This window comes from Symphalangus syndactylus, chromosome 16, assembly GCF_028878055.3.
Source record: "Symphalangus syndactylus isolate Jambi chromosome 16, NHGRI_mSymSyn1-v2.1_pri, whole genome shotgun sequence".
Classification (NCBI taxonomy): Eukaryota; Metazoa; Chordata; class Mammalia; order Primates; family Hylobatidae; genus Symphalangus; species Symphalangus syndactylus.
The window spans coordinates 37,128,171-37,200,259 of record NC_072438.2 but is presented as its reverse complement, the minus strand read 5'-3'; positions in this window follow the sequence as shown (position 1 = coordinate 37,200,259).

Here is a 72,089-nt window from a genome sequence, read left to right as displayed (position 1 = left end):
ACTAATTCTCTCTTGGAAAAAAGACTGAATTAAGGAGATAGTTAACAAGCTCAGTATAAAAAAGAGACTGCATTAAAAAGTATCTACATTAGCAAGAAAAGCAGAAAATGCAAATAATGATAATTTGGCCACCTACTACATGTCATTATTGGCTCCACAATGTGTCTTATTTAAGGAAATAAAATATTTTAGAGAAAATACACCTGCATTAAAATCTAATATAAAAAAGTTAGGCAGTTGGTTTTTTTTAAAAAGTGAAGAAATCTTCCTATAGGCCTGAAAGAAAACATTGCCAATGAGCAAATAAAAGCTTCAATATCAAGAAATATGACTTGCAGCATAAACTTGTCTCCACGATTTCTATGGATTATAGCAAGAAGTAAAGATTTTGCAGAGTCGTTTAGGACACAGTTCATATGGTTTTGCTGTGTCCCCACCGAAATATCACATTGGATTGTAATCTCCATAATCCCTACATGTCAAGGGCAGGACCAGATGGAGGTAACTATATCATAGGAATGGTTTTCTGCATGCCGTTCTTGTGATAATGGGTGTGTCACAAGAGATCCCATGGTTTTTAAAGGAGCTTTTCCCCTTTAATAAGATCAGTTACCTGAGGCCTCTTTTCCTTTATAAATTACCCAGTCTTGGGTATGTCTTGATTAGCAGTGTGGGAATGAACTAACACAGTAAATTGGTGCCAGTAGAGTGAGATACTGCTATAACGATGCCCAAAAATGTGGAAGCAACTTTGGAACTGGATAACAGGAAGAGGTTGGAACAGTTTGGAGGGCTTAGAAGAAGACAGGAAAATGTAAGAAAGTGTGGAACTTCCTGGAGACTTGGGGTGCTCAGAAGACAGGAAGATGTGGAAAAGTTTGGAACCTCCTAGAGACTTATTGAATGGCTTTGACCAAAATGCTGATAGTAATATCAGTCCAGGCTGAGGTGGTCTTAGATGGAGATGAGGAACTTGTTGGGAACTGGAGCAAAGGTGACTCTTGTTATGCTTTAGCAAAGAGACTGGTGGCATTTTGCCACTATCCTAGAGATCTGTGGAACTTTGAACTTGACAGAGATGATTTAGGGTATCTGGCAGAAGAAATTTCTAAGCTGCAAAGCATTCAAGAGGAAGAAAAGCATAAAAATTTGGAAAATTGGCAGGCTGACAATGCAATAGAAAAGAAAAACCCATTTTCTGAAGAGAAATCAAAGCCAACTGCAGAAATTAGCATAAGTAATGAGGAGCCAAATGTTAATCACCAAGACAATGGAGAAAATGTCTCCAGGGCATGTTCAATGGGGTGGCAGTCCCTCCCATCATGGGCCCAGAGGCCTAGGAGGAAAAAATGGTTTCCTGGCCAAGGCCCAGGCCCCTCCTGCTGTGTGCAGCCTAGGGACTTGGTGCCCTGCATCTCAACTGCTCCAACCATGGCTAAAAGGAGCCTAGTTACAGCTCAGGCCATGGCTTCAGAGGGTGAAAGCTCTAACCCTTGATGACTTACATGTGGCATAGAGACTGCAGGTGCACAAAAGTAAAGAATTGAGGTTTGGCAACCTCCACTTAGACTTCAAAGGATGTGTGGAAATATCCGGAAGTCCAGGTAGAAGCTTGCTGCAGGGGCAACACCCTCATGGAGAACCATTGCTAGAGCAGTGTGGAAGGGAAATGTGGGGTTGGAGCCCCCAATCTGAGTCCCTGATGGGGCACAGCCTAGTGGAGCTGTGAGAAGAAGGTCAGTGTCCTCCAGACTCCAGAATGGTAGATCCACTGACAGCTTGCACCTTGTGCCTGGAAAAGCTGCAGGCACTCAATGTGAGCCCCTGAAAGCAGCCAGGAGGGGGGTTGTACTCTGCAAAGCCACAAGGCAAAGTTGTCCAAGGCCATGGGAGCCCACCTCTTGTATCAGTGTGACCTGGATGTGATGCATCGCGTCGAAGGAGATCACTTTGGAAATTTAATGTTTAATTACTACCCTATTGGGTTTCAGATTTGCATGGGGCCTCTAGCCTCTTTGTTTTGACCAATTTCTCTGATTTGGAACAGGTATATTTACCCAATGCCTTTACCCCCCTTGTATCTAGGAAGTAACCAACTTGCTTTTGATTTTACAGGCTTATAGGTGGAAGAGACTTGCCTTGTTTCAGGTGAGACTTTGGACTTGGACTTTTGGGTTAACGCTGGCATAAGTTAAGACTTTGGGTAACTGTTGGAAGGGCATGATTGTGTTTTGAAATGTGAAGACATGAGGTTTGGGAGAGTTCAGGGGCTAAATGATATCGTTTGGCTCTGTGTCGCCACCTAAATCTCACCTTGAATTTTAATCCCCATAATTCCAAACTGTTAAGGGCAGAACAGGTGGAAATAACTGAACCATGAGGGTGGTGTACCCCATGCTATTCTCATAATAATGAGTGTGTCTCATGAGATCGATGTTTATTTAAGTGTCTGGCCATTCTCCTGCTTACATTCATTCTCTCTGCTGCCACCCTGTCAAAAGGAAACTTCTGCCATGAGTATAAGTTTCCTGAGGCCTCCTCTTCCATGCAGAATTGTGGGTCAAATAAACCTCTTTTCTTTATAAATTACTCATTCTTGGGTATTTATTCATAACAGTGTGAGGGTGGACAAATACAGCAGTTCTCCTCTTTGACTGGGCTTTGGTTTCATAGTTTATGCCACTTGATCAACTATGGAAAAGGTAAAGAAACATAGTGAGTGCATAAGTTTATGTAACCACTCAAACTTTCTATATAAATGCTAAAACTCTTAAAATAATGTGGTTATATAGACACTATTTTGGTTATATCAACAATATTTTATTTTATGGATACATTTGTATATATTTTCAGTAAATTCAGTTTTTAAATTATAAGCAAATGTGAGTATATTTTTGGAATAAATGTATATATTAGAGCACCCCACATATCAATCACTACCACTCTCTTTTAGAAATAAAAAAGATACAAGTTGTTCTTCTCTAGTGTGAATGTAAAATACCGCATTTCAGTCCTAGAGTAAATGTGATATAAATCCCAATCCCAACTTCCTGTTTTAAATATTTTAAATACCTCTAAAACAAAAACAAACAAACAAATACTTTGATGATGGCCACTCAGTCAGTGAAGTATGTTTTTATGTAAAACATTGTACATATTAAGAAAAAAAACTAATAATTTTGAATAATTACATTTAAATGTAGGCTGAAAAGTTTAGAGATGTTTTCAAAATTTGCACAGTAAATAGGAAAAAACCTCAGTGGCTTTTCCTTGTAAACTGAATCTTGTATAGCATAAACAGAGTTTATGTTAAGGGCCACTACAGTGTAAACTCTTTCAGGTTCCCAATGGAAATTATAAATAACCCTTAAAAACATACACATATTGTTTTCATTCATGAATTTTCCTCTGCCTTCAACACTGCCCATAGCATCTCTTATTGTAAATATGCTAATTTTTTTAGTAGAAGCATCTTTACCATTACTCAAAAAAGTTTCCTAATTCTATTAAAGAAATACAGAAACTAACTTCTCCGAAATCCCATGGTTTTTACTGTTTTCTATATCCTTATAAACTTAGAGTTCACATTTCCTTCTTCTTATATTTGAGTGCATAGTGTCAAATATATCTTTTGTAACATACGTTTCCACCATTCATTCATTAATTTATTAACCAAACATTTTTTCATTTTCAAGATCTTTGCTTGTTGTGTAGTATACAGTGTTGAACAATGAAGGTATTATCCATCTTATTGTGAAGCATTCTTTCTTGCGAGGGTAACTGGTATATAAAAAAAAGGAAAACAGCAGACAGATATGTATTTAATTACAACTGTAAAAACATCTCTCTCTCTCTCCCCCCATATCTATCAAAAATGAATGAACAGAATAACACAATAGAGAATCATAAATTAACAAATTAAAAGCATAATAACAGATTCAATGTGTTTAATAAAATTCCAAGGTTATCATCTTGATTTTTTATTGCTGCCATAACAAATTACTACAAACGTAAAACAAATTTATTATCCCACAATTTGAATGTCAGTGGCTGAGTAGGCTCTGTTGAGTTATCTGTTGTGTGTAGTAGAAAACCAACATCAACATGTTTCTTCTGGAGGCTCTAGGGGAGAATCTGTTTCCTTGCTCATCCAGGTTTTTGGCATAATTTGATTTCATACAGGATTGAGTTTACTGTTTTCTTCTTGGCTATCAGTTGGTAGTCATTGGGAACCTCATGGGGCCTACTTAATTCCTTGGCTTATTGTTAATTTCTTTCATCTTCAAAGCCATGGTCAAGTCCTTCTCATGCTTTGAATCTCTCTGACCTCCCTTTCTGCCCTCCCTTGCTGTTGCCGTCTTCTGCCACATTTCTCAGACTCACTCCTTAGCCCTCTTCTGCTGCTTTTCATGGCTCATGTGCCTTAAATAAGCCCATGTGTATAATTCAGGATATTATCCCTATGTTAAGCTCAGCTGTTTAATAATCTTAATTTGTATCTGCAAATCACTTTGCAAGTCTACCTATATTGGTCTTTTATTGAAGAACCTAAGGAAGAGGACATCTTTAAGATTCTGATAAGCACATCAGATCTTAGTTTTATGAAAACCTATGTCTTTGAGTCCATTTGCACGGCTGTCAAGGAATACTTGAGACTGGGTAACTTATAATGAAAAGAGGTTAAATTGGCTTACAGTTCTGCAGGCTACACAAGAAACACAGTGCCAGCAGCTACTTCCTGTGAGGCCTCAGAAAGCTTACAGCCATGCAGAAGGCAAAGGAGGATTTGGCTTTTCACGTGGCAAGAAAGGGTGCAAGAGAAAAAGAGAGGTAGAGGTGCCAGATTACATGCTCCTTTAAACAACCAGCTCTCATCTGAAGTAACAGCAAGTACTCACCCATTACCACAGGGAAGGCACCAAGCCATTCAAGAAGAATCTGCCCCCATGACCCAAACACCTTCCATTAGGCTCCACATCCAACTTTGAGGATCACATTTCATATGAGACTTGGAGGGGATAAACATCCAAACCATATTACTGTGATTAGTGAGTTGACTTGAAGAGAACATTATATTACATATCTAAATAATAAATTCAAAAACCAAAACAAGCAAATGAATTTCTTTCTGAATGTCACATTTTGTTTGCACGTTTCATATTTCCTAAAGTGATTATATTTTGAGATAATGCAAAAGCAGTGTGAACTCTTGATTACAGTTCAATGAAGACCAGGACCTCTGTAGGTGTTTTGAATATTTTAATCATCATAATAATTATACTATTACTCTTCTGATGTGGGAACTAGGTGAGATATTATGAAAGCTACCAGCTCTCCTTCAATTCTAAGTATCATAGTGTGTTAATTAGCTCAAAGCTTTACAATAAAAAATAGAAATTATAAATGAACATATGCAATGTCCCTGCTTTCTCCTACCTCTACTCCCTACATTTTCAGCAATCTTCTGTCATACAGGTGAATTTCTCTTCCCTGGTTTCCATGGTGCATGCTCAAACTCAGCAATGCAGTTAATTTCCAAGAGTATAGTTTCCAAAGTAACCAGATGGCAAACAAAACCAAAAGTCTTCTTCAACATCACCATGTTCAATTTCTTTAGGAGTTGAACATCTTAGTTTTATAATTTTGGCAAGAGTTTTTAAGGGAAAGGTAGAGATTAAGATAGAACCTCTACCAATATAGTTTAAATTGTTTAAAATATAAATGCTAAATTTGAAAGTTAACTATTTAACATCTTCAAATCACCATGAGACTAATAAATAAAAATACTCATGTTAATTATGTTAAGGATCACTCTCTCTTTTCATTTGATATAATAAAATTGTGAAAATCATGAAGAAAAAATTTATTTTCCAGATTCCATTTATAAAGTGAGAATAGAAATATAGTAAATAATTATAATTTAATGATAAAATTTTGTGTTGATTTAAATAAATTTCAGACAAATACTTTGAAATGTATAAAACATATTTTACATGTAACATATACAATAAAATCAGCTTTTTATTGAGACTGCTTATTATATCTCTAATGTGTTCTAAAAGGTTAAAAAAACTACTAGTGCGTTAAAAGCCACCATCATATTAGAATTAATATTTTTTAAATTTTACAAATAATCTGTGTTTACACAACAAGGCTAGTAGTAGATTCTTATATTCTTACTCTAATTTATCTTATCTCAGTGTAAATAATAATTATTTTTCATATCTTAAAATGGTGAATTTTAAAGTAAATAAAAATTCATGGGTTAAATTTTGTTCAATAAAAATAATGGCAGTATTTTTCCACCCCTTGAATATGAATTTGTCATGTGACTTTCTTTGGCCAATGGGACATTTAAAAATATGACAGAGTCGTGAAACATTATTTTCACTCGGATATGCCATCTTTTGCTGAACTTAGGTTCCCCTTACTATGTCTACCAGTCTGAGCTAGCGTGTTGGAAGATGAATGACCATGTGGAAGAGAATGCAGGCATTCAGAAGATGGAAAGTTCCAATAGTCCTAGCAGTTCACCACAAATGGATGGTTGAACTCCAGTCCAGTTCAGCTAAGCCTCTTCAGACCAAACAGAACTCTCAGTTAGGTCCAGCCCAAATTTTCTGATCCACAGAACCATATGAATCGCTGTTGTTTTAAGATATTAAACTCTGTGGGTCTGTGGTGTTTTACCACACTGCAGTAGCTAACCAAAACATATTTTTTTACATTTAAAAATATAAATTATGTTAAATATCTAATGTGATACTATGTATTCCTTTGAATAAATCATCTCTGTCTTTTCATACTCTGGGAAGGGAAAGATGTGTTTACTCCGAATTTAGGAAGTATCATAAAAAGACTTTCAGTGTGTATTTTTTCATTTTCACATTGCTATAAAGGAATACCCGAGACTGGGTAATTTATAAACAAAAGAGGTTTAATTGGCGTCTAATTCTTCAGGCTGTACATGAAGCATAGAAGCTTCTGCTTCTGGGAAGGTCTAAGGAAACTTACATATCATGGCAGAAGGCGAAAGGGGAAGCTGGCACGTCTTGCATGGCTCAGCAGCAGGAAGAGAGCAAAGAGGGAGGGGCTACAAACTTTTAAACAACCAGATCTCACAATAACTCGCTCACTCACTATCAGGAGAACAGCACTGAGGGGATGGTGCTAAGCCATTCATGAACGACCTCCTCTATGATCCAATCACTTCCCACTAGGCCCCACCTCCAACATTGGGGATTACAATTAAACATGAGATTTGTTGGAGTCACAGAATCATACCACAATGTAAGAGCACATTGTGTTTTTTTTGTTATTTTTTTTTTCTTTCTTTCGAGACAGAGTTTCCCTCTTGTCACCCAGGCTGGAGTGCAGTGGCGTGATGTCGGCTCACTGCAACCTCCACCTCCTGGGTTCAAGCCATTCTCCTGCCTCAGCCTCTTGAGTAGCTGGGATTACAGGCACCTGCCACCATGCCCGGCTAATTTTTTTGTGTGTTTAGTAGAGAAGGGGTTTCACCATGTTGAGCAGTCTGGTCTCAAACTCTGGGACTTAGGTGATCCTCCGGCCTCGGCCTTCCAAAGTGCTGGGATTGCAGGCATGAGCCATAGCACCTGGCAAATAGCACATTTTAAAAACATGGTTCCCCAGTTCTTATTTTAAATAAATGAACTTTTTAGGTCATCTTGATTTAAGAAATTATCAACTACTCATAAGTTTCATGCAAACTTGCCACTGTTGTATAAATTATTAGAAACTGACAAATATAGTATTATACCAGAGTAAAATAAATTTTTGTAAGTATTATCGCTCATTATGTAAAACTAAAACATTTCTGTGAGGCAAAGTTTTATGTGGAGATAAAAACTGTAATTTTAACAATAATATGAATTCATATTGATCACTGAATAGACTTTTAAGTATGAGTTGATCTCATTTAGCAGTTTTAACAAAAGGCACTATTTAAGGCTCCAAATTATTTATATATCAAATCTAATCGGAAGAATGCCTCACAGAATCAAAAGGACATCAATGTTTTAATGAAGATTTGTGTTTATTCTTCTTATAGTGATTATATGCTAGTATTCTCACATGATATTGAACATTAACTTTATTACTGCATAATAATGACATACTTTAATGTATATATGTTGTTAACTATTCTCTTTGTATTGAAGAGAAATTATTCAGTGATACTTGTTAAAACATAGCAAGAAAGACTTTATTCCGGGTCCCCCCAATAGGCAGCCAAATGTTAGACCTCTGAATGTTCTGCTAGGCTCATTTGTGCATTTCCTTGTAAAATCAAGCTTTATCAAAGAATCCTGCTAAATCTTGTGTAGCAAGACACTCCCATCTTCAATATCTGATTATCTTCAATATCTGATCAGGATTCTCATCCACCACCATCCCCCAGATAATGTCTGAACACCCTAGCCTATCTTCAGCAAAAATCTTATTAGGTCAGTTTAGCCTGAATATCCCTTACCCATAATGTCTCCTCTTAGTAATTTTTTATCCATTGACCCTCGCAACCCCTGCCACCCTGCTTCTTGGCTATAAATTCCCACTTTCTCAAGCTGTGTTCTGAGTTAAGTCCAGTCTCTCTCCCCTACTTCCAGACCGTACTGCAATTGTCCCTATGCCTATTCCAATGCTCCTGAATCAAGTCTTCCTTAGTGTGCTTTAACAAGTGTCATTGAATATTTTTTTAACATTTCTTATTCCACATATTTTTTTCTTTTCCAACTAACAGTATTTAATAAGCTTTGATATATTTTACCATGCAGAGATCTCCGTGGAACATCCACATCAAATTCATCATCAATATCTGTCAGTTCTGTCTTCAAACTCTACCAAGTATAAGGCCATGTTTTGTCAATTTCATAGTTTTTGGCAGCATGGTACATAAAATCAGAAACATGATGAATGGACAAAGAAAGCCAGTTAATAGAAAGTATGCAAACAAAAGAGAGAAATATATAAAACAATTTTCACATGCAAGAGATGTGAAAATTATGGAAAAAGAATAATATTTTGAACAACTAAGTCTTGTATCAAATTGTCATTCAATGAAATAAATTATTATCTAGGGAAACCAATACAAGAATATAGAAGTAAAGAGACAACAGAGAATAAAACAGAAAATTATATAATTACTAGACCCTGAAAATAAAAAAGGAAAGATTAAGAAACATAAAAGAGGTGAATCAACTTGAAAGAATAAAGGAAGTAAAAGACTTGAAAGAAAAAGCAGAAAACTAATAATCTGGGTTGCTACTTCAAGAAACTAGAAAAATAAAAGAAATACTAATCAAATAAAAGGGATGAAATAAGAAAAATATGTTGAATGACTGGGAACCTGTGTCATGAGGCTCACATAAACTTAATTCAAAACTTAATGAGAATTACTTTAAAAATCACTTGCTCTATCAGCACTTGAGAGAAGCAGATAAGAAGATACCTTTCACTTCTCTTCCCTCCCTACTAAAATAAGGTTTTCTGTTATTTTCTTTAAAATTTGAAAGGACAGGAGAGTGAGATTTGAGAAAAGAGGGGAAAGAACACAGCGAGCTAAAAAGTCTCAGAAAAAAAATGTTAATATTCCCAGGCATTGGTGAAAGCCTGTATAAAAGTGAATAGCATGAATCCCAGTCTTAATGTTGTGATTTCTTTAACAATCCTCACATGCTTAAAAAGACTTGGAAAAGACCAGTCTTTTAGGTTAAAGTTTTGTTTGTTTGTTTTTTCCCAGGAAGAAAGGAAGAAGGACAAAGTAACAAAAGGAGTTGAGGGCTTGAACAAAGAACTAATTATAATTCAAAGTTCCAAGGCTGGGCAAATAGACAATGTAGTCAAGAAAAGTGTGATAAAGGGCGAGGTGTGGTGGCTCACACCTGTAACCCTAGCACTTTGGGAGGTGATACACTTTGGGTGTATCACCTGAGGTCAGGAGTTCAACACCAGCCTGGCCAACACGGCAAAAACCTGTCTCTACTAAAAATACAAAAATTAGCGGGGCCTGGTGGTGGGCGCCTGTAATCCCAGCTACTAGGGAGGTTGAGGCAGGAGAATCTCTTGAAACCAGGAGGCGGAGGTTGCAGTGAGCTAAGATTGTGCCATTGCACTCCAGCCTGGGCAACAAGAGCAAAACTCCATCTCAAAAAAAAAAAAAAAAAAAAAAGTGTGATAAACAATGATGCAGTCATTGGCTTAGAGCCCTCTATGAGGACCAAAATCTACATCTGACTATCCCAAACGAGTTAGTAGAATGTGACACTGCTTGATGTTGAAGATTTCGCTTAAAGAAACAGAAATTACAGATTTGGGAACAATCAAAGAAAAACTAGTTTACTAACGTCAATTTTTAGTATTGAGTCTCATTGTTGAAGAGAGAAAGTTCTGTCTCTACTTTAAATCTGATGCCAAAAGAGGGGGCATCAAGGTTTAGGTTAACATGAAATAAAATAATATTCAGAGAAAAAAATGATACTTAGGAATTTACTATCAACACTTAGAATATTATAGGAGGCAATATTCTACTCTTCAAAATCTGTTGAGGAGTGAAGAAATGAGAAGCTAATCAATACAAGTGTAGAGATGACAGGAGTTATTTATAATCAGAAAAGCCTCCATTTATGAAAATGATGGATAATTACATCACAGGATGTTGAGTCCTCTGATAGAAGAACGCGTATAATGCGCTAGAGGGTACAGAAAATGGTATCTAAGGTCAACTTAAATGTTATTTATGCCATGAGATAACCTCTCTGCTTTCTTCACTCCTATGATATTAGTTTAAATTCCTCATGGTTCTATCAGTCATTCACATGTATAATTTATGCACTTTATCTCTGAGTTCCATAGGAACAGTTTTCTGGTTTTCCTCTAATTTGCTACTTAACTCCCAGCATCTAGCACAGATTCTGGCACAAAATAAAAGTATTCATAAAAAAACATTGTTGAATGCCTCTATAATCTCTGTGGAAAGCATGATAATGATTAATCTTTATTCATATACTCTAACGAGCACAGTGATCAACAAAATAAATTAGGTAACACACATTTGTTAAGTAAATAAATGAGTAAAATAACGATTCAGACATTCAGAACTTTATGTAGAAAAAATGAATCACATATCCAAAGAATACTTTTATTTAATACAGCTTGTAAGAAGGATAAAGAATGAGATTTTTAAACATTAAAAATGCATGATAACTTTCAGTTTTGTGAAAGATGACACAATTTATTTGAAGCCTTCATGGAGGCATGCACTGAGTAGCCGTACTAGCATGGATGCTGAGCTCCGTGGATTTAATGGATGTATAACCATTATGTGATCACATAATCATTATGTCATTGCTGATATATCAGAACTGTGAAATCAATTACTTCACAGATGTGAATATCAATTGTTCAGTTTTCCTAAATGGCAGAAAATATATATTCACAAGTAATTTACAACATTTTTTGGAAAAAATATTTTGAGTGCATATTTCGACTTTGCAAAGTGAAGGTGTGAGTAATAAAGAATACCTTGATGTTTCTTTTTTCAATTTCCTTTATATAGTAAGAAACTGTATTGTGCCTTTATAGTTGTTTTCCATGCCATATGCAGGTTCTTCAAGTATTAATGCATATTTACTATAAAAAACACAAATATGGAGAAGAACAGTACTAGATCCATGCATATTTTTACCAACAAGAAAAACAAAAATGTGAATTAGATATTGTTTTACCATTATTCCCTTAACTTTATGCATGTACACATATATTTTAAATATAGAAATATGGTAATTATACTGCTTCTTTATTTACCAATATTTGACTAGCATTTTCTTATAATTTTAAATATTCTAAAAAAATTGTGTGTGATGCCAATGTTTTCTCATTAAAAATAATGACCACAGTCATCTTTCTAATTCTATTTTTGCCATTTTATTAACATTTTTTCAGGAAAGTGGAGTTACAGTGTTATGGATTTGGAATAAATAGTTGATTTATTTCCTGTGCACAATAGGATATTGATACAAATTGCATTTCTGTTAATAGGATATGGGGGCTTAATACTTAAAGAAAGTTTATAATATAATTGAAACTGTGCTTGTATGCATTTTGTTGGCTATTGATATGATTTATTCATATAATTTCACATATTTATTCATCTGGAAGGAACAATGCAACTGATAGTCTTCCAAAGGTGTTACATTAAAGAGCTTAGTTTAGTTGAATTTTTCTGAAAAAAATATCTAATTTGATGAGTTAGAGATTTAGTGGGGAAATATCAGTGAGGGAAAAAAACTGGAAGGAGCTAGAGCAAGTAGAAAGAGCTATCTGACAGAGGGGCAGTGCCGAGTTTTAGGAAAAAGAGAAAGATGTAACGTGGAAGAGCCTGAACTTTAGTGTTTCTCCTTGTTCTTGGAGGCAGTTGAATGGAATAAATTGTGCTTGATTGGGATTTACATCTGCAGAACTGAGTTCTCATCTTGGCTTGGTTACTGTATTATTGATAATTTGGACAATTTACTCTCTTTTAAAATTGATTTTATTTTTAATTATTATGTATACATAATAGTTATGGATTTTTTAAGGTACATGTGATATTTTTATACAAGCATATAATGATAAAATCAAGGTAATTGAGATATCCATCACCTCAATTATTTATCCTTTTTTTGTGTATGTTAAGAGCATTCCAATGCCACTCTTTTGGTTATTTTTAATTATGAAATAAATTATTACCAAGTATGGTCATCCTGTTGTGCTAATGGACACTAGATTTTTCTATGAGATTCATTTATTCCATCTTTCCAATGTCAATGTTTTTATTTACCAATAGTACCTATTTCCTAAAAAAGAGTAAACTAACAATTGTGAAAGCACTTGACACATGTTGTGTATAAATGCAAAATATTATTTTAGTGAGTTTTTTAATTTAGTAATCACTTTAAGACTATCTTTACAATGATGGCTAATTTATGCTGATTAAATTCTCCAAATTCACTGAGGTTATAAGGATATTGCATGTTGAGGAAACTGAAGTCAGAGATTTTTATCTAATGAAACTTTTAGAAATGGAAGAGAAGAAAAAATAAGTCAAAAGTATCATAGGTTAATCGTGGAGAAGAAAAAAGTAGTACCAGCTCATGTATAACCCTTACTGGGTTTTAAAATGTTACCTCCAAGACTGAGTCAAATGTAGAAACGTAAACAAAGAAGGCTCAGGATTCCTGTGTAGTCAAAGCTCTGTATTCACATCTTCTCCTAAGCAATTGAAGCTGAAATTCTGGGAACTCTGTTTTAGAGAGACGGCTTTAGTATTTGTTTTCCAAAATAATATCTATTTTTCTGAGGAAAAAAGAAATCTGCCAAAGTCATGCTGTGAGAGATTATTCCAAGTCTATATAAACACAGTCTAATTAATGGCAGGGAAATAGAGAAGGCGGGGAGGCTAGTCTTGTTGATTACTCATAGACTCGTAAATTTATCATCCTGAATACTGGATCTAAACTTTCGAAGTAAAATTATTCCAATCATTTTTCTCTGAATCATAAATCAAGTTCATATTGAAACCTAGGCAATACCATTCAGGTCATAGGCGTGGGCAAGGACTTCATGTCTAAAACACCAAAAGCAATGGCAACAAAAGCCAAAATCGACAAATGGGATCTCATTAAACTAAAGAGCTTCTGCACAGCAAAAGAAACTATCATCAGAGTGAACAGGCAACCTACACAATGGGAGAAAATTTTTGCAACCTACTCATCTGACAAAGGACTAATATCCAGAATCTACAATGAACTCAAACAAATTTACAAGAAAAAAACAAACAACCCCATCAAAAAGTGGGCAGAGGACATGAACAGACACTTCTCAAAAGAAGACATTTATGCAGCCAAAAAACACATGAAGAAATGCTCCTCATCACTGGCCATCAGAGAAATGCAAATCAAAACCACAGTGAGATACCATCTCACACCAGTTAGAATGGCCATCATTAAAAAATCAGGAAACATCAAGTGGTTGTTTAATATGATTTACAGGATGTTCATGATGATGGCACTTAGGAGCATAAAAGATCACTTTTTACACTCCTAAAAAATACCATTTATTGGCTCTTCCAAATGGAGAAAATCATTTGCTTTTACATTTGTTGGGGCTTATTTATTTATTTATTTATTTATTTATTTATTTATTTATGTTGGAAGCATATTTAATTCATAGTTTATAAATAAATCATGAATAGTTATAATTAAAGAAATATCTGGGCATTTCAAATTTAACCGTTTCTTACCTTTGTAGTATAATTTTGTGCATTATGAGTGAATGTCCTAAGAGAAAGAAACTTATATTTGTTGTTCATCATGTATAACCCCCTGCTGTCTTTTGCTTGATTCTTTCATTTTTGAAAACCTGCAGTAAGACATAAATGCATAATGTAATGCTTGCATTGTGAAACTGAATCATTACTTATGCCAGTTTTGTGATATTCTAAAAAAATGTATTATTTTTAACATTTGTGTGGGGAGCAAGATAATAAGAACGATAAGAAATAAAACAGACATTCTGAGTCTTATTTTGATTTGCTCTCTGGCAGTTTGAAACCAAGTTGGCATCTAATGAACAGCCGTAACCACAGACTGCATTTCATACCGTGAGCCGAGTAAAAAATCTATCTATCAGAAGAGTTATTTTCATTGTCTTAAAATGTAGTGACAAAAAAACTCTTTCAAAAATATTAATAATTTATGTATTTATTTTCCAAGCTTGTTCCATTAGAAGTAAAACCTTAACTAGTGTAATTATTAAAAGGAGATCTCATATTAATTAACCACAGTAAGGTCAATGGTGTTTCTATTTATTCAGGATTTTTAATCTAAGTCTCCCATTATTTTGCATTTTTTAGTGGTTTTACTTTTTAGTGACAGTTAGAAATAAGCCACTGAAAGTGGTTGGCACCCAGTTTAGGCTTAGTTCTTAATAGTCCCATGACCAGAAGTCGAAAAAAGCTTCTCTTCTCATTTATAAGTTGGACATTACCAAGGGAGATCCTCTTTCTCTGTCATAGATCATGTAACTCTTTCATTGCCCAATCGCATAACTAATGGACTAAGATATTCTAGTTAATAATGTTCAAGATTAATAAAATGACCAACTCATTGACCAACTCATTGATCATTTATCATTATTATTGGTATTATTGACTACTATTGTTATTTATTCCATGGTTTCTAAGTGCAGTAATTTCTTTAACTATTTTCTTAATAACAGTTGTGGTAAGCAGAATATTGGCCCTGCAAATATGTATAAAGCCTAATTACTAGATGCTGTGATTATGTTGTGGTATGGTATGTTACAATTCAAATTATGGTAGCAGGTGGAAATAAGATTGCCATTCAGCTAAACCTTAAAATAAGCAGATTATTTTGGAATATCCAAGTTGTTGCAAAACAAAAAAAAAAAAAACAAAAATACAAAAACAACAACAACAACAAAGAACACAATTCTATTTTTTTTTTTTGAGATGGAGTCTCACTCTGTTGCCCAGGCTGGAGTGCAGGGGCGTGATCTCGGCTCATTGCAACTTCTGCCTCCCAGGTTCAAGTGCTTCTCCCGCCTCAGCCTCCTGAGTAAGTGGGATTATAGGCACGCACCACCATGCCTGGCTAATTTTTGTATTTTTAGTAGAGACAGGGTTTCAGCATGTTGGTCAAGCTGGTCTCGAACTCCTGACCTCGTGATCCACCTGCCTCGGCCTCCCAAAGTGCTGGGATTACAGGCATGAGCCACTGCACCTGGCCAAGAACACAGTTCTTTAGATAGGGAATAGAGAAGCATAAAATCAACATCAGAAAGATGGCATCATGCATAAGATTTGACCAGCTGTTGTCTTTCAAGTTGAATGAAGGAGTCCATGGGCCAACATATGTGGACAGCCTCTTGAGCCTGAAAAAGACAAGGAAACAGATTCTCACCCTGAGCCTCTAGAAATCTTGTTGACAGCTTTATTTTTTTCACCCATTGAGACCCATTTCGTGTTTTTGACATTCAGAACTGTAAGACAATACAACTGTGTGTTATTTTAAGTCATTAGGTTTCTGCTAATTTGTTACAGCAGCAATAAACATTTAAACCATAGAGTTTTGTGGGGTCCTTTTGTATTTTTGTTTTTCGTTGGGGGGTTGTGAGAGCTAATTTTCTAGTTCTGAAATCTCATCCTTATTATTCTAGAATGTTTCATGTGTAGCTGAAATCTAATATTTTTATTATGAAATACAAAAATCTTTATTATGGTCCCAGTCTATTTTCCAGCTGTATCTTTTAATATTCTATCTTTCCTTTCCTAATTCATACACCTGCTCACATTTGTCAAACATTTTATATTGCTTCACCTTTGTATATTTCCTCTTTCTGTTGGAATGTCTTTTATGCACTCAATGTACTCTTTCTACGTGATCCAGCTCAAAGGACACAGTCTCAGAGAAGTCTCCTTTAATGCATATTCTATTCATATACTTCTTTATAATCCACTTGTCTATATATTTGATAGTTTTACACTTGACTACATGATATATTGTTTAAAATTCTCTTGCCATTTCTGGAAATACTAAGCTGATTTCTACCTCCAAAGCTTTACACTTTCTGTTACCTACATTGAGAATTATCTTCTCTTGAATATGTATTAGCCACTTAATTTGTTACTTGTTGGACTTTATGTGATGACACATAAGGCATTTATATTTTATCGCCTCGTAGCCCACAAGAAAACTGTGAATCCTTTCTTATTCCTGGATAAAATCTTGAGAAAAATCACACAGACTAACGTTTTTTATTTGCTTTAATTTATTTTAGTTAAAGTGAAACCCAAACTAATATGTGAACTCTTACTCAATTCAAAACTTGGATATACCTTAGACTCTGAGTCCTGCCATGGCGAATGTGGAGAGGGTGTGTGATGATTTATTTGTCATTTTAAATCCCAGTTCATCTTCCATCAGTAGTAGCTCTTTTCAATTTCTCCAAGGGGGAACTGAGGGAGAGGAGCGAGTGCAAGAAAGAAAAAAAAAAAAAAACCTCTTATGTTTGTTATTGTTGTTGCTAAAATCTGGCACTGATGCCTTATTGGAGTAGTAGATATCAAGATACTTTTGTTGATTCTTCAATGATCCTCCATCTCTGTGGATCTCAGAACTGAACACAAGAATCTGCCAAGGAGAGAGAGGAGATCCAAAGCCAACTGATACTTTGCATGCCAAACCGTGTACTCTGTGTCTTGATTTGATTTGATTATTTCAAGAAGACCATGTGCTGTTCAGTCGTTGTTTGCCATAAAATTTATCCAACTATAGAACATACAATTTTTTGATTTAAGAAAAAAATAAAAATCAAGAGCATCATCAGCTAGAAACCACCCAGGGTCTCCCACCTGCAATTTCTTTGATGTTGGCAGTGTGTCTTCTGACTGACCTCTGAAGCTTGAGAGAACATATTCACTTACTCTAGAGATCTAATACTATGTTGGGATCACTTCATCCTCTTAAGTGGTTGTCTAGAACATAGGAACCACCAAAATGATCCATATCCTATTTCATTTTTTCAGGCCATGTACCTGGATTATAGTAACCACACAGGGTCCCTGCCTTTCTGATGCAGCCCTGTATCTTCGCTATGACATCTGCAATGCCAATCCAGCCACCGTTGTATTTCACTAAATTTGAGATGTCATCAGTCATAAGCTATACCATTATTTTATATACTACCGTAAAAAATGATGTCAGTCAAATTGTGACATCATCAGTTGGAATATGTGTTTCTATTAACAAGTGAAAAAGGGCCTGGCACGGTGGCTCATGCCTGTAATCTCAGCACTTTGGGAGCCCGAGGTGGGCAGATCACTTGAGGTCAGGAGTTTGAGACCAGCCTGGCCAATATGGTGAAACATATAAAAATTAGCAGGTTGTGGTGGCTGACGCCTGTAGTCCCAGCTGCTAGGAAGGCTGAGGCAGGAGAATAGCTTCAACCCGGGAGGCAGAGGTTGCAGTGAGGCGAGATCGTGCCACTGCACTCCAGCCTGGGTGACAGAGTGAGACTCCAGCTAAAAAAAAAAAAGCAAAAAAGAACTATGAGTCTTGGAACTAATGAAACAGAGTAGTATAATGAACAGTAATTTCACCTGAAATATCACTTCCAGTTCTTATGGCAGTCGTGGTCAAAGAATCTTTTTTTTTTTTTTTTTTTTTTTTTGAGACGGAGTCTCACTCTGTCCTCCAGGCTGGAGTGCAAAGGTGCGACGCGGCTCACTGCAAGCTCTGCCTCCTGGGTTCATGCCATTCTCCTGCCTCAGCCTCCCGAGTAGCTGGGGCTACAGGCGTCCTCCACCACGCCCGGCTAATTTTTTTGTATTTTTAGTATAGAGACAGGGTTTCGCCGTGTTAGCCAGGATGGTCTCTATCTCCTGACCTCGTGATCCACCCGCCTCGCCCTCCCAAAGTGCAGGGATTACAGGTGTGAGCCACCATGCCCGGCCCAGAGAACCTTTTTTAAGGGTCCATGGTTATGGTATTAGGAATTTTTATGTTTAATTTAAATGCTAGTGTGATCCTGCTCTGTATGAATTCACAAAAATTTAAAGAGTTCTTTATAACATTGAAACACTTATAACTGTCATTCACTGATCATCTCCTACATGCCAGGTGACATTATATACTTGGCAACCATTATGTCTTTTCAGACTCATGACATTTCCATACTTATTATTGTTATTATTGAATTAATATGGAAATGGAGTTTCAGTCTGATTATATAACATACCAAAGTATGTATAACTCAGAAGCTACCATATAACTCAAATGCAGGTATAGAAAATTCTAAAGGACATGATCTTAGACACTATTTTACACTATGTTAGAAACAGAATTTTTGCACATTGTTTATTTTTCATTCCATAATATTTTGCTATCTAATCTTTAATTTTAACTACAAGTTGAAGTTGTATTATTTTGTCTCTGTTTTCAAATTAAACCTACATTGCTTTTCATAACCCATGAATTTTAAAAATCCCTCCACTACAGTATAGATAACATGGAAAATAATACAAATTAAGTAAAAATGACAAAACATGATTTAATCTAAATTACAGCGACAATAAAAATAAGTGTTGATGTAACTTTTGTCTACAGATTATAGTTCATATGGATGATCTGGGAGTACAATATTAACTATAAGATTCAGATGCATATTTAGATATAAAATTGATCTATATTTTCTCACTCTATCTTTTCCTGGTTTTAGTATCAGGGCAATTGTCATTATCAACTAAGGATTCCTAGTTATTATGTCCTCCATAAAAGTTTACCTAACAATGAAATAATTTGTTCCTTCCATATTTGGTGGAATTCATATGCAAAACCATCTGAGATGTATGTGTTTCCAATTCTGTGAAATTTTAAGTTGCTATTTTAATTAATGTCAGTGTAGAAAGACCTCAGTGGATTTTGATTTTATATGTAAGTATATATAAAAATTAAAATCTGCTTGTATAACTAGTTGAGATTAGCCTCTTACTATTATGCCTTCCCTTTGTTTGTTTGTTTGTTTGTTTGTTTCCTGAGACAGAGTCTCACTCTGTCACCCAGGCTGGAGTGCAGTGGTATGATCTTGGCTCACTGCAACCTCTGTCTCCCAGGTTCAAACAATTATCCTGCCTCAGCCTCCCAAAGATCAGGGATTACAGGAGTGCAAAACCATGCCCGGATAATTTTTGCATTTTTAGTAGACAGGATTTCACCACATTGGCCAGGCTGATCTTGAACTCCTGACTTCAAGTGATCTGCCTGCCTCGGCCTCCCAAAGTGGTGGGATTACAGGTGTGAACCACTTCGGCAGGCCTATTATGACTTTCTTCTGTTTGAATATGTTTTGTGTACAATCATTTATCTTTTAATACCTTGCTAATATCATTCTAATGTGTTGTTTATTTGAGTACTTTTTCTGTGCAACTTCTCTCCTATTATTTAGTTATCTATTTTATTTATTTATTTATTTGAGACAAGGTTTCAGTTTGTTGCCCAGGGTGAATTGTGGAGGTGTGATTATGGTTCACTGTATCCTCAAACTCCAGAGTAAAAAACAATCCTGTTGCCTTAGCCTCCCGAGTAGTTGGGACAACAGGCACGTGCCATCACATCTGTCTAATTTAAATAATTTTTTTTTTAGAGATAGATAGGGTCTCACTATATTGACCAAGCTGGTTTCAAAACTCCTGGGCTCAAGTGGGCCTCCTACCTCAGCTTTCCAAAGTGCTGGGAATACAGGTGTGAGCCAATGAGCCTGTCCTGTTACCTATTTCATCAATTTTAATCTTCATCGTTATTTTCTTTTTTTCTAAACTATTTGGCTTACTCCATTTGTTTGTATTTAACTGATTAAATTTTATACTTAGGTCATTTATCTTTTTTCCTATCTAAGCAAAATTATTTAAGCCCATTGGCCCATCCCTCAAGTTTTGATATTTATGTTTTTATTACCATTCAGCCCAAATTATGTTCTTCTTTGATATATAAGTTTTTTAGAAATAGTGTTTTATAAGCAAATATCTATATGTATATATACCTGGATATGGATATATATAATTTGCTATTAAAATTTAAGTTAAGAGTGTTTTGTTCAGATAACCCCATCTGTAGAATACTCCCTTTGAATTTTGCTGAAATAATCTCTATAGTCTAATAAATTTTCATTGAAAATGCTTCATGTGTGGTTGGGAGAAGAAATATTTCAAAAAATATTGCAACAAATTTTTCAGAATTAAAAAGGATGAGTGATTTCATCACAAAAGCCTCTTGTCAAATGCAGAACATCAGCAGAAACCCACAATGAGATATTTAATGGCGAACTATTGATAATTTAGAAAAAAGGGAGAGTTCTAAAAGCAAACAGAGAAAAAGAAAGAACAATTACCAAAAAAAAAAAGATAACCAAGTTTACTTCAAAATTCACAACAGAACACTGGGTGTCAGAAAGCAGAGTGATATTTTTCAAGTATTAACAGAAAAATTTAAATTTGGAATTTTACGTCAAATCAAATTTAGATTTCTAACTATTTTGTTTTTCCTTGTAACTAAATTAGTCCATGAAAATATTAGTAAATTTTAATACAGGGAACTATCTCAGATTTTTATGTTTATTTTAACAATACAAATTTTTGTGTTAGCTAAGAACCCAGATCAAGCATCCGATTTTGTACATAATTTGCATTGGTCATATACACAGAACATAATACATGAAGCATACATAGTAATATTTAGAACTATATATAATTTTTATTTTTTAATTTGAAACATTCATTTTAGCATTTTGTTCATGACATAGTTTAGTCTGTCTAATTTTACTCTCATTATTTTCACTATAAGGTAATAACATCAGTCAGTTTTCAGATAGAAAAATTCTCTGTCTTACAAGTTTTTAAAAATATTTTTAAATATTTTATTAATTTTTGACTTCTATGAATTTAAATTACTTTGATGGCCTTCTCATTGGAACTCTCTCATACAAATGTTAGAAATACACAATAGATGGACTGCATTATAAATAAATTGAGAGCAAGTTTATAATTTAGAGTGAGAGAAAATAACTTGTTTAGAGGATCTCAAAATTTATTGTATGAAAAAAGTATATTCTTATAACTATGGTCATTCCTTGCTTTGGTAGCAAAATTATATTAAAACTAAATTTATTAAAATCTGAATTTGGGGGCCTTTACTTGGAAGGTTGAGTTATTCCTAATATAATAAGAACCTGTGTATGGAGAATTTTTTTTCTATAACATGTCTTCATATCTTGGATAAATTTTGAAAACATACAAAATCAATTTAATTTCAATTATTGCACATTTTATAAGCTCTTATTTTATATCAGGTTATAAACTTTGTTTTGGGAAGGCACAATGTAAAATATTCCCATCCTAAGAAGAATAAATTTAAAGTCCTTATTTTGTCTATGTGCCAAAAAGTAACACTTTATAATTAGCTGAAACTTAAGCATTTAACTTCTAATTATAAATGCCATTTTAGCATTCTGTTATATCTATAGATAACTGTTCATTTCAGATTTAATGACAGTATCACGTCTTCCATATCCTTAATTGCATACCTCAAGTCAATTGCCTTATTAATTTTTTTATCTGTATGAAGTCTGTTCTGTATGTTTTGCCATAAAAAAGATCCTTCCATTTGGTTGAATGATTTCAGGATCACCATCTAATCATTTTCATACAATACAAACACACATTTGCATCCTGAAATTGAGTTTCTGATAGTGCCAAATTAAGGATGAAAGAAGGGCTATGAGAACTATGGGGTCCCTAATTGACTCTCAGTGTCACGATGTTTAGAGAAGACTCTGTAGTAGAAAATACTTCCTAGTCAAATCTTTCCATTACATACATACCTACTACATAATTAAATCCTCCAGAACCATTTTCCCTCAATTAAAGTTGAGGCAGAAAATACATCCATGTTAAATGATCTAGTTATAACAATTTAATGACTAAGATAAATGCACCCATGCAAACTATGTGTTTGCTCTCTCATTCCGGTTCATTATAGACTGGTTCATTATAAGTTGATGATTATAATGGAATGGAAATAAGCCCATTAAGCCAATAACCCACAGGCATATAAAGCGGAGTACAATTCATTTGCTTACACCAAACTGCAACTTAGTACAAAAAGTCAGGGCCTTCTAAAATAGATATCTTAATATATTAAGGGAGATTATTATTTTCTGGCTCCTTAAAATATAAGAGAAAAAAGACAAAATATTAAAATGAACATAATCGGGAGAACTCTTATTAAAGGTACAAAATTTGGGGATTTTTTTTCCTTCACAGCATTTTTTAAATTATATTTATATTATTTTTTATTTAGAAAATGATATTAAATTCAATGATCACTATCTTACAGTAACATATTAATATATGTAATAACAATGATATCACATTTAACAGATCAGATCACTCAGATTGAGAGATATTAATTAATTTGTCTATAATAAGAGAAAGATTAAAGGAATGAATTGGAGATCACAATTAAGAATGGCAGAGAAAATCCCATTCGTTTCTTTCCTACAGCATTCAGAATTGTACAACTATTATAAGTAGTAATATAAATGCATATGTAAGAATGTATGTAACTTAAAATCTGATATTCTTTCTTCTGTTTTTACTCCATAAAATGTTGTCCAGGATTTCTTTTAACTACAGGCATACCTTGAAGCTATTGTGGGTGCAGTTCTGACTACCAGAATGAAGCTAATATTTCAGTAAATCAAGTCGCAAAAGTTTTTGACTTCCCAGTGCATATAAAAGTTATGTTTACACAATGCTGTAGTTTTTAAAGTGTGCAACAGCATTATATCTAAAAATGTACATACCTTAAATAAAGAGTACTTTATTGTTAAAAAGGGTTAACAGTCATCTGAGCCTTCAATGAGTTCTAATCTCTTATAATGGAGAGTCTTATTTCAGTATTGATGGCTGCTGAGGGATCAGGGTAGTGGTTGCTGAAGGTTAGAGTTGTGTGGTAATTTGGTAAAGTAAGTAAGACAACAATGAAGTTCGCCACATTGATTGATTATTCCTTCATGAAACATTTCTCTGTACCATACAATGCTATTTGAGAGGATTCCACCAATAGTAGAACTCCTTTCTAAATTAGAGTCAATCTTCTCAAATCCTGCCATTACTTTATCAACTGCTTATGTAATATTCCAAATATTTTGTTGTAATTTCAATGATCTTCACAGCATCTTCACCAGGAGTACATGACCTCTCAGGAAGCCACTTATTTTGTTCATCCATAATAATCAGCTCCTCATCTGTTTAAGTTTGATTATGAGACAGAAGACATTCAGCCACACCTTTAGGTTTCACTTCTAATTCTAGTTCTCTTGCTATTTCCATCACATCTGCAGTTACTTTCTCCAATGAAGTATGGAATCTCTCAAAGTCATCCATGAGAGTTAGAATCAACTTCTTCTCTAAGATTGTTGATGTTGATATTTTGATCTACTACCATGAATTCCAAATGTTCTTATGGCATCTAGAATGGTGAATCTTTTTCAGAAAGTTTTCCCTTCATCTTATTGGATCCATTAGAGGAATCACTATCTATGACACACACAGCATCACAGTATGTATTCCTTAAATAATAAAACTTAAATGCTAAAATGACCCCTTGATTCTTGGATGCAGAGTTGATGTTGTGTTAGCAGGGGTTAATCTCCGTATACATCTCCATCAGAGCTCTTAGGTGTTAAGCTGGATTGTCAATGAGAAGCAATGCTTTGAAAGGAATCTATTTTCTGAGCAGTTGTTCTCAATGAAGGGTTTCAACTATTCAGTAAACTATGCTATAAATAGATGTGGTGTTACCCAGGCTTTGTTGTTCCATTTATAGACCATAGGCAGAGTAAATTAATCATAATTCTTAAGGGTCTTAGGATTTCAGAAATGGTCAAATGAGTATTGGCTTCAACATAGTCATCAGCTATATCAGCTCCTAGTGAGAGTCAGCCTGTCCTTTGCAGTTATGAAGCCAAGCATCAACTTCTCCTCTTTAGCTATCACAGTTCTAGATACCATCTTCTTACATTATAAGCCTGTTTTGTCTACATGGAATATATGTGGTTTGGCATAGCCACCTTCATTAATTATATTAGCTGATCTTCTGATTGAGGTGTTCCAGCTTCTACAACAGCACTTGCTGCTTCAACTTGCACTTCTATGTTCTTTAGATAGCTTCTTTCCTTAAACCTCACAAACCAACCTCTGTTAGCTTCAAACGTTTCTTCTGAAGCTTCCTCACCTCTCTCAGCCTTCACAGAATTGAAGGGATTTAGGACTTTGTCCTGATTGGGCTCTGGTTTAAGGGAATGTTGTGGGCTGGTTTGATCTTCTATCCAGACCACTTTCTCCATACCAGCAATAAGGCTGCCTTGTTTTCTTATCATTTGTGTGTCCACTGGAGTAGCACTTTTAATTTCCTTCAAGAACTTTTCCTTCGTATTTACATCTTGACAAACCGGTGCAAGACACCTAGCTTTCAGCCTATCTCTACTTTTAAAATGCCTTCCTCACTAAGTGTAATCATTTCTAGCTTCTGTTTTAAAGTGAAAGACAAGTAGCTCTTCCTTGCACTTGAACACTTACAGGCCATTGTAAAGTTATTAATTGGGCTAATTTCAATATTGTTGTTTCTTAAAATGTAGGGAGGCCCAAGGAGAAAGAGACAGGTGGGGGAAATGGCTGGTCAGTGGAACAGTCAGAACGCACACATTTATTGATTAAGTTTGCAGTATTATATGGGCATGGTTTTTGGCACCCCAAAACAATGTTGATACTAACATCAAATATCACTAATTGCAAATCCACACAACAGGTATGATAATTAAAAAGATTGAAATATCGTGAGAATTACCAAAATGTAACCAGAAGACATTAAGTGTGCACATGCTGTTGGAACAATAGCACTGGTAGACTTGTTTGATGCAACATTTCCACAAAGCTTGAATTTGTAAAAAGAAAATGCAGTATCTGTAAAGCTCAAAAAGCAAAGTGCTATAAAATGAGGGATGCCTGATATGCACACACACATATATATATATTCAAATATATGACTATATTATATATACATTCATATGTATATATAAAATATTTATATTTTGATTTTTGTTATAATTTACTCGTTTTACCTCCACTTCTAAACCCTAGCTCCTGCTTCTGATAAGTTCAAAATGACCAATCTAAAATATTCTCTTTAACATCTAAACCCCTTTCAATTCTAGTGGCTTTAAACAAGTATTTCTTCATTCAGACTTTTAGTGCTATCCCAATGGTGCTAGGATCAAATACTAGCATCTAACTGTGGCCATCAAAGCTGTTCACCTTATGGCTCCATTCTTTGTGTAGCCTCTCCACCCTCACTGACAGACAACCTATATCTTTCCTGTTTGTGTTCTAAACCTTTTCATTTGGTCTACATCTTTCCTCTTCATGTCTGAGTTTTATCTTAACTCTTCATGTTTATGAAATTACTTTGCTGCCCAGTATGAAATTAGATTCCTTCTTTTTCTTATATCACTTGAAAAATGACGTTGTTTTAGGCACACTTTACATAATATTCACATGATTTTCACGTATTGTAAATTTAATACCAAGCTTTTGTTTTCTGTATTTTTATTTACTCTTAAATTGGTTGTCAATATGAAGGTTTATTCCATGTTATTCATGCTTTTCTTCTCCCTTCATTTTAAGCTTCCTAATGGTAGGTATTTTGATATCTGTTATCAAAAATATATTGTACATATGAAATAACATTTGCCATCAGAGCACAAAGTCACAGATATCAAATGCATAATATTATACAGAATAAGAAATAAAGAATAGGGGTGCCATAATTTTATATTGTATTTCGTGAGCTGATAGGGAAATTTTAAATATATGGGAGAATAAGAAATAAGAACAAAATATTTTAATATGTTTTTAAGATAAAGAAACTATCTTTTGATTGGCTGTGGTTAAGAACATGTTGAGCATTGTTATTACTGTCAAAATCATTAGGAAATTTATGTAATGGCAATAGATCACATTTATTCATTGGAACTCAAAATAAAAACACTGTCTAGTATTTTATTTAATAGAAAGTACTTTGTTTTCCAGGTATAAGTTACTTAGCTAATTCTTAGTTCAAAATCAAATTAAAACATTTGCTGAAAAATTGGCAGAAGAATGGAAATTTAAAAAAAAAAAAAAAAAAACATTTTCAGGAATTTGTTTACACATGTTCCTGAGAACTAAAAGTGGCATCCTAGCATTTAGCCATATTTTTCTCTCAAAGATTTTAAAAATTCTCTTAACTCTAACCATATGTGAAATAGATGAGAACATTCTAGTTATGCTACAGTTCTGGCACAAACAGAGATTTTAAAGACAGAATTGGTGTGAAAACAGAGAAGTCACTTTGAAAAGAATGCTTTTTAAAAATATGCCAAATATCAAGGATGGCTTTTATTAATTAAACATTGATTTCTGGCTGTACATAACTCCTCTATTGATATTTTCATGTGGTAGTTTCCTGATACTCAGTGTAGGGGTAAAATGAGACTCTTTGTTACTCTGGATTCAGTCACTCACATTAGTGGGAAGAGGGCTTCAGGAAGGCAAATTGTCCATTTCAGTCTCTCATTGGGCATAGGGGCAAGAAAGAAAATTGTAAGATGAAAATTGAACACAGAAGTAACATTATTTTTTCACATAATGAGAATTTATACCATAGAAGTAAAATATTTACAGATATTATCTGCCTAAATGATAAATAATCTTAGTGTTTTCTCCTGCATTCTAAACCATAGATGACTATATAAAACAAAATAAAATGTATTAATTATAAGGTATCCGGTTTCTGATATCCTTTATGAAGACATAATTTGGGGAAGTAACTATGCAGTGGAATCATAAAGTCAATTTAAAAAATAAAAATAAAAGGTAGACCCGGCTGGGAGCAGTGGCTCATGCCTGTAACCCCAGTGCTTTGGGAGGCTTAGGCTGGCGAATCACTTGAGTCCAGGAGTTTGAGACCAGCCTGGCCAACATGGTGAAAACCAGTCTCTATTAAATATACAAAATTAGCCAGGTGTGGTGGCATGGGTCTGTAGTTTCAGCTACTCAAGATGCTGAGGCATGAGAGTCACTTGAACCTGGGAGGCAGAGGGTGCAGTGAGCCGAGATCGAGCCACTGTGAGACTATTTGAGACTCTGTTTCAAAAAATAAAATAATAAAATAAATAAAAATAAAATCAAAAATTTAAAAAGTAGACACTATTCTTTTTTAGTACTTTTTAGTACTCCTTTTTATTACTGGGGTTTTGTATGTTTTAATTATTTGGATATTCTACATTTTTATAGTTTTCTCTTTAAAATGGCTAATTATTCAAGTCTTATTTTTGTTCTGAGTTGATGAAAAACATTAGGAAAGGCAATAACCATATAGACATAACAAATTAGAGACAATATTTTCTCATCACCAATTTTTTATCCCCTCCCTCACCTCTTCCCTCATCAATTTTCTGTGTGTGGTAAGAGGTTAGAAGCATGTGGGAATGTGTTGGTGAAAGCAGACTTTTTGAGAAATCTTATAATTCACTAGTAATCGTATGTCTTTCTGGCTCAAAACAATGTATTTCACACCCTGAAAGGCTATATCCTTTGATAAGTAGATACCTATTATAGAATGAAAAAGCTTAAATGTGTGTTTTAAATGTTGCATTTTGATTTAGGGGATGAACCAGAGCAGAAAGAATTGAAGTCTCTGGAAAAACCTGTCTTTTGCTTTAAATATACACAAAAACAAGCCTGAACTAATCAGGAGTGGTTACATCAGCCACTGCCATTATCATGATTAACTATCATTAAAGCCATCACTGAAATGAATGAGCTCCTTGTTAAAAGGGGCGCTATTTTCTTTCTGTTAAATGACAAGAAAAAAATCAATTTTTAATGACATGTTTTCCTATTTCTAAGTGCAAACTAGCACATTTACAAAATATTTCATTGCTAAGCTAATTGTTACTACACTAAACAATGTTTCAAGACAGAATGTTTTTATTATTCCCTGCAATTTTTATTTCCTTTCTATTTTTCTCCTCACATACTTCATTGTTTGCTCATTTTGAATCTTCATTGTATGTCATTTATAAATATATCCACCCCATTGATTTCCAAATGCCTTTTTTTCATTTGCTTTTCAGTTGGCATGCATAATGGAAATACATCTTTCATATAAGACAAACACTTCTGATGTTTTGTGAACTCTTTATTAAATCTTCATCTGATCAAAGAGACCATATAGCCTAACAGTGAATTTTCCTTAAAATTTTGTTTGCTATAATAATTTGGAATGCATTAATGTTACTATTATGCCACGTATTTATATCTTTTCTATATAAAACAGCTCTGTTATATTTGCTTTATCCTGCCTTTGCTTTCTTAAAACCTTTTCAATAGCGAATGATTATTATGTTAACAGATTTACTAAGTGTTAAAGAAAGATGAATATCTAATGATAATCTATCTAGTATCCTTTTTGGAAAGATTGGAATATCAATGCTCCCTTCCCACGCAATCCACCCATCCCCCCAGTCCAGGTCACTACAAGCTAACTACTCAATCCACTGAAGAACAGTGCTGGTTCCCAGCTGGCCATTTTTGTATTTCTAATTTTTTATGCATTTTTTTTAACAATTGGATTTTGAATTAGCAATCCTCCCTGCTTATGTAAGAATATATTTTATTTATTTTATTCTGTTTTTATTTCAACCTCTCTATTTTATTAAAGTATTCCATTATTTGACTTTTTGTTGTTATCATTTTATATTTATATTCAAATCCTATTTGATTATCTTAGCATCTTAATTTGGAGAGCGGAGAATTTAATTCCTAGGTTTTAAAGGTATTAGGCTTCTTAGTGAAATTTTCTTCATTTGATCTGTGATTTCTCTCTCTCTCTATTTGTCTCTTTGTCTTCCTCTTCGTTTCCCCATTTTTATTTCTCATTAATGGTGTCTGAGATTTCACACTTCCTAAAATGTTGGCAGTTTTCTCTTATCTGGCATTTTTGGTCTCTGTCTAGTATTGCTGGGTCTTATAATGGCATCTCAGAGCATCTTGTAAGTGACTATAGCAGGGAAATCAGAGAAGTAATTCAATCTTGGTTGAAATCCAGGCCACTGATTTGTAACTATGTTCTCTGGCTTTCTTTCATATATAAGGCTTAGCAGCAATGTTCTGTAACAAATTTTTAAATTAATTTACTTACAAAAACAAAGAGGATCCCAAATTAAAACCATAATAAATAGAAGACCTGCTACATCTTTTATTCTATCACTCATATGAGCCAAACTCCCAGTTTCCTTAGCTGCTTTTGAAACCAGAATCAATAAGACATATTTCACCATTCCTGATCCCCATTTGTGTTTTGTTCGTTTTTCCCTTCTTTTGTTCTTGTTCAAGAGAAAAGCTACTCCTTTTCATTATATTTTATTGTAATGTGTCTCTCATTGTTTTATTTTTTCTCACATTGCTATGTGTGCAGAGCCAAGGGAAGGCTTCAGAACATCAACTTCAAGACCATCTTGACTGAAATTATATTAATGGCATTTTTTTCTTTTTTTATTATTATACTTTAAGTTCTAGGATACATGTGCAGAACGTGCAGGTTTGTTATATATGTATCCGTGTGCCATGGTGGTTTGCTGCATCCATCAACCCGTCATCTATGTTAGGTATTTCTCCTAATGTTATCCCTCCCCTAGTCCCAAACCCCTCAACAGGCCCTTGTGTGTGATGTTCCCTTTCCTGTGTCCATGTGTTCTCAGTGTTCAACTCCCACTTATGAGTGAGAACACGCAGTGTTTGGTTTTCTGTATCTGTGTTAGTTTTCTGAGAATGATGGTTTCCAGCTTTACCCATGTCCCTGCAAAGGACATGAACTCATCCTTTTTTATGCCTGCATAGTATGGTATGGTGTATATGTGCCACATTTTCTTTATCCAGTCTATCATTGATGGACATTTGGGTTGGTTCCAAGTCTTTGCTATTGTGAACAGTGCTGCAGTAAACATATGTGTGCATGTGTCTATATAGTAGAATCATTTATAATCCTTTGGGTATGTGCCTAGAAATGGGATTGCTTGGTCAAATGGCATTTCTAGTTCTAGATCCTTGTGGAATTGCCACATTGTCTTCCACAATGTTTGAACTAATTTACACTCCCACCGACAGTGTAAAAGCATTACTATTTCTCCACATTCTCTCCAGCATCTGTTGTTTCCTGACTTTTTAATGATCGCCATTCTAACTGGCATGAGATGGTATCTCATTGTGGTTTTGATTTGCGTTTCTTTAATGACCAGTGATGATGACCTTTTTTTCATACGTTTCTTGGCCATATAAATGTCTTCTTTTAAGAAGTGTCTGTTTCACCCACGTTTTGATGGGGTTTTTTGTTTTGTTCTTGTAAATTTGTTTAATGTCCTTGTAGATTCTGGATATTAGCTCTTTGTAAGATGGATAGATTGCAAACATTCTCTCTCATTCTGTAGGTTGCTTGTTCACACTGATGGTAGTTTCTTTTGCTGTGCAGAAGCTCTTTAGTTTAATTAGATCCCATTTGTCAATTTTGGCTTTTGTTGCCATTGTTTTTGGTGTTTTAGTCATGAAAGCTTTGGCCTTGCCTATGGCTTGAATAATATTGCCTAGGTTTTCTTCTAGAGTTTTTATGGTTTTAAGACTTACATTTAAGTCTTTATTATATCTTGAGTTAATTTTTGTATAACGTGTAAGGAAGGGGTCCAGTTGTAGTTTTCTGTGTGTGGCTAGCCAGTTTTCCCAACACCACTTATTAAACAGAGAATCCTTTCCCTACTGCTTGTTTTTGTCAGGTTTGTCAAAGATCAGATGGTTGTAGATGGGTGGTGTTATTTCTGAGGACTCTGTTCTGTTCTATTGGTCTATGTATCTGTTTTGGTATCAGCACCATGTTTTTTTGGTTACTGTAGCCTTGTAGTATAATTTGAAGTCAGGTAGCATGATGCCTCCAGCTTTGTTCTTTTTGCTTAGCATTGTCTTGGCTCTGCGGGCTCTTTTTTGGTTCCATATTAAATTTAAAGTAGTTTTTTTCTAATTCTGTGAAGAAAGTCAATGGTAGCTTGATGGGGATAGCACCAAATCTATAAATTACTTTGGGCAGTATGGCCATTTTCACAATATTGATTCTTCCTATCCATGAGCTCTCTTATTTCCTTGAGCAGTGGTTTGTCATTCTCCTAGAAGAGGTCCTTCACATCACTTGTAAGTTGTATTCCCAGGTATTTTATTCTCTTCGTAGCAATTGTGAATGGGAGTTCACTCATGATTTGGCTCTCTATCTGTCTATTATTGGTGTACAGAAATGCTTGTGATTTTCAAACATTGATTTTGTATCCTGAGACTTTGCTGAAGTTGCTTATCAGCTTAAGGAGATTTTGGGCTGAGATGATGGGCTTTTCTAAATCTACAATCATATCATCTGCAAACAGAGACAATTTGACTTCCTCTCTCCCTATTTGAATGCCCCTTATTTCTTTCTCTTGCCTGATTGCCCTGGCCAGAACTTCCAACACTATGTTCAATAAGGGTGGTGAGAGAGGGCATCCTTGTCTTGTGCCAGTTTTCAGAGGGAATGCTTTCAGCTTTTGCCCATTCAGTATGATGTTGGCTGTGGATTTGTCATAAATAGCTCTTATTATTTTGAGATATGTTCCATCAATACCTAGTTTATTGAGAGTTTTTAGCATGAAGTGGTGTTTAATTTTTTCGTTGCTGTTGTGTCTCTGCCAGGTTTTGGTATCAGGATGATGGTGGCCTCATAAAATGAGTTAGAGAGGAGTCCCTCTTTTTCTATTATTTGCAACAGTTTCGGAAGTAATGCTACCAGCTCCTCTTTGCACCTCTGTTAGAATTCGGCTGTGAGTCCGTCTGGTCCTGAGTGTTTTTTGGTTGGTAGGCTATTAATTACTGTCTCAATTTCAGAACATGTGATTGGTCGATTCAGGGATTCAACTTCTTCCTTGTTTACTCTTGGGAGGGTGTATGTGTCCAGGAATTTATCCATTTCTTTTAGATTTTCTAGTTTATTTGTGTAGAGATGTTTATAGTATTCTCTGATGGTGGTTTGTATTTCTGTGGGATGAGTGGTGATATCCCTTTATCATTATTTATTGTGTCTACTTGATTCTTCTCTCCTTTTTTCTTTATTATTCTGGCTAGTGGTCTATCTATTTTGTTAATCTTTTCAAAAAACATGCTCCTGGATTCATTGATTTTTTTGAAGGGTTTTTCGTGTCTCTATCTTCTTCAGTTCTGCTCTGATCTTAGTTATTTCTTGTCTTCTGCTAGCTTTTGAATTTGTTTGCTTTTGCTTCCTTAGTTCTTTAAATTGTGATGTTAGGGTATTGATTTTAGATCTTTCCCACTTTCTCCTGTGGGCTTTTAGTGCTATAAATTTCCCTCTAAACACTGCTTTAGCTGCTCCCAGAGATTCTGGTACGTTGTGTCATTGTTCTCATTGGGTTCAAAAAACTTATTTATTTCTGCCTTAATTTTGTTATTTACCCAGTAGTCATTCAGAAGCAGATTGTTCAGTTTCCATGTAGTTGTGCAGTTTTGTGTGAGTTTCTTAATCCCGAATTCTAATTTGATTGCACTGTGGTCTGAGAGAAAGTTTGTTATGATTTCCATTCTTTTGCATTATCTAAGGTGTGTTTTACTTCCAATTATGTCATCAACTTTAGAATAAGTGTGAAGTGGTGCTGAGAAAATGTATATTCTGTTGATTTGGGGTGAAGAGTTCTGTAGATGTCTATTAGGTCCAGAGCTGAGTTCAAGTCCTGAACATTCTTGTTAATTTTCTGCCTTGCTGATCTTTCTAAAATTGACAGTGGGGTGTTAAAGTTTCTCACTCTTACTGCATGGGAGTCTAAGTCTCTTTGGAGGTCTCTAAGAGCTTGCTTTATGAATCTGGGTGCTCCTGTATTAGGTGCATATATATTTAGGATAGTTAGCTTTTCTTGTTGCATTAATCCCTTTACCATTATGTAGTGGCCTTCTTTGTCTCTTTTGATATTTGTTGGTTTAAAGTCTGTTTTATCAGGGACTAGGATTGCAACCCTTGCTTTTTTGTTCTTTCCATTTGCTTGGTAATTATTCCTCCATCCCTTTATTTTGAGCCTATGTGTGTCTTAACTTGGAGATGGGTCTCCTGAATACAGCACACTGATGGGTCTTGACTGTTTATCCAATTTGCCAGTCTGTCTTTTAATTGGGGCATTTAGACCATTTATATTTAAGGTTAACATTCTAATGTGTGAATTTGATTTTGTCATTATGATGCTAGCTGGTTATTTTGCCCATTAGTTGATGCAGCTTCTTCATAGTGTCAATGGTCTTTACAATTTGGTATGTTTTTTCAGTGGCTGGTACTGGTTGTTCCTTTCCATATTTAGTGCTTCTTTCAGGAGCTCTTGTAAGGGAGGCCTGGTGGTGACAAAATCTCTCAGCATTTGCTTGTCCGTAAAGGATTTCATTTCTCCTTTGCTTCTGAAGCTTAGTTTGGCTGGATATGGAATTCTGGGTTGATAATTCTTTTCTTTAAGAATGTTGAATATTGGCCCCCATTCTCTTCTGGCTTGTTAGGTTTCCGCAGAGAGATCCACTGTTAGTCTGATGGGCTTCCCTTTGTGGGTAACCTGACCTTTCTCTCTGGCTGCCCTTAACATTCTTTCCTTCATTTCAGCCTTGGTGAATCTGATGATTATGTGTCTTGGGGTTGCTCTTCTCAAGGAGTATCTTTGTGGTGTTCTCTGTATTTCCTGAATTCGAATGTTGGCCTGCCTTGCTAGGTTGGAGAAGTCCTCTCGGATAATATCCTAAAGAATTTTTTCCAACTTGGTTCCATTCTCCCCATCACTTTCAGGTACACCAGTCAAATGTAGGTTTGGTCTTTTCACGTTGTCCCATATTTCCTGGAGGCTTTGTTCATTCCTTTTCATTCATTTTTTTCTCTAATCTTGTCTTCAAACTTTATTTCATTAGGTTGGTCTTCAATCTCTGATATCCTTTCTTCTGCTTGATCAGTTCGGCTATTGATATTTGTGTATGCTTCATGAAGTTCTCGTGTTGTGTTTTTCAGCTCCATCAGGTCATTTACGTTCTTCTCTAAACTGGTTATTCTAGTCAGTAATTTCTCTAACCTTTTTTCAAGGTTCTTCGCTTTCTTGCATTGGGTTAGAACATGCTTCTTTAGCTTGGAGGAGTTTGTTATTATCCACATTCTGAAGCCTACTTCTGTCAATTCATCGAATTCATTCTCTGTCCAGTTTTGTTTCCTTGCTGGCAATGAGTTGTGATCCTTTAGAGGAGAAGAGGCATTCTGGTTTTAGGAATTTTCAGACTTTTTGCCCTGGTTTTTTCTCATCTTTGTGGATTTATCTACCTTTGGTCTTTGATGTTGGTGACCTTCAGATGGGGTTTCTGTGTGGACATCCATTTTGTTGATGTTGATGCTATTCCTTTCTGTTTGTTAGTTTTCCTTTTAACAGTCAGGGCCCTCTGCTGCAGATCTGCTGGAGTTTGCTGGAGGTTCACTCCAGACCGTTTGCCTGAGTATCACCAACGGAGGCTGAAGAACAGCAAAGATTGCTGCCTCATCCTTCCTCTGGAAGCTTCATCCCATAGGGACACCCACCAGATGCCAGCTGGAGCTCTCCTGTATGAGATGTCTGTTGACCCCTGCTGGGAAGTGTCTCCCAGTCAGGAGGCATGGGGGTCAGTGACCCACCTGAGGAGGCAGTCTGTCCCTTAGCAGAGTTCGAGTCTTGTGCTGGGATATTCACTGCACTCTTCAGAGCTGGCAGGCAGGAACATTTAAACCTACTGAAGCTGCACCCATAGCTGCCCCTTCCCCCAGGTGCTCTGTCCCAAGGAGATGGGAGTTTCATCTATAAGCCCCTGACTGGGGCTGCTGCCTTTCTTTCAGAGATGCCCTGCCCAGAGAGCAGTAATCTAGAAAGGCAGTCTGGCTACAGCCTATTAATGGTATTTCTACCCCATAGTATTAATAACCAGCTATGAGGTTGGGAATAACGTGTTTATATTAATAGTGACTTAATACCTGGGGAGATGCTAGAGGTAGCACTTTTTCTGTTACATTATGGTCCCCAAAATATAGTTTAGTTTCAAAATTAATAGGCCAAATTTATCCTGGAGGAAAAGAAAGAAAAGAATGGAATAGCTAATATTTTTCTAACAGTTTCCCTTTGTTCTATATCTAATAGGTAACCCTCTTTTTCTATTTCAATCCTTGCCAACTTCATTAGAGCAAGGTAATGAGTATGCCAATTGCTACTTTAGATTTGAAGAAATGATGGCTGAAGACACAAGACCCACTCCTTTGTCTTTGTTTCACAAATTATATTGAACATCCATCAAACCAAGCACTTTTGGCCTCTACTAAAATCTGCTGGATTTGAATTGGCCACTAGAAAAGGCTTTGGTTTTAATTATCAAAGGTCTTTGCCATTCTATTCCTCAGAGACTTAATTTTCTTACTCTACTGCTGTCATTTTCTAATCACAGTTCTGGCATTGAACCACATTCCGAAAAAAAAAAAAAAAAAAAACAGAAGATTTTTATTCTTCAAAAAGTCAGGAATTGAAACAAAAAAAAAAAAAAATGCAACTTTCTTTCTCTTACTTTACCATTATGGAAGATCCTTAATTCTTATTTAAAAAAAGTTTATGTTCTAATTAAAATATATCTGTCTTTTATCCATCTTATTTACAGCTTTGCTAAATCTTTAGACTGGTGGAATATAGTATGTTGCAGTATACTTCAAATTAGCACAAACTCATTAGGATAACTGGCAGAAAATATTAAATAGCAGGACATTCATACTGTAGACAGATGTAAATCATACTACAGTAGATAAAATAAGCCCCAAATCTTACTGTAATCCATTTTTATCTAGGCTGAAGCACTCAGCAAATTTTTATCATGGTCTAAAGATATCTTAAGACCTAGCAACAAAGCAAGGTGAAATTTCTAATTTTGTATCCTTTGTATGAAATAAACATAGGAATCTTGTACCTCAATGCTTTTTATTAGCTTGGTGCAAAAGTCATTGTGATTTTTGCGGTTGCTTTTAATGTCAAAAAACGCAATGATTTTTGAACCAATCTAATAGTAACAATGCCAATCCATAACTATTCAACCTGTGACAGAGAATGAGCTTTTGTCACATTTCGGTAAACAGAGACATTTCACGCTATCAGAGGTCTTTTCAGGACAAAAGAGAGGTGAAGATGATGAATAGTAGTGTCCTCCCAGAACGGAGTGCATGTGAACCAGACACATAATGAAGAATAGCCAGAGAAACGTTAAGTGTGAAAGAACACGAGTTGGGCCTTCCTGGGAGATGTCCAGCATCCCATTACACATCAACCCTACTAGAATGAAAAGAAAGATTATTCTATTAGATAATTGGTAGAAATTTCTAGCCCTGAGGTTATTGCCCACTGCAACACAATTCAATGTCTAACTTTGAATCTACAATGCAAATTCCGGAAATAAAAAGAACTCTTCCCTGTTTCTTTAATTGGCCAATCCGATACATCCCAAACCACACTTGGCTAATAGGAGGTGATAAATACATTCTAGTTAAATGCTGGAATCAATCAATAGAATATCAAGCTATTTTAACCTTTTTTTTTTTTTTACTTCTATATTAGTTAGGATTCTCCAATGAGATAGAACCAATAGGATAGATAGATGATAGATAGATGATAGATAGATAGATAGATAGATAGATAGATAGATAGATAGATGATAGATAGATACATAGATGATAGATAGATGAGATGGAATATTTTTAGGAGAAATTGGCTCACACATTTATGGAAGCAAAGCCCCAAGACCGGCTGTCTGCAATCTAGAGCCCCTAGGATGCTGGCAGCATGACTCAGTCCAAGTTTGAAGGCCTTAGAACCAAGGAAGCTAATGATGTAACTCTCACTTTGAGGCTAAAAGCCCAAGAACCTGGGAGGCCACTGGTGCAAATCTTGAAATCCAAAGGCCAGAGAGTCTGGAGTTCTGATAAAGTCAGGAAAAGAAGGGTATACACCAGCCTCCAGAGAGAAAGAACAATTCCCTTTTTCTCTGTTTCTGTTCTATCAGGGCTCAAAGCTGATTGGGTTGTTCCCACCAACATTAAAGGTGGATCTTCCCTGCCTAGTCCACTCTGACTTATATACTACTCCTGTAAACACCCTCATTTAGGTATTCTTTAATCCAGTCAAACTGACACCTAAAATTAAGCATCACACCCTAATTTAGGTATTCTTTAATCCAGTCAAATTGACACCTAAAATTAAGCATCACAACATCTTAATTCACTGTTGGCATTCTTGCTTAGTAATATAAAGCAACAGTATAAACCCACATAAGATACTGTCTTATTTTAATATATTGCTTTTAGCAATACAGTATAACTTGCTTTCCAAAACAATAATGGCCAGTTTTTTTTTTTTTTTTTATTGCTGTTGTTGTTGTTGTTTGGCTTTTCAATAATCTTCTTAAAGTTAAAAAGTACTCATCTCTGTCTTTGTTGAACAGTACCTGATAAGTTTTCAATAAATATGATTTGTACAAATTAATTAATCCAGGGCATATGTAGTCACAAAAACCTCAAAAATACCATTTACAAATATTTGTTTTGTAGTTTATTTTACCTTATGTTGAAAACTTCTATCTTCAATTATTTTGCACGGTAGTTAAAAGAAGGAAGTTTATCCTTTTTAAACTTATAAACTTACAAACTCTAAAACCATATTCATTTCTTTAAATCTTCTTGCTGCTAAATAAACACATGAAAAAAGAAAAATAATGACTAATCTGACAACTTTCCATATCAGGATATCTGATTGACTCTATAGCTCTATCAACATTACTGTGGTATATAGTTTATGGAATGATTCTTATTATAATTGCTTGTTTATTAAAATTTATCAAAGGAAATAATGACATATCTACTCAAACTCAAACTTCCTGGTAGTGACTTTTCAGTGAGACTCTGGCCATACACAGAAGTCCACAAAGTCTTTTGATATTCTAAGTTTGTGAAAACTATATTATTGTCAGTTAATTGCTAAATATTTACAACATCTAGAAATTAGATTGCTATCAGAATTGCTAAAATGTGTAACTAGGTTAATATGCTATTTTTTACTTCATAGGGCATTATACTGCTTTATAAAATCATCCCACACAACAGTGTTACATTTTTAAGAATAATTTATTTTACAAAATTTTGGATGTGTACAGCCTTACTTTGTTTTAACACTATATTATTATAAACTTTCAATGTAATAAAAACAAATTCACCCATATGGAAATTCTCAAATCAGAGCATTCAAGTATTTGTGGAAATCACTTAGGCATGTGGCAATGGACAGATGCAGAAAAGGGAATAAAAGAGTGGGTGTGTACTGCACAAACTCAAAATTAGTGCCTCTTTGGGAGGCCAAGGCGGGTGGATCACAAGGTCAGGAGATCTAGACCATCCTGGCTAACACAGAGAAACCACGTCTCTACTAAAAATACAAAACAATTAGCCTGGCGTAGGGGCGGACGCCTTTAGTCCCAGCTCCTCGGGAGGCTGAGGCAGGAGAATGGCATGAACCCCGGAGGCAGAACTTGCAGTTAGCTGAGATTGCGCCGCTGCACTCCAGCCTGGGGGACAGAGTGAGACTCCTCCTCAAAAAAAAGAAAAAAAAAATTAATGCCTCTTCAAAGAGAGTGTGTTGGCCCTCCCCTGCACACTAACCAACAAAATAAGAAAGAATTCCTTAAAAACAGGCACAGAAAAATAAAAATTTGTGTCAGCAATTTTAGTTAAATCTTTATCAAATTCATGTGACAAAATAAAACTTCAAAGTCTTCAGCTAGTCAGATTGGAAAGGAACAAATTGCACTGGAAAAGTATTAAGTGGATTACTGAAGTGGTGGTAACTATTCATTCGTTGTATATTCTATTAGGTGAGTCCATTTACCTGGATATACAGGTTATGGTTTGAAGAGGCTAAGGTAATATATGCCAAGATATTTTACTTTTCTGAAACTTTTCAACATTCTGATATATTCTTTTGAAGAATATTGGAACCATTTTGGGGTTATAAGACATTTAAAATAAAAACATACACATGGGAACTCATCTTACCTTAAATTTAAATGGAAATGCTTGTTTTAATCATCTTTTATGGCAATGTTAATTTGAGATAATACATGCTTAGGTTAAAATGTTTTACTATTGCTCAAATATTACCCACTTATATATGGAAGCACTATGATTTTTAATTTTTTTAATAGGAATTCATAATTCCTCAGGTTATTTTAATATTAGCGATCTTTAGATTTAGAATACATGTTCAATATTTATTTTTGCATGCATATTAGCATGACTCTTGGCCAGGCTGCTATTTAGCCAGGATACTTCTGCGGGGATGTGTCAGTTTATTATGGCTGGTACATATTCTGATTGGTTTGGGCCTGGCTGCTGTTTTTCAATATTTGAAATTACTTCTTCACCAAACCATATTAAAGGGATGTAGGATGTCCATATGTGCTCAGTAAGGAGGTTAATATAAAAGTCAATGAAGGTTTGAAAAACTGTATACATGCCAAAATCCGAGATAAGGCATTATATATTTGGTTTGTGGAAGCATGTCATACCCACAAGCTATCTTTTAATTTTGGTATTTACTCCTGTCCTTTTCATTTAAAATAAAACATAATTTGACAGCTGTGTCTAAATAACTTGATTCACTGAAGTATACCTTTTTCAATCATTTATCTTGTCTCCTGTTCTCTATTATGTTGATGGAAAGGCTACTTTTAGATACTATATCTTCATTAATAATCAAATATCAATTTTGCGGATTATACTGTAAACTGTGTGTATTAATCATGGAGGCTTCATTAATTTCATGAAGCATTAGCAAAAGTAATGCTTTTTACAGTAGTCTACATGGGAAATAGTAGTTTGTTTCATTTGTTTTAGTATTTCTCTTGAAATACATAAGAAGTAGCAAATCTTAAGTGTGCAGCTCAATTAATTTTTACAAAGCAAATATTCCCACAAAACATCACTCAGATTAAAATATGAAACATGTCTGGCACTCCAGAAACACCCCTCTGTCTCATTTACACTTCCTGTCTCATAACTATTGTGGCCCTCTCTATTTCGTGACTAAATAAGCATCTTTTGCTTTTGTTAGTGTATTTGACCCTTGCCTTCAGTTCCTGAAGCATCTTCAGAACAGATTCAGAGCAATAAAAGAGAATGACCGTCTTTGGTTATAATATTGGGGTGCTTTAGACCCAGAAGCAGGCCTCAGAAAACAGACTCTCTTTCTCTCTCAATTTCGCCGGCTCTCCTTTTATTTGCTCCTTTTTCTTCCCAAGGCAGCATTCTTATCTTTCCTTGCCTTTCTGTCTTGGAGCTGGCCATAAAGAAATTATTTGATTTACGTTCTTTGATTGTGAGTCATAAGACCCTCCCTTCAGAAAGGGTCTTGCCCCATAGTGAAATGGCCTCATTGTCTGGACTAACACTCGAGTTCGTTGTCTCATAGCCGCAGAAAACTAGGACATGAACACACAAAGAGTGAGGTTGAGAGCAGAAGTTTAATAGGTAAAAGAATGAGAAGAGCTCTCTGCTGCAGAGAAGTGTCCCAGAAAAATAGATTGCTGGATCCCTGGTGAAATGCAAGGATTTTATAGATGCCTGGTGAGGATGCGGCATCTGATTTACATAGGTCACAAAAGATTGGTTGGACCAGGTGTTCCATTTGCATAGGGTGTGGAAAACTGGTTAGGACTGGCTATGTCATTTGTATGGGGTGCAAATTTCTTGCAGCACCCATCCTAATCTTTTATTATGTAGGAGTGTCCTCTACCAGAGCTGGGCCATGTTGCCCATTCCTTTGCTGTACACATGGTAATAACAACAAAATAAAGGGAAGTAGGAGGCAGAGGTTGCAGTGAGCCGAGATGGCACCACTGCACTCCAGCCTGGGTGACAGAACGAGATTCCGTTTCAAAAAAAAAAAAAAAGAAGATAGTGCCTCCATATTGGATATGCCTGGCCCCCACATAGCCCTTTTCTATTGGCCCAGTTTCTGGCATTCCCAGTGCAAGCTTCCAGCTTGCTTATGTATGTTTGCAACTCAGTTTTTCAGGCTGCTCTTTCTTAGAAAAGAAATAATTTGGGGAACTGCTTTTTGTTAGAAGGGAAGTTCTGCTGAGAACTCTGTTGCCCTCACTACCTGCCTAAATAATTTCTTTAGCTCCTGTATCAATACCTGGGAGGAAAGAATGCTGTACAGAGAGGCCAAGAAGAATCTGGTCCGGCCTTGCTGGCTTTCACCATTCAGTCGATTAGCATTAGATGATATCCTGTTTTTTCCAGTCACATTTCCTTTTTTTTTTTGAGATGGAGTCTTGCTCTGTTGCCCAGGCTGGAGTGCAGTAGCACAATCTCGGCTCACTGCAAGCTCCGCCTCCCGGTTCACGCCATTCTCCTGCCTCAGCCTTCCGAGTAGCTGGGACTAGAGGCACCCACCACCATGCCGGCTAATTTTTTGTGTTTTTGGTAGAGACGGGGTTTCACCGTGTTAGCCAGGATGGTCTCGATCTGCTGACCTCGTGATCCGCCCGCCTCGGCCTCCCAAAGTGCTGGTATTACAGGCGTGAGCCACTGCGCCCGGCCTTCCTGTCACATTTCTACACGATTGTCCATACTTCAGTCATGCCATATCTGCTGAATTCTCCATAAAAGGCCCAACAAAATGGGGTACAGGGAGCTTTTAGACAGCTGAACTTCTAGAGGCTTGCAGGAAGGTGGACAAGAACTCATCCACATACCAGGTACACTCCAACTCAAAAAGAGAAGAAGCTTCTGTGCTTCAGACCTCACCCTGTGTGTCTCATCATCTGGCTGTTTATTTGTATCTTTTAAAATATAATAAACTGGCAATTGTAAGTAAATGTTTTCCCTGAGTTCTGAGAGCCACTGAACTTAATTCCGCCCAAACAGAGGAATGTCAACTTGAAGCCGGCCAGTCCGTAGTTGTGGAGGCCTGGACTTGGGACTCGTGTCTGAAGTGGGGGTAGCCTTGTGGGACTGAGCCCCCAACCTGTGGTATCTGACACCCTATCCAGAATTGAATTGGATTGGAAAATACCCAGCTGGTGTCCCCTGCAAAATTAATTGCTTGCTTGATGCTGAAAAGTCCCCACACGTTTGGTCACAGAAGTCTCCCGTGTTGATTGTTGAAGTGTAAGAGCAGAGGAAAAACACTTGTTTTTTTTTCTACGAACTATCCCAGTGAGATGAAAGTCTAGATTGCTGCTTTGTGTTCAGTCTTTTAGCATTTTTCACTTTATGCCTTTCACAGAGAAGAAACAAATGTCCACTGGTGAAGAAACCCTGGAAGGAGTTTGTATCTTTTATATCTTTATTTTCGTATTGTACTTCAAGTTAACTCCGAAATTGTGATAACTGAGATATACGTAACTTATTTTTTTTTTACAAAAACTTTAATTACAGTGGATTTGTTGCCATTATTTTTAACTATCATGGATGTCATAAAATTTCACTTTTAAAATTTCACTTCTGCTTATTCCATATAAATCCCATGTATCACTGTTAGTCACTCCATACTACCTGAAATGTAAGATACTCTAACATGAAATATGACACCAGAAAGATGTAAATCATGTTTTAAATCAACTCTTAAAATAGAGCTCTACTTTATTTTAAAAGAATTTCATATTTTTAGAAAAATTTCAAACGCAATACAGACATTCCCTATATTTTCTTCACACAGATTCCCAATATGCTAGTATTTTACTATGTTTGCTTTATCATTTCTTATAGATATTATTTTTAACTATTTGAGAGTAAGTTACATATTTGATGCTAATTTACATCTAAATACTTAAATCTATAGTCCTTAAAAACAAGGGCAATTTCTTACATAGCCACAAACCAGTTGTAACTATTAGGAAATCAGCAAAAAAACAGGCACTATTTTCTAATCTATTGGTCTTATTAACATTTTTTTCCAATTGTTCTAATAATATTTGTCTTTTAAATAATTTTATTTTCTGGTTTAACATCCAGTCAAGGATCACATGTTGCATTTACTTGACACATTGCTTTAGTCACCTATAATTTGTAATATTTCCTCAGTATTTGTTTGTCTTCAGTTACCCTGATATTAGTGTTTTTGTTTGTTTGTTTGTTTTGTTTTGTTTCAGACAGAGTCTTGCTCCCTCGCCCAGACTGGAGTACAGTGGTGCGATCTCAGCTCACTGCAACCTCCACCTCCCGGGTTCAGGTGCTTCTCCTGCCTCAGCCTCCCGAGTAGCTGGGATTACAGGCACACGCCACCATGTCTGGCTAATTTTTGTATTTTTTTAGTAGAGATGGGGTTTCACCATATTGGCCAGACTGGTTTTGAACTCCTGACCTTGTTTGCCACCTGCCTTGGCCTCCCAAAGTGCTGGGATTATAGGCATGAGCCATTGAGCTCAGCCACCTTGATTTTGTTGAAGAGCACAGACCACTTATTTTTTGGAATGTCCTTCAGTTGGAAAAACCTAATAATTGCTCCTAATGAGAAATATATTATACATTTCTTGCAGCAATTCTACAAAAGTAATGCTAATTTTTTCAGTGTGTCATAACAGGAGTAATATGCCATCCCTTAATCCCTTTCCGGGGATTATTAATGTCTATTTTTTGGTTAAAATTTTATCTGTCTATTGATTTCACTTTAAAGTTACTATTTTATCTTTTATAATTAACAAGCACTTTAGAGGATGATACTTTTGATACTAGGTAAATATCAAATTACTCCTAAAACTTTTACTTAATGGTTTTCATGTTTAATGAATTTTGCCTGAATTATCATTTTGATGGTTAACAAATAATGATTTTTCTCTATTTATAATTTATTTTACATTTCTTAGCATTTTACTCTAAGGATGATTGATTCTTTGATTTGTAAAGTTATTTATTTGTTTATGTCAATATGGACTTGTGGATTGTTGTCAGATTTTATGGGCTGTAATCTAATACTGTGATTGTTTTCATACTCTAGTCCCTGTTAGTCTGTTTTGACATTGTTGAGTTTGGTTTGCTAAAATTGTGTTTAGTGTTTTTACCTTCAACTGAGAAGTGATATTATTGTGTCAAGGTAATTACCTTTTTTGGCATTATTTTTATCAATTTTAGATGATAAGTTTGTACTTGCTTTATAAAAATAATTTTGGCAGTTTTTCCCTCAATTTTCTGTTTTTGTGTTTGTTAGAGTTATCTAGAGAAACAGAACTTGTGTGTGTGTGTGTGTGCGTGTGTGTGTGTATGTGCGTGTGTGTGTGTGCGTGTGTGTGTATGTGCGTGTGTGTGTGAGTGTGTGTGTGTGAGTGTGTGTGTGTGTGTGTGCATGCACGTTAAATGTATTGTGAGAAATTGGCTCACATAATAATTACGGCGGCTAAAACGTCCCATGATACATGGAGTAAGTTTGCAAGATAGACACCCAGGAGAGACAATATTATAGATCCAGTCCAAAGGCCAGCAGGCGCAAGGCCCAAGAAAAGCCACGTTTCAGCAGGAAAAAGGTCAATGTCCCAGCTTGAAGGCAGGCAGGCAGGCAGGAAAAATTATTTTATTGTAGGGAGGGTCAGTCCTTGCATTCTATCCAGGCCTCAATTGATTGGATGAGCCCTATCCACACTAGGGAAAGAAATCTGGTTTACTAAGTGTATCGATTTAAATGATAATTTTAACTACAAACAGTCTCATAGAAACACCCAGAATAATATTTGAACAAATATATGGATAATAATTGGCTCAAGTCAATTTGGCCCATAAAGTTAACCATCACCATTTTGTAAAAGCTTCAAGATTCTTTGAATCCCATTTTAAAATCATCTGTTCTTGTTATTGTTGTTTTTAATGAAGTAGTTTCTTAAAAATATTATCTATTTCCACTACAGATATTATTCTGTTTGAACTTTGTATTTCTAATAAGATAATTTTAATATTCCTAGAATATTATCTATTTTATGCAGGGTTTATGATATCTGAAGAATAATTTTTTATTTCACTCAAGAATATTGTTTCAATAGTTACTTCCTCTTCTCATACCTTATTTTGTTAAATGTACTTTTCTGTTCTCCTGTTCATTAACTACACAAGGCACGTATCTACTTGATTTAATCACTATTTTAAAAATGCAGAATATTAATCCATTAAATAGGTCTTATAATGTCTGTGTTCCTTACATAATTGAATTCTATCTTATATTTATATATTTTTCCACTTTCTTGATTTGTTATTGTTTTTGTTCTTTTCTTAGCTTATTGAGCTGAGAATTTATTTCAAATATTTTTACTTTTATTTTTATAAAACTGTTTACAAATAAATTTAGAACTATCACTGTTCTAGGTAATTTAGTTATATACTAAAATATTTGGTGTAGCTTATCATTATTTTGGAAAGTTGGTAATTTTCGTTGTCTTTTTTCCTTTGTTCAACAGGTTTTTAGTAATTTTTAAGCATTTTATTTTCTCTATTTTAATTTTTTGGTTGTTTCCTGGCATTTCTACCACATTTCTTGTGAAGTGTTTATTTTAATCAATAATTTCTTGGGCACCTGGTACCCAACTCTTTGTTTTTAATATGATTTCTCTTGCTCTTCTATTTCTTACATGAATTCAATTAATTCTAATTTTACTTCCTTTTTTTGGTCAATTTTTGTTTCTAGTTATTTTGAAATATTTGTTTTTTAAATGATTTCATATCTATAAATTCTTTTGTAAGTGTAATTTGGAAGTGAAACACACTCCTCTGTCAGTTTAGCAGATCAGGTGTTTTTACTAAATGACTAGGGGCAAAGGGAGATATGGATGGTAGAGGAGGTCATAGTGAATATGTTCTAATATTTTACATTGGCCCCTCTCTTTTCATTGCAGAATTTGTAATTCCCTCTGTCTTTTTCACTCTCTTGACACAGTGCAATGTTTATGGTTTTACATTGTTTTTCAGTTATACTGAAGATATATCTTTAGGTTCATGTTTTTTTTGTGGTTGTTGTTGTTTGTAACTTCTTTAGAAGATGCTTTTGAGAAATTCTGCTTAAACAGCAACCATTCCCCTCAGTCATCTCTGAAAGCTCACAGCATACAGTTTATTTTGTCTTCTTAAAATTATAATCTTATAATAAAAACCCACTTTTTGGAAGAAAAAGCATTTGAAAAAATGTAACTCTATTATATCACCATGCTACATTTCACGTCTTGACTTGCATCAATAAAAATATTGAGAATGAAATAAAGATAATAAAAATGCATAAAATATTTGCAGAAGGTCCACACAGTCTTTATATTAAGAAGTAAATAAATCATGAACATTATCAGCTGTCCATACATAATGTTGAAATCATTCTATGATTGCATAAAAACTAATGAGAGATTTGAATATTCAAATTTAAAAATATTTTTGAAACGTATCTCCATTTTTACATATACATATACCATTCTATGTAAAATAACAAGGCATTTTGAGGAGTTGGTTTGTACCCAGAAGAAGTTCTTTGAGAATTTCGGATTTTTAACAGGCATGTAAAAATTATGGAAGAATGAATGTATTGCCTAAGATAAGTATAAACATTTCAAAGAAATCTATACAAAAAACAAGCAAAAAACTGAAAATGATTTATGAAAATGTAGGAATGGTGAAATGACAATTTGTCTCATTTTTAAAGTAAAAACAAAGACATGGTAAGTTGACATTTGCTTTAGAGAAGAGAGAAGAATATCAATGGGCACATTCATTTAATTTTTTAAATTTTTACTTCACCTATATTGTGTTTCAAACATTATAATAGGCAATTGGACTGCAGTTTTTATTCTCAAAATTTGAAGATCGTCATGAAGTCTATCAAAATTTATTACTTATTGTGAATACTTGTTAAGTTAATTTGAAGGCACTGATAATGGGTTAGATATGAAAGGGCAGTGAATTGAAAATGTAGTACTCTGTTTTGCATTCCCTGAGAAGAAATGTGGTTATTGCTGTTATACATATATATATATATATATATATATATATATATATATATATATATAGGTTATTTTCCTGCTTTTAACATTTATTTCAAGGGAGTGTTTTCTGTTGTTTTCCTTTTTATCTTATATAGAGGAGATTTTTAAAAAGAGAAAAATAGCATCTTTATGATATATATTATTTTATTTAATTTCTCAGATATACATAAAGAAATTTCCGCATAAATCTTTATATATTACTCTATTTATGGCACTACATCTATACATAATGACTATCTCAAAAATTAATAAAATTAAAAAATAAATTATAATTATGTTTACCATACCTAATTTAAGTATAAAAAGACAAAATATGTAACTTTTATAAATTTACCATAGAAACATTAAATTTTATAAAACCTCAAGATTTATATTTCTATAGGCAATTTGAAATTATTAATGGAATTTTTCAACTTACCTATTATTCTGTTTCATTATGAAAATAGCGAATATCTATAGACGAATTGATTTCTGAAGACTATTATAATTGAAATTCAGCAGGTTTTCCTTACCATTTTTTGTGTAAAAGTTGAAGGCTGAAAAAAGAACTGCTTATCAGATTAACAAAGAAGTTCAGCATTCAAGGGAGGAATTTGCATTTTTTGAAGAGTCACTTTTTGATATACCCTCTGCCATGTTACAGGAGTGAAATACCTATGGGAAATTAAATATTCATGGATTATAACTTGCCATATACTTGTTACTTGATTTTGCAAAAGGATAGTTAAACTAATTCCCCCCTTCTTTAGTAATTATGGTCTCTTGCTATCCATTTTAACAGTGTTTCCTGATTCAACTGTATAATCTGCTACCATACATTTTCTTACTCAGATATCTTCTTTTCCTTAACATCATGAGAAAATTATATTAGGATATTAAGTATTTTGATATTTTTTTACAGAGACTATTTGGAGATTTTCTTAAAGAGAAAATAATCTTTTGGTGGGGGTTGTAATGCAGCTCTGACTGAAGGTGGAACATGGAAGAAAGTCTGCTGGCATTTCTTTGACCTCTACTATCGGAACAGCTGCCTAAAGGGAGCTGAGTTTTTTTTTTTTATGCATTTTTATAATTGCATATGACTTTCATACAAAGTATAACTATGCTCAAAGGCCATGCTTCATTTGAGGAAGATTATAGACTTGTACTTCTGAATACACAGAAGCTGAGTTCATAAATGCACTTCAGCAAATTCTTTTTAAGTGGGGCATTTTTGATGTGGTCCCTAAGGGTATTGGAATCTTCTACCAGGTAAAAATGTATGTCAAGAGGCTCCATAATAAGCCTACTCTTGCAGTTGTTAAAATTTGAATGAGAGTTGAGTTGAAATGAGGTGAACATAGTAATAGAGAAATAGAAAAGTTGGAAAAGAGCTAGCTTCCCTGGAGATTCCATATTGACTTTCCATATGACTTAAAAAATCGGATGGGTCTGCAATTATAAGAAAGGGCCCTTAGGGACAAAACTCCCCGGTCCTAGCAGGGTTTGTGTTTTGATGGATTTAACTGGAACAGTTTCTAAATACTATGTGAAACTAGGTTGAAACTAATGGGTATTAGCTATACTTATTTTAGATTTAATACACTGTTGTGCTTTTGGGGAGGGTGGGAGGAAGCAAGGCTTGTTGTAAAAAACTTTATAGCAATGTTATTTTATATATCACAGAGTTATAGTTTTATCAGTTGCATTTTTGAATTTTTTGTCATGATATAAAGAAAATCAATAATGAAGGGAGATAAGCAATGTTAATCAAATTCCTGTACAGTTGATATCAAGCATTTAAATATGTCTTTGCTTTTATTAGAGGATTTTATATAGCTCATTTAACTCAAAGCAGAAATAAAATAAAAATAGAGCTCTTCACTCAAATCATGTGTAAGAATTAAATAGCATCTTTAAACAATAAAGTCAGAATAATAGATAACATTAAAGTCGACTCCACTTATTGAAAAATAAATAATTTACAGCAATATAAACTTGCTTCCACTCTGCTACATGTTGTATCTGTCTAAATTATAGATATAATGTACAATTGATCGATTCATTCAATTTTTTTATTTTAGCTCATAAATACTTTTGACATGAATTTTATCTATGCTATCGATAAGACAGGATAGATAGATATAAATGTAGCTACATATATGTGTGTGCATGTATGTGTGTACATACACACATATACACAGATATATATCAGTTTTTCCTGGAGTATTTACTTCCAAATTTTTAAAATATTTCATATATTCTTAATTCTCATGATATCCTTGTATAAGTCACAGCCTGCTTTCACTTTCATTATTCATCACTGAGACATTATTTTGTCACAGACGGAATTGTGTGTATGTTCAATTAGATATCACTTTTCTCCATCTAAGAACAATAGTCACTAGAGAGCTGTTTTAATTTGAAGCCAGATTTTGGCCCCATTGCCGCAGAGGCAGGCAGCATCTTAGAAGTACAGCCTGCTTTTTTAAACCTTTATTTAGATCTGCCCTCTTTGGTGCTCAAAAACAAGGAGAATAAGAGTGCTTCTGCGATTTATGCGTGTTCCTATCCTCACTGCTCCAAATAAAGCAGTTTAGGTTTTGAATCTCAGGCTGTACTACTGACCATGAAGAAGTTTGTTTCTAGATATATCTGAGGACAAACTCTGCCATCTTCTAGACACTGTCTCACATAACAGTTCTTTTAGATTTCAATCATTTTTTATTTTAATTTTCTAAAATTTCATTTCTCCTAAATATGGTATTTAGAATTTTAAGTCACTTCTAATTTTATCAAAATAAGCTAACTATTTTCCTCTTTTTTTGTTATTGTATGTTTTTCAGACAAATGGTGAAGTGTCTACTGCATACAATTAATTCTCAAATGGCAATGGATAATTTATATATTTTAAATAGTAGAGTTGAATTAATTTATTTTTTTGAAAAAATATCTGTGTTAAAGTTTTACACAAAAACGTTTTATCACAAGTGTCATATTTCCTGACAATAATTTATTTTAACATTAATAATAAAAATTTAAGAAGACAAATTTTTGTAATGACAAAAAAATTAAATAAAAATTGAATCAAAGAAAAGATACATTTATTTTACACTAGGTAAACAGTTTTGTGGAAGGGATGCACACATATAAAAAAGAAATTAATAAAAATATGATTTTGAGGTTGAAGAAAGCATTATAAATTAAATTATTCTTGGAACAAAAATAATTTGTTTAATTTTGAGTGAAGAAACTAGAATTAGTGTCCACAAAATTTTGACATTTTAACTTGTTTAAAATGATGATTGGATTTCCAATGCTGAGAAAATATACAAGGGAATAGAACATGACATTTTGTTTGATTTCTCTCTTTCTCAAATAAATGAGGCCATATTAAAAATAAAACAGCATTTCTAATCTCTAAGTAAATTTGTTTGAAACTATATTACTGCATTTTTGAAATGTCTGGTTAAGTTTCTACTGAACCATACAAGCTGTATTTGTGGCCTTTGCAGGCTATATGTGGACATTTGTAGTCCTTTTAGACAGCTCAGGATCCATCCTCCTCATCATGTCTTTCTTTCTTATTGAATAATTGCCCGAGTTTTCTATTGATCACATAACATATAGCCACAAACTTTGTAAATGAAAACAACACAAATTTATTGTCACGTAATTCTTCAGGTCAGAATTCCAGGTAGAGCATTGCTCAGCTCAGTCTCCATACAGTCTCAGGAGGCCGAAATTAAGGTGTTGGCCCAGCTGTGTTTCTTTCCCTAAGTTCTAGGGAAAAATCTGCTTCCAAACTCATTTTTTGTTTTGGTTGAATTCAGTTTTTTGTTTTTTTTTTTTTTGAGACAGAGTCTCGCTCTGTCACCCAGGCTGGAGTGCAGTGGGGCAATCTGGGCTCACTGCAAGCTCCGCCTCCTGGGGAATTCAGTTTGTTTTAGTTAAGGGACCTAGGTCCCTAATTTCTTGCTGTCTGGCAGCAACTGGTCAATTTTTGCTGTTAAAGACTGCCCCGTTATTTCTGAGGGTTCTGTTCTGTTCCATTGGTCTATATCTCTGTTTTGGTACCAGTACCATGCTGTTTTGGTTACTGTAGCCTTGTAGTATAATTTGAAGTCAGGTAGCATGATGCCTCCAGCTTTGTTCTTTTGTCTTAGGATTGACTTGGCGATGCGGCCTCTTTTTTGGTTCCATATGAACTTTAAAGTAGTTTTTTCCAATTCTGTGAAGAAAGTCATTTGTAGCTTGATGGGGATGGCATTGAATCTATAAATTACCTTGGGCAGTATGGCCATTTTCATGATATTGATACTTCCAATCCATAGGCGTGGAATGTTCTTCCATTTGTTTGTATCCTCTTCTATTTCATTGAGCAGTGGTTTGTAGTTCTCCTTGAAGAGGTCCTTCAAGTCCCTTGTAAGTTTGATTCCTAGGTATTTTATTCTCTTTGAAGCAATTGTGAATGGGAGTTCACTCATGATGTGGCTCTCTGTTTGTCTGTTATTAGTGTATAAGAATGCTTCTGATTTTTGTACATTGATTTTGTATCCTGAGACTTTGCTGAAGTTGCTTATCAGCTTAAGGAGATTTGGGGCTGAGACAATGGGGTTTTCTAGATATACAATCATGTCATCTGCAAACAGGGACAATTTGACTTCCTCTTTTCCTAATCGAATACCCTTTATTTCCCTCTCCTGCCTAATTGCCCTGGCCAGAATTTCCAACACTATGTTGAATAGGAGTGGTGAGAGAGGGCATCCCTGTCTTCTGCCAGTTTTCAAAGGGATTGCTTCCAGTTTTTGCCCATTCAGTGTGATATTGGCTGTGGGTTTGTCATAGATAGCTCTTATTATTTAGAGATACGTCCCATCGATACCTAATTTATTGAGAGTTTTTACCATGAAGGGTTGTTGAATTTTGTCAAAGGCCTTTTCTGCATCTATTGAGATAATCATGTGGTTTTTGTCTTTGGTTCTGTTTATATGCTGGATTACATTTATTGATTTGCATATGTTGAACCAGCCTTGCATCCCAGGGATGAAGCCCACTTGATCATGGTGGATAAGCTTTTTGATGTGCTGCTGGATTCGGTTTGCCAGTATTTTACTGAGGATTTTTGCGTCAATGCTCACCAAGGATATTGGTCTAAAATTCTCTTTTTTGGTTGTGTCTCTGCCAGGCTTTGGTATCAGGATGATGCTGGCCTCCTAAAATGAGTTAGGGAGGATTCCCTCTTTTTCTATTGGTTGGAATCGTTTCAGAAGGAATGGTACCAGTTCCTCCTTGTACCTCTGGTAGAATTCAGCTGTGAATCCATCTGATCCTGGACTCTTTTTGGTTGGTAAGCTATTGATTATTGCCCCAATTTCAGAGCCTGTTATTGGTGTATTCAGAGATTCAACTTCTTCCTGGTTTAGTCTTGGGAGGGTGTATGTGTCAAGGAATTTATCCATTTCTTCTAGATTTTCTAGTGTATTTGCGTAGAGGTGTTTGTAGTATTCCCTGATGGTAGTTTGTGTTTCTGTGGGATTGGTGGTGATGTACCCTTTATCATTTTTTTATTGCATCTATTTGATTCTTCTCTCTTTTCTTCTTTATTAGTCTTGCTAGCGGTCCATCAATTTTGTTGATATTTTCAAAAAACCAGCTCCTGGATTCATTAATTTTTTGAAGGGTTTTTTGTGTCTCTATTTCCTTCAGTTCTGCTCTGATTTTAGTTATTTCTTGCCTTCTGCTAGCTTTTGAATGTGTTTGCTCTTGCTTTTCTAGTTCTTTTAATTGTGATGTTAGGGTGTCAATTTTGGATCTTTCCTGCTTTCTCTTGTGGGCATTTAGTGCTATAAATTTCCCTCTACACACTTCTTTGAATGTGTCCCAGAGATTCTGGTATGTTGTGTCTTTGCTCTCACTGGTTTCAAAGAACATCTTTATTTCTACCTTCATTTCGTTATGTACCCAGTAGTCATTCAGGAGCAGGTTTTTCAGTTTCCATGTAGTTGAGCTGTTCTGAGTGAGTTTCTTAATCCTGAATTCTAGTTTGATTGCACTGTGGTCTGAGAGACAGTTTGTTATAATTTCTGTTCTTTTACATTTGCTGAGGAGAGCTTTACTTCCAACTATGTGGTCAATTTTGGAATAGGTGTGGTGTGGTGCTGAAAAAAATGTATATTCTGTTGATTTAATGCCACATATCTACAACTATCTGATCTTTGACAAACCTGACAAAAACAAGCAATGGGGAAAGGATTCCCTATTTAATAAATGGTGCTGGGAAAACTGGCTAGCCATATGTAGAAAGCTGAAGCTGGATCCCTTCCTTACACCTTATACAAAAATTAATTCAAGATGGATTAAAGACTTACATGTTAGACCTAAAACCATAAAAACCCTAGAAGAAAACCTAGGCATTACCATTCAGGACATAGGCATGGGCAAGGACTTCATGTCTAAAACACCAGAAGCAATGGCAACAAAAGCCAAAATTGACAAATGGGATCTAATTAAACTAAAGAGCTTCTGCACAGCAAAAGAAACTACCATCAGAGTGAACAGGCAACCTACAAAATGGGAGAAGATTTTCGCAACCTTCTCATCTGAAAAAGGGCTAATATCCAGAATCTACAATGAACTCAAACAAATTTACAAGAAAAAAACAAACAACCCCATCAAAAAGTGGGCAAAGGACATGAACAGACACTTCTCCAAAGAAGACATTTATGCAGCCAAAAAACACATGCAAAAATGCTCATCATCACTGGCCATCAGAGAAATGCAAATCAAAACCACAGTGAGATACCATCTCACACCAGTTAGAATGGCAATCATCAGAAAGTCAGGAAAAAACAGGTGCTGGAGAGGATGTGGAGAAATAGGAACACTTTTACACTGTTGGTGGGACTGTAAACTAGTTCAACTATTGTGGAAGTCAGTGTGGCGATTCCTCAGGGATCTAGAAATAGAAATACCATTTGACCCAGCCATCCCATTACTTGATATATACCCAAAGGACTATAAATCATGCTGCTATAAAGACACATGCACACGTATGTTTATTGCAGCACTATTCACAATAGCAAAGACTTGGAAGCAACCCAAATGTCCAACAACCATAGACTGGATTAAGAAAATATGGCACATATACACCGTGGAATACTATGCAGCCATAAAAAAGATGAGTTCGTGTCCTTTGTAGGGACATGGATGAAACTGGAAACCATCATTCTCAGTGAACTATCGCAAGGACAAAAAACCCAAACACCGCATGTTCTCACTCATAGGTGGGAACTGAACAATGAGAACACATGGACAGAGGAAGGGGAACATCACACTCTGGGGACTGTTGTGGGGTGGGGGGGAGTGGGGAGGGATAGTATTAGGAGATATACCTAATGTTAAATGACAAGTTAATGGGTGCAGCACACCAACATGGCACATGTATACATATGTAACAAACCTACACATTGTGCACATGTACCCTAAAACTTTAAGTACAATAATAATAAAATAAAGAAGAAAAAAAGGAAAAAAACACTGCCCCAATTCCTTCCACCCTTTTCTGTGTGGCAAAGGTGGGTGGAGTCTTTCTCAGCCTTTGAATCTCTCTGACATTTTCTGCTGCCACAATTTTTTTTTTTTTTCTGAACTTTAAGTGGAGAAAATTATTGGCTTTTAAGAGCTCTTGAAAATAGAATGCACCCAACTGGAAAATCCAGGATAATTTCTCTATTTTATGGTCTGTAATTTTAAATATATCTGTGAAGCTACTTCTGCCTTGAAATATAACACATTCATGGGTTCGAGGGACATCTCAGGGGGTGGCAGGGCAGAGAGAGTGTTTGCCTATCATAATATTATTTTTATGAATTTATACAACTTTTACTCTCAAGTTTTATCATCCAGTATCATAAGGCACAGGTTTTTACTTTCATATCCCAAGTTCACAACTTCTGTCACTAGAAAGTGATTGGACAATTACAGCAAGAAGATAAACTTGCAATGAAATAACTTACACAGTTGCTTATTCAAAAACATTGTATAAACGGTATAAAAATATTTAGATCAGTATTTTAATTAAATGCATTCCCTTATTTCTTTATCCTTGCCCCAAACTCTCACAGCGCCTTTCTTTCTTGCTCATGTATAGACACACTGGTTTTTATGTCAAGTGTTTATGTCTTTAAAGAAGAATTTTCTTGGAGACTACACATGAGCATTGAACAATTCTTTCCAAACATGCTGTGTTAAAAAGTTGAATTAACTGATTGGCTACCTGGCTGCTTGCCTAAAATTTTCACTACTCAATTTAATGGCCACATTCACTTTATCTTATGAAATCTGTCCAATGTCATAAATCCATATAATTTATATAAGTAATTATTTCTAAATATTTTATGGAAAGCGTAGCCTTTCAAGACTGTGGGTTCAACAAATTTTCTGCCTCCATTTTCGACATTCGTATTCAGTTAAAGATACGGTGGCACAGAATAAGAAGCTGCTCAGCAGGCCTACTTTGACTTCTTCTGGGGTATGGCTGGACTAAATTGCCCCCATTTCTCTTGCAGTTACATTTAGCAATTTGTGCCTGAGTACTTACAAATTATTGTAGATCCACATTCAAAACTTAATCCTCTGCTCTTTCCCTTACAGGATATTATTGCAAACCAGCTTGATGAAAGTCGAAGTTACATCACACAAATGGAGGAACCACCACAAAGAAGTTCCCTGGTGCTTTTATTCGCTTCTAGCAGGGAGTCATCCACTCACAGACTCTACCTCGTCTGGTTTCCACTTTATATGAGCAAGATATGTTGTATCAAGCCACTGAGAGTTTATCGTTTATCTTTTTTGTCAAGTATCATTGCAATAATTAGTGCAGATAATGTCAAAAAGGAAGTTTAATCTTGCCCAATTAATGAAATATGTCTCAATGGCAGCCTGTAGGTTAGAACTTAGGCTCTGCGATATATGGGACTCCATTAGATTGGTGCCTATTATGTTGAGCTGTAGCCAAATCAAATGTATGAGAGCAGTGGCTTCTTATGAGGCTCTCTTAGCATGAGTAGAACCTTCTTTTCCTATAGCAAGTTTGGCATTTCCACCAGGAATCATAACCATGTGCTACATTTGAGTCAGTTTTACTGAGGTCCTAAAGTTCTTTTTGCCTTTCTCTTGAAGCATGTCTCTTGGGGAAATAGATACTCCCTCCAATAATTCAAAGCACTAACTGAGATCTCGAAAGATGCGGACTGAACTGATCTGATATAAACCCTTCTATTCCAAGTCCTATCTATTCCATAAGAGGGTTTAAATCGGAAAAATAAAATAGCCTGAGCAGAACACACTGATCACCATTCATATGAAAAAGCAATTTGTGTAATTAATACTTTTCCAAAATGGATTATAAACAAAAACTGTAATGCTTCTTGATTCAAAAATTTAAAACAAGGAAAATAGAAAGTCAAATAATTTTAATGCTGTACTGCTAACAAACAGGGGAAGATATACAATGCAATTTAAAACAGGGGAGAAGAGAGCAATTATGGAAAAAATTGATACAAGTGGGAGAGAAGAGAGAAAATAAGATTCAAGGAAATGGAGGCTGAAGGGTGTAGTAGGAGATGCAACCCCAGTGAAGAGAATAAAATAATGAGCAAGGAGAAAAAGCAGAGTGGACAATGAAGGCATGGAATTGATATCTGAGCTAGAAAATAACCAACAGAATAGAGAAAGCAAGCTCATTAGACTTGAGAATAGCATATCCTAGAGAGAAATGCTTCTTGTCACAGCTGATGCTTATTGGTATCTCAGACTTCAGAGTAATTTATCACAGATGATTGTTGACTTGTAAACAACCAAGATCAGACAAATTTTGGTCCACAAACCCGTAAACCTTCAACTACTTTTTTTTTTTTTTTCATTAAAAAACCTACAGAATGTCCAGACTGAGAAGAATGGGCTACGCTAGTTACTGACTAGAGTAGAAATTGTTCTTAATATTTGCTTATAATCAGAAACACATTTCTTTAGCTTTATTCTCTAGCCTGGGAATCATTAAGCTTGTTTCAGAAATATTGCTTAGTTTAAAATCAGTCAGAGATGGCATAAACTGGAGGTACGAGAGGATTTTGGGAAATCCTTCTTACACATTTTCCATAAAACAATCAGAAAAATAAATAACCTATATTTTATGAAATTATATTACAATTTCACATGCTTTTTGTAAAATTGTGTATAATGCTCTTTAATGGTAATTCCCGTGAGCTTCTTCGGAGGAAGGGATTTTTTAATTGTAAGGGTCAACTTTTATTTTAGATTCAGGGGTTATGTGTGCAGGTTTGTTACACGGGTAACAATCTCAACGTGATGTTGAGATTTAGGATATGATTGATCCCATCACCCAGGTAGTAAGTGTAGTAAGTACTCAGTAGTTCATTTTTTAACCCTCGTCTTCTTCCCTCCCTCTCCCCTCTGCTAGCCCACAGTGTCTATTGTTACCATTTTTATGTCCATGAGTACTCAATGTTTAGCTCCCTCACTTACAGGTGAGAGCATGTAGCATTTGGTTTTCTGTTCCTGCATTAATTTGCTTAGGATAATGGCCTTCAGCTCCATGTTGCTGCAAACGATATAGTTTTATTCTTTTGTGTGTGTGTGGCTCCATAGTATTCCATAGCATGTATCTATCACTTTTTCTTCATCCAGTTTACCATTGATAGCACCTAGGGTGATACCATGACTTTACTGTTATGAAGTGTTGCAATGAACATACAAGTGTGGGTGTCTCTTTGGTAGATAAATATGTTTTCTTTTGGATATAAATCCAATAATGTCATTGATAGGTCAAATGATAGTCCTGTATGAAGTTATTTGAAAAATCTCTGAATTGCTTTCCACAGTGATTGAACTAATTTACATTTGAAACAGCAGTGTGTAAGCGTTCCCTTTTCTCTGGAGCCTCACCAGCATCTGATAGTCATTCTGACTGGTATGAGATGGTGATATGATTTGGCTCTGTGTCTCCACCCAAATCTCACCTTGAATTGTAATGCCCATAATCCCCATGTGTCAAGGGCAAGAACAGGTGGAGGTAATTGGATTATGGGTGTGGTTCCCCCATGCTGTTCTCATGATAATAAGTGAGTCTCACGAGATCTGATGGTTTTATAAGCATCTGACATTTTCCCTGCTTTCACTTACTCTGTCCTCTCACCCAGTGAGGAAGGTCCCTGCTTCTCCTTTGCCTTGGGTCCGTGATTGTAAGTTTCCTGAGGTCTCCCAAGCAATGTGCAACTGTGAGTCAATTAAATCTCTCGGATATATTTTCATAGCAGTGTGAGAACAAACTAATACAGATAGTAGCTCATTGTGGTTTTGATTCTCATTTCTGTGATGATTAGTGATATTGAGTATTTTTCATATTTTTGCTGACCACTTGTATGTCTTCTTTTGAGAAGTGTCTGTTCACGTCTTGTGCCCTCTTTTTAATGGGGTTATTTATTTTTTTCTTGTTGAATTGTTTACATTCCTTATAGATTCTGGATATTAGATCTCCTTCATATGCATAGTTTGCATCCATTTTCTGACATTCTGGAGGTTGTCTGTTTATTCTGTTGATAGTTTTTTTTTTTGCTATGCAGAAGCTCTTTAGTTTAATTAGTTCCCACTTGTCAAGTTTTATTTTCATTGCAATTGCTTTTGAGGACTTAGTCACAAATTATTTCCCAAAGCCAGTGTACAGAATAATGTTTCCCAGGTTATCTTCTAGGATTCTTATAGTTTGAGGTCTTACATTTAAATATTTAATCCATATTGAGTTAATGTTTGTGTATGATGAAAGATAGAGGGCCAGTGTCATTCCTCTGCATATAGCCAGCTAGCTATCTCAGCACCATTTATTGAATAAGGAGTCTTTTTCCCATGGCTTGTTTTTGTCAACGTTGTTGAAGGTCAGATGACTTTAGGTGTGCAAGTTTTTATCTGGTAATCTATTCTGTTCTATTGGTTTATGTGTCTGTTTTTTCACCCATCCCATGATGTTTTGGTATAGCTTTATAGTTTAAAGTCAGGTAATGTGATGTCTCCAGCTTCCTTCTTTTTGCTTAGGGTTCCTCTAGCTATTTGGGCTTTTTTGGTTCCATATTAACTTTTAGAATACTTTTTTTTCTAATTCTGTTAAAAATGACATTGATGGTTAGATATGAATGGGGTTGAATCTGTCTATCACTTTGGGAAGTATGGCCATTTTAATGGCATTGATTCTTCCAAGCTGTGATCATGGAATATTTTTCTATTTGTTTGTGTTTGTATGATTTCTTTCAGCAGCATTTTATAGTTCTCCTTGCTGAGATCTTTCAAATCCTTGATTAGATGTATTCCTCGATATGTTATTCCTTTTGTGGCAATTGTAAATGGGATTTCATTCTTAATTTGACTCTCAGATTGAACATTATTTTGTATAGAAATCTACTGATTTTCGTACATTTTTTTAATCCTGAAACTTTACTGAAGTCATTTATCAGCTTTTGTTATCTTGCCTGATTAATCTGGCTAGGACTTCCTGTACTGCATTGAATAAGAGCGGTGAGAGTGGGCGTCCTTGTCTTGTTTCATTTCCAAGGGGAATGTTTCCAGCTTTTGCCTATTTGTTATGATGTTGGCTGTGGGCGTGTCATTAATGGCTCTTATTATTTTAAAACATGTCAGGAAGGGATTATTTTAGCCAGAGTAAAATTAATATTTTACTTTCTTATATTAAGAAAATAAGAAAGAATTTACTACCGAATTTACTATTCGGTAAGTGGAAGTGAATCATCATAAAGGTCTCATTCTCGTTGTCATCATGTATAGTAGGCTGAGAAGGAGGAGAAAGAGCAGAGGTTGGTCTTGCTGTCTCAGGAGTGGCAGAGACAGAAGAAAATCTGTATTGTTCAAACCGTATTGTTCATAGGTCAAATGTACTAATATTTCCACATTTATTCCTTTTCCATAACATGCAAAATCTCTTTAGTCAGGGTTGTAAAACTTTCTGCTTTATGTTCACATTTCATACATGCAGAATTGACACCAATTTTTTCATCATTCTCAACAGCCCAATTCTCTAAATATTTTTAAAAATTTATTTGAAATTTATGCTCATCATCAGTTGTTAACTTTCCTTTTCTTTTTTGAACACAGGCAATTTGAACTGAGATGCAAAGACTGAGAGCAAAACATAAATATCCAATTATATGCAAACATGACATTCTGATGTACGCTCAGTTTACCTTGACATAAATACAAACATCTTACCAAATTGCATATCTTGCTCCAACAGAAAGTATAGATCAATATTTCTTAAAAGGGGGTGTTTAAAAATAATAAATAATTTACCATTAAAATAAGTTCAGAATTAATTCAAAATAATATTTTATGATAAATAACATGAATGTGTAAACACAAATTCATGCACTAAAATGATATATCTATAGGTCAAGTTGTTTTACTTTGTGTTGTTATTTATAAAGAGGTTGCATAATTCTTCAAATTGTGGTTGGAGTTGTGTCTTTTCTTAATAATTGCCTATTTATATACTTTGGATATAGATCTACTAAAATTCCCAGATGATTTATTTGGACCGAAAGTGAATCTAGTCTGTTTTAGTTACATAAATTCTGTTTAGGTTCAGATATTGAAAATGTAGTTTGTCATTTTCAATATCTGATCCTGAACACAAGTTAAAATATCTAATATTTTAATATTGTTTATATTTTGGCTAAAGCAAAAATATATAACTTTTTCCCATTATAATTTTTTTTGCTTTTTGGTTTGGGGGTGGGGGGCTTTGTTAACAAAACATACAAATATACTCATCTTACCTAAGACCAAAGAGATATGTATTTGCTTTTCTTCTATTCACTGTATAAATTTATCTCTAATAAATATTTTTAATTTGGGAAAGCAATTTACATGTGTATTCTGTAAAGTGAAAGATCATTTTTTTCCATGCAACAAGCCAATATTCTCAAGACATTAAAAAAGTTTAGATATTTTATCAAATTTTTCTGTCTCCTCTAGGCCCTCATTTTTTTAATGTTAGGTTTTGCACAATATCAGCTTTTCTTTTACTTCTGAGACAGCTATAAGATGGTGAGAGGTTGGGAATCCGCAAGCTATGCTCATTCTTTCTCTAATATTATCCAGGAACAGTAATTTCCACGTCTTAGTATTAAAATTAAGTAAAGGAAAACTGTCTTCTTTTATAACATTTTACTCAATTGTCAGACTGTGTTTTGTCTTAAAATTGATTATTTAGGTATTTATAATATATTTTAATAAGAAGTATGAGTAGAATGGTGCTTTTTTCCCTGCTTTGTGGTTTAGTAAATATTTTCTAGGCTGCAAATATGTGGAACAATTTGACCCCTGGCTGGTTAAAAAATTTCAAAAAGCGTTAAAAGTTTCAATGCTGTAAAAGTAGCTGATTCTTTGAATTTCTCCCTTATAATTTAAGTTCTAATTTAAAGGAATCCAGAAAAGCAGCAGCAATATATAACATATTCTAAACCTTTAGTTATAAACTTTTATTCCCTGGAAATCTAGACTCTGGTGGAAAAAAAAAACGCAAATCAGCACTACATCAGTTTTATACAATTTCATAAATTATACCTATATATGTATGTATGCATGTATCTATGATCTCTATCTATCTATCTATCTATCATCTATCATCTATCTTACGTTTTCTCACTCTCAAACTTTAGCCTGCCCTTTTTTAACTGTGTGGTAGTTCAGTCGGTCCTTGAGCAAAGGATTCTTTGGGATTCAACATCTGTTCTCCATAAACTAGACTGATTACAAAGTCAAATGTCTACTTTTGGGGAAGATTTTAATCATTTTAAAATCCGGCAAATATTTATTATGCTCTGTAATCTAAAATGTATTTGGCAGGCACCAGAAACGAAAACACTAAACATTTCTAAAAAATCCAAAATATTTTATTAAGGGTGAATAATATAATAAGCAAAAAGCAAACTCAATAATAAAAAAATCATTAACTGTTCTTGACATTACAGCAGTGTATTAGATGCTGGATATTGGTATATATGCAATTAAGAAGTAGTCACTATACTTAACAAATTTAGTTGTATTAGAATATAAGTGAGCAAGTAATGCAGCCTCCACACTCTTGCCAAAGCCAACTTCCTCAACCTCGATCAATCTTGACCTGTTATAGTTGAAGAGTTTTAGTGGTTTCCCACAGATTTCAGGCTAAAGTGGAAGATCATCAATATGTTATATAAATCTTTACCATCTAGACTCTAACTACATTTAATCCAGAACTTACTTATTTGTCATCTTCCATGAACAGCCTATGGCTTCTCCAAAAGAAAGAACATACAGTTTCATGAACACATTATTTTGTATATGTCTCTCTGTCTTTGGTTCATTAAAAACAAAAATGACATATTTTAAGAAGATATGTAATGCATACTTTAAGAAGATATGTAATACAGTGAGTTAGATATATGTAAACTAATGAATGTTTTGGGATAACAGCAGCTTTTCCTATAATTATAAAGTGCAGGGATTGCATGAAACTGCTACCAATTACTTCAGTCACTCTAAGCAATAATCTAAGGGATTCCTATGAGAACGTCTGAAGGTCACTGCAAAATTTTACATCTACCTTCTGCCACAGCCCACATGCATTAATATTTATTTATTTTATATTGTTTATTTTATTTTATTATTTTATTTTTTGAGACAAGCTCTGGCTCTCTCACCCAAGCTGGAATTTAGTGGCACGATTACGGCTCACTGCACCCTCAACCTCCTGGGCTCAAGCCATCTTCCTGCCTTAGCCTCCCAAGTAGCTGGGACTACAGGCACATGCCGCCACCACGCCCGACTGATTTTTTTTTTTTTAATTTATTTGTAAAGACAAGGTCTCACGATGTTATGCAGACTGGCCAAATGCCTTTATTTTTTAAGGAGTAATAATTCTAGTCAAATTTGTCAAATTTTCCTAGGTGTCTCCTGTTGAAGTTATCGAAATGAACCCCATTTGCCATAGAGTCTTGGAAATGTATTTTTCATGCTTTTAGGCCTTGAAAACAGAAAATAGTGGGGAAGAATTATAAATGGGGCTAAGATACGTAAACAGGCAACATTTTTATACGTTTTATTTCCTTCGTTTAAAGACTCTTTATTGCTGCTTTTCATAATTTGCAATTAACTTCATATAATGCTCTTATATGAAGAGCATTTAAGTTGTTCATTCATTTGTGGCCATTCCTTTGTGTACATAATCTTAAACAACTTATGACTTTATTCTCAGAAGTCAGCTATTTTCTCCCCTGTGCCACACACATGTGCAACTTTATTATAGCAATAGGCTTTACATATATACACACTTGGTCCTGGAGTATGAATTTGTGTGGATCTGAATTCATCTTTGTATCAAGAAACTTATCTACTCACTTGCCCAGAATAGTCTTCCTATCAATATTTTGGAAATAAACAAACTTGGATATAATTTAAAATTAAGTACTTAGTAAAATGTGTTATGAAATAGAGAGGATGTAATGATGATGCTAGGGAACATTAATGAAAACACCACAAAGGAAGAAGATTTTTAAGCCAAACACTGAGGAATGTATGTGACTCTAACGTGTACATCTGAGAAAGCCTGGGCTTCCAAGCAACAATATCAGACATTGTCAAGTGAGAAGACAGAGCAATAAATTAAAAATTGGGTGAAGACTCTACTGCCTTTCACAATCTTGAAAGAATTAGGTTATAAGCTGGGTTTAAAATTTGAATGGACAGTTTGCCAAAGACAACCTCGTGCTTCAATGGAGTTGTAGAGATAAAATGTATCATCTTTCTGCCTTCAGTATATGCTCCGGACCTGGCATTAGGCACTATTCAGTAGAATTAGTATTTTACGTTAATTGGTGTATTCGTTGTCTTTTTTTTATTTGTACTACGCTTTATTCTAAAAAGAATTTTGGTAGTGTTCTTGGTTTCATAAATTTTACTTTTATGTAATTGACACAAAATTGTCTATATTGCATTAGTCTTTTTCATAATTAAAGTGGATCCTACATTACTGTAACCTATTGAACTCTTTAGAATGATAAAATGTATTCTTCCATGTAGCCCATCTTCTGTAAAGCTTATTTTTTTACGTAAATGAATGGAATGCAAGCATTTAATTTATAGTCCAATTTGTCATAATACTTATTTTTGAGAGCTCCAGTTATTAAGAACACTTAAGAATTTAATAATACTTTGTCATGTTTCACTGTGCTATATTGACATTGACAGTTTTATTTTTGTTTTCTAAAGTAAATCTAAGCAAGAGTCACTTTTAAGGTTTTCTAGCTCACAAAGAAGCAGAGTAAAAGTGTGCTGAAGAAATATTAATGCAGAGAGATCACGGGTCTCTTCTTTTAAATTAATCATCAGTGAATGAATTTATCATAGTTAAAAGAGGTCAAGAGAATCAGAGGGAAATTAAAAAAAATCAAAGCTGAAATAAAAGCTGTTGATTTCTTCCTCTTGAAAAATTGCAGTTACACTTTTGTCACAATCTATTATTTTTAAGGGCAGAAATCAGCCATATTAGCGTTAGTTGAATAATATAAATTTGACATTGATAGGGATTTTTATGAATAAACAGGTAGACTAAATATATTAAATAGGGTTTCTTTTTTTCTTTCTTTCTTGTTATGCTTTCAGCCTTTCTTTCTTTACCTGAACCTACTGTATTCAATAAATATGTAAAATAGCCGGGCATGGTGGCTCATGCCTGTAATCCCAGCACTTTGGGAGACTGCGGTGGGTGGGTCACCAGATGTCATGAGTTTGAGACCATCCTGACCAACACAGTGAAACCCCATCTCTACTAAAAATACAAAAATTAGCTGGGCATGGTGGTAGGCGCCTGTAATATCAACTACTTGGGAAGCTGAGGCAGGAAAATCACTTGAACCTGGGAGACAGAGGTCGAAGTGAGCCGAGATCGAGCCATTGCAATCCAGCATGGGTGACAAGAGTGAAACCTTGTCTAAAAAAAAAAAAAAAGAGATAAACTATATGAATATACTTTGAAGAAACAGAGTTTCTTCAGGGTAAATTTGTTCTCTAAAGTACTTTGACCTCCCTGGGAATACAGCATGGTTACTACTGAGTATTACTAAGTAGTACTTCTTAGTACTACTAAGTATTAAAGCTACTCACGACTTCTAATTTGGTGCTACATTTTCTCCCTAGGAAATCTCATCCTCCTCCCAGAGCTTCTTTCTTTCTTTCTTTCTTTCTTTCTTTCTTTCTTTCTTTCTTTCTTTCTTTCTTTCTTTCTTTCTTTTCTTTCCTTTCTTTCTTTCTTTCTTTCTTTCTTTCTTTCTTTCTTTCTTTCTTTCTTTCTTTCTTTCTTTCTTTCTTCTTTCTTTCTTTATTTTTTGAGATCGAGTTTCACTCCATTGCCCAGGCTGGAGTGCAATGGCGTGTTCTTGGCTCAGTGCAACCTCCGCCTCCCGGGGTCAAGCAATTCCACTTCCTCAGCCTCCTGAGTAGCTGGGATTACAGATGCGCACCACCATGCCCGGCTAATTTTTGTATTTTAGTACAGACGGGGTTTCACCATGTTGGCCAGGCTGGTCTCGAACTCCTGACCTCAGGTAATCCACCTGCCTTGGCCTCCCAAAGTGCTGGGATTACAGGCGTGAGCCACCTCGCCCAGCCCGTCCTCCCAGAGCTTCTATGAGTTTCTACATACAGCTCTCTGTGAACTGTATATTGCAGCCATAAACCTTTCTATAATACCAAAATCCAGCACTTATATCCAACTGTTTACAAGACATATTCATTCATTTCAATGTCTCAGAGAAACTTCAAATTTAACATCCATATATTTAAACAATTAACCTGATCTTCTAATCAAAAAAAGGTATTTCAATGTTGGAATATCAGTTAAATAGCACTATGTAACTAACCACTTTAAAGTTAGAGTCTCATGGGTCTATTGATCCGCTGGACAGTTCTGCCTACTCCCTCACCTCCCGCCTCCAAATTTGCAATAATTGCTGGGCATTCAGTTTAACCCTCCACCCACATTTGTTCCCACCATTGACAAAATGGGCATTATTTTTTAAATGGATCAAAGCAATTAACCTCAACATAATCTCCAGAGTCCGTTCTTTGACCGTCTCCAATTATTCTCTACTGCCACAGATAACTTTAACATTTTAATACTATTTATGTCGCTACCCTACTTAAAGTCTTTGCAGTCGTTCTAATACATTCAGTATAAATTTAAAAATGCTTAAAGATAAACAGTCTTGATTATCCTAAAGTGTTGGGAATATTTCTTGCCACTCTTAGGCTTTTACTGTTGATTTCAGTAAATAGTTTCACATGTTCTGCTTTCTCTGACAGTGGCGCTTTATACTAATTCCATTTAATCTTTTTCTCCATTCTTATGCAATGTAGTAACTTTTCGAATTTTACCATAAGCACAATTTTCACAATTTCTTTTTAACCATTATTTTCACATACTCATACCAGCTACAGAAGAATTAAATCCCCTTGAGACTGTTTCTGCACTCCCAAAATGTTCTATAGTTCCATTTTATTGTACTAATTACAAATGTAATGTTGAATTTCATGGCTGTATTGACTTCTAGTCCATTAATGCTCAATAAAGCTTTCCGCAATGAAGGAAATATTCAATGATCTGAGTTGTCCAGTGCAGCAGTCACTAGTCATGTCACTATTAAATCATTGATGTAGTTGTATAGCATGACCAAGAAAGTGAATTATTGGTCTTATTTTATTTTAATTTGTTTAATTTTAAATTGCCACACGAGCTAGTGGTCTAAGGTATAGCAAACTGTAGATTACAGTTTTTGTTTTTTTTTTTGAGGGTAGAATTAAAATAAGATTGTAATGCTGTATCGCCACAGTCTATCAGAGCACCTAGTTAATATTTATTGAAGGTACAAATGTGTAGCCCTCCTTTATGCCCTTAAACTTCTGAGAGGGCATGCCTATACAGTCTATGCATAGAAAGAGTGAGGCCTTTTCTGAAGCTTGTTAGGAATACATCTCTAAATCATTCAAGCAGACTTTCTCATCAGGTAGAATCTGTATCATTTGGATCCTCATATTTCTACTTCCTTCTCCTTTTCTATGTACTTTATACAGCCTTCTACGCCATACCCCACTCTACCCTGAATCATTGATCTGTATTGTTCATAACTAGATTGTCAGGGCTGGTAACATCCTTTTCCTGTCTACATCTCGGAGAGTTCTTTTGAATCCTTACAGGTATTGTTGGTACTATTGACAGGGTTTGTAGCATTAAAGTATTTTATGCTAAAACCAGGATCTTTCAGAAATTAAGGGCATATAGCAGGCGTTAAATGAAAAACAAAGACAAAGGATAGATATTCATCCTGACTTTTTCACATTGTATATCATAGCATCATGGAACATTCGAATTCAGAATGGTATAAAGATTGATATTTTATTAGTAGCATTAAATTACTTTTTCAAACCGAATATATATGTAGCCCTTAAATATGTAATAGATATGAACAGAGCTAGTCAGATAGGTACTGGGGGGTCTCTAGTGACCTGATCATTTCCACCATCACCCAAATAAACCATGTGACTTCAGAACTTTGGGTTTTGTGGAGCACGATCTGAAAACACTAATCTAAGTAACCTCTCATATTTTATAAGTTAAAAATAGAGGTAAGAGATCAAAGGATTTGCCCAAATCAGCATTTTAATACCAGATCTAAGATTAGCTGACTTCCAATTCTTGTAATCCCTAAATATTCTCTTTTGTTTGACATGATTTATTTTCTTTCATGTCTAATACTTTTCATGTTAAAAATAGCTTACCTATGTCCATTTTTCTTTACAAAATATCCAGGAAAATAAAGAAATATTTGATTTAGTGCTTCTATATTTGAACTTTTTAAATAAAAAGTAAGTTTATTTTATTTTTGTAGGTTGGAAGTTTCGTTCTAGTTAATTTTCTCTCTAAGTATTATGTTTTTTTTAAACATTTTACTTATTATATTTGTTTGGTGACTGGTTTTTTATATACATTTGTACCCACCCCAAATGTATACTTTGGGTAAGTAAGTCTATTTTTCTCTTGATGTCTGTGGATCGCTGCCTTCTAAAAGAGACTCAGGTTCATGGGGTATTAGTCAATACATAAAAATTACATGAGATTGAATTGAAAACATATTCTTAGATATAAGGACATGAATAAAAATTAAGACTTGGTTTATAATCGCGACAGGAAAGAGATGACAAAATAACTTCTAGTTTGCAAAATAAAGGGGTGGTAGACATCTAATCTTCATGACTACTTTAAAATTGTCAAGACTGGTAGATTTATCTTTTGTTCAAAAATAATAAATTAGAAGAGTTAAAGTTATAGTCATTCTTTGAGCCATGACATGTCTCCTGTAAGAGCATTCTGAGCAATGAAAAATAGAAAACTATATTATTTACTAATCTAAAGAGAGAAAGGGAAATATATATTTTTATTGAATAGGAAGAGAGACTTGAATTTTACGTTAAGAGTTATATTCTAAAGACTAGTTAGCAGACACAATTTTATTGTTTTGTATCTCTCAAGGACTTGAGTGTGACAGTAAAGTATAGAATGAAAAGAAAGATCAAGGCCGGGTGCAGTGGCTTACACCTATAATCCCAGCACTTTGGGAGGCCAAGGCGGGCAGATCATGAGGTTACGAGATCAAGACCATCCTGGCCAACATGGTGAAACCCCGTCTCTACTAAAACTACAAAAATTAGCTGGGCATGGTGGCATGCACCTGTAGTCCCAGCTACTCGGGAGGCTGAGGCAGGAGAATTGCTTGAACCTGGGAGGCAGAGGTTGCAGTAGAGCCGAGATTGTGCCACCGCACTCCAGCTTGCAGACAGTGTGAGACTCTGTCTCAAAAAACAAAAACAAAAACAATAAAAACAAATACAAAACCAAAACAAACAAAGATCAAGATTCCAATTGTTATTCGAATGGACTGGATATGAAGCATAGAGAACAAAGTAAATTATTAATTACAGAATATATATATTATTATAAAAAATAAAACAATCATAGTAGTATATCTCTTATAACTAGGAGAGAATACTTTATTTTCATTCTTTATCTTATGCTATAGGGACCTCATGAATCCCTATCTAGTACAGAAAAAGCCTCCCTTTATACTAGCTGAAGGTTTGTGAACAATGCTACCAAATCTGGCAATAGTTTTCTTCCCCTTTTATTTTAATTTAGATTTTCTCATCTTGTTTCAGAACAAAATAGTATCTCATGAAATTTTTCAATTACACTGTGCAAATCATACTTCCAGAAACATGGAGGAGTAAAACTGGAATGAAATTTACAGCGCTTAAAGGCCATTGTTAGTACATTTGAGAACTCTAACACATATACAAGGAAATATGGAACTTCTGGAAGCATGTACGAGGGAAATAAAATTTTCATCTGTGCATAGATCAGTCATTTTGTAAGGCAATGGAGGTAAGCTTTCACCCTCATCAATTCTGTTTATTCAAGGAATTATATATAAGCATATTTATTGATTTCTCCCCAAGATTATTTTGAATGTTAGAAATTCAGTATCCACAATCGATAGAAGAGTAATTGATTACTCTGAAATATACAACATTCTACATTTCAAATCTGTTATTATAAGTATTTGTGGCTCACAGCTTTAGTAACATTATAATTATCAAATTTATCAAAAATTTGAGGATATAATGCTTTCATTGTTTTAGCATTGTTTTATGATATATATTATATATTATATTATTTATGATATATATTATATATTATATTATTTATGATATATATTATATATTATATTATATATAATATATATATATAATTTGCCAGGCTGCATATCCAAACTAAGATTGAATTATCATAAAACAATGCTAAAACAATGAATATATATAAAATATATATATTATATATATATATTAAATAGCCCATATTCACACTGTTACATCTTATTACTAAAGTTTACAAACTTTTTTTCCTCTGGTGGGAGAGGATTGATCAAGAGTTAATAATATAAAACACATTCTGTAACATAATCTTACCATTCTCCATAAGCTTCAATGCAAGATAAAGAGGTTATAAATAACACTGCTGCACTTAAAATGTGACAGCTACAACCAACTAATTCCTTTTAGTTTACTGTTTTCTAATATCTGTAATGCTCACAGCTATGATTCTGCTTTCTTTCTGCTTTTCCTGTACCTTGTGAAATGGCCATTTATGATAACAGCAAATGGATCCTGGAAGAATGCATGTTTGATAGAGTATGACCAGAGCTTTTCAGGGGTGTAGAGGAATTATGAAGAGGACTTCATCTGATGGAATGTGATATTCATAGACAAGGTGATTAGCCACAGATGGTCGTAAAGGTAAATAACACAAGAAAGGTTGAGAAACCATCAAGACACGTCTTTGTGCCATGATAAAGGAAGAGATACGGGAAGAAAAAGTCTAGGAGAAGACATACATGTATCTAGGATGACTCCAGTTGTCATTAGGAACACCTATTGTAAGTTACAATGAGACTTACAATTTAATTCAAACAACTGGAATTGAAGAAAGTGATAAAAGCACTAATAGTAGAAAGAATAGATACTTGAAATCACCATCCAAACAGAGACACAGATCCAACTTACCTAAAACAATGTGTAGGCCAGTCTCAGTGGCTCGCACCTGTAATTCCAGCTCTCTCTGAGTCTGAGATGGGCAGATTGCTTGAGTTCAAGTGTTCAAGACAAGTCTGGGCAACATGGCGAGACCCCATCTCTACCAAAAATACAACAATTAGCCAGGCATGGTGGTGCATACCTGTAGTCCCAGCTACTTGGGAGGCTGAGGTGGGGAGGATCGATTGAGTTTAGGAGGTTGAGCCTGCCGTGAGTAATGATTGTGCCACTGCACTGCAGCCTGGTGACAGAGCAAGACCCTTCCTCAAAAAAAAAGACAAAAGGAAAGAAAGAAAGAAAGAAAGAAAGAAAGAAAGAAAGAAAGAAAGAAAGAAAGAAAGAAAGAAAGAAAGAAAGAAAGGAAAGAAAGAAAGGAAAGAAAGAAAGAAAAGAAGAAAGTAATTTGACAGCAACATTGTCCCATAAAAGTAACACCTCGACTTACCAAGACACTCAAAGGGACTTAGACCCATTGTCAATAAGTCCCTTAATTATCCCTCTGTTCCCAATTACAGTA